Genomic DNA, 61,522 nt, shown 5'->3' on the forward strand with positions numbered 1-61,522 from the left:
CATGCTGTCATTTGATTTTATTGATGTAACATCTTGATTTGTTTGGGGCATTTTCTTCCCTTGTTTTCTCATATTGTTCAGGAATCAGTGGGTCATTAAGATATTGCAGATTTTCTCTATTGATTTATAATGTCCCTGAAGATTGCTACTATATCTCCTCTTATCCTTCAGTAGCCTGCAGTCTTAGAGGAAGTTGATAATGCGATGCTCCACTAGGAAGCTGCCTCTCTAGGCGTGGTGACCCTCAGGTGGGGTATATTCCCTGCTAGTGGGCAGAGGTGCCTCCACTTGTTGACCAATGGTCATCCAAAGGGGAACTAGGCTGAGGGCTGAGGAAAGGCCTGTTTGTACCTGTGTCTCTGGTTTTACCGTCCTTGTGGTAAAACCTCACACAGTAGGGAAGACTCACCCAGTGGGGATGTCTCGGTGGTCAGTTCCCCTCCTAGAGGTTCCCCTCAATCTACAACTACTGCCTGGACTGGGCTGTCTTCCTCTGCAATGTTCCCAGGGGCCCGGACCTACCTCCTGGGCCTGGGAGCTTCACCGTTCGCAGATGATTCTCCTTAAGCTGCCTCTCCTCAGAGAATCTGCCCGCAGTCCTGGAAACTTCACTCTGCCCCTAGGCGTGTCTTTGTGCGGCTCTTCTGCCTAGGTTCTGGGACCCTGCTTTGCACCTAATCACCTGGCTATGCAGCCCCTCCTCTGAGTCGCCACCTGGAGCCCCATACAATAGCTCAGAGACCCAGAGACCTGCCACACACCTCTTCCTCCAGACAGCCTCCCGGTTTCCGATGCAGTCACTAGGAGTCCAAGGAACTCATTTTGTATCTCCTCCTCCCACCAACCGCCCGTAGCCCTAGGCAGTCACTCTGAGTCCAAGTGACCCGCCCTGTTCCTGCTCCTCCTTCAGGGTAGCCCCCTGGGTGTTCAGGAGTGTTCGCTCCGAGACCAAGAGACCCACCACGCTCCTCCTCCAGGCAGGCCCCTGGTGTTCAGAAGTGGTCGCTCTGAGTCTAAACAGCTCACCACACAGCTACTCCTCTGGCAACCACCTGTAGCTCTGATGCAGTCACAACTAGACCAAGTGACTCACCGTGCTTCTCCTCTTCCTCCAGGCAGCCCCCCAGTGTTCAGAAGCAATCATTCTGAGTCTAAACAGCTCAGCACGCAGCTCCTCCTCTGGCAACTGCCTATAACTCTGATGCAGTCACTCCTAGACCAAGCAACCCACTGTGATTTTCCTCTTCCTCTGGGCAACCACCAGTGTTCAGAAGTGATTGCTCTGAGTCCAAACAGCTCGCCACGCAGCTCCTCCTCAGGCAGCCGCCCGGAGGTCGAGTGGTTGCTCCGAGTCCAAGCACTGTGCTGAGCTGCCTCCTCTACGATGATCCTAGTGGTCTGTGTTTACCGCTCCAATGGGGGGAGGAGTGTCTCACCGAGCAAGTCTACTTCACAAAGTTCCCTGCTTTCTGGGGCTACCACCCCATCCAGGACACCTCCCCAATGGGAGAGACTCACCCTGCGGCTTTGAGTTGGTCCCAAGTCTCTCACTATCTCCTCTTTTGAACCCTCGTCCTGGAGCATCATGAAATGCAGCTGCCCTCTAGTCCACCATCTTGAAACCCCTCCCAGATAAGATTTCTGAAAGTGAACTTTTCTTGGTGTTCATGGCTAATATCAAAAAATAAGAGTATATGGGTGCAGTGTCAGCACTCATGTAATCTTGGTAGCTCAGGAGACTGAGGCAGGAGAATTTCAAGTTTAAAGCCTCAGCAACTTATTGAGGCCCTAAGCAACTCAGCAAGACACTACCTCAAAAATTAAAAAAAAGGACTGGGTATCTTTCAGTGGTTCAGCTTCCCTAGGTTCAATTCCTGGTGTGAAAATAAATAAATAGGAATAAGAATGTTCTGATGGCAAAGGAGCAGTTAAAATATATAAATATATATATATATATATATATATATATATATATATATATATACACACATATACACACACATATATGTTATATTCATATTGTTATTCATTGTTCTTCATTACTTTCTTAATAGTTTAGAATTCATGATTAAGCAACTAATTGTAGAAAATTTATATCTGAAATAGATAATAAATTATTTATAATATAGACAAATATATTGTCTAAAGAAATTTTATGTTAATTTAATTTTGGTCCCTGAAATCTTACATTTTTTGTATAAATAAGAAAAGTATTTCCAAATTATTATGTTGTGTTCCCTTTATGTAGAGCTGTTGTGTTTCATAACAACATAAGAATATTCTCCAATAATTGTTCCTTCTGCAATTAGTCCAGAAAAATTATACTATTTGACACTTTCTTTATGCCCCTGAATCTGCTAATATTGTTTTCTGTCCATCTTGCAACTTTTATTTAAAATTACAGTCATGGGACCAACTGTTTACTTTTAGATATCAAATTTTCAATAAATTCTATGTTTCTTCCTTGCATTTGCAAAGTATAAAGTATGGAACATAGGAATTCTTAATTCATTAACTGCCTATCAGAAATATAATTAGTATCTATTATAGAAAAGTCAACATATATTGACAAAGAGGAATATTCTAAATCACAGTCATAGACATTTAATATTTCATATTTTCTATTGTTGATTAAATAACCATTTTATTCTCTTCTTTAATAGTGGATGGAAATTCAGCAGATGACACTTTAAACAGGTAGGATTTTATATATGTTAAAAGATAGTATGTTAACTGATTAGATAATGTAGATAAAAGTAATAAAGATTTTTTGAGTGTTTCAGTCTGGGACAGACAATTTTTCCTAACACTTGTTTATTAAAGTCATCATGGTGACTTTGAAAGTGCCTGTGCTATTATAACCTGTTTTTTACTAATTAAGCAGCTATCATTAATAGAAGTTGACTCTTTGTCTCATGTTCCCATAATTAATAAGTACCAGTCCTGCAGTTAGACTGTAAATTTGCCTGGCTGACAACTCCATTGTATTTATCCACTGTATAGGTTGTTGCCAGTGCAGAACTAGAATCAAGATGCAGGTCTATATCATCAATTCAGAAGGCAAAATCAGCTTTATGTTAATTATGATTCATTAGTTATGTAAGCAGCCTGCTTAAAGAGTTCTAGGAAAAATCTCACAGAGCTGTGGTCACATGTTTTCTTCATAAACAAGATCAGGCTAGTTCTGTAGAGGAATTATTTTACTTGAAGTCAAAAATACCTTTGTGTAGACTATGTTATATTTGATATATTAACCCTCTGTTTAGAGATATCTCTATTTCGTGATTTTCCAGTTTGGTTTCCTTCAATACCCTACCCCCATGTAGTTCTGTTTTTTAAAGCTGTTTTATAAATCAAGAGTTACATTTCCCTTCAGTCTACTATTCATATTAGTTTTATGAAGAAATTTTTTGTTTATACTACTTTTTTCTTTTTCTCTGATTAAAATCTTTTCTTGAATTTTTATTTTTACTTTCTGTTGTGCTCTCTTGCTTTTCTTTTTTTTTATTCTATCAAATGAATATTCTTTTTTTCTTCTATTCACTGAATCAAAAGCTCAGAAAATTTCAGAATTTTAAGAAATTTTAGCAGCTAATCAATGTACTCACTCATCCTTCAATATGTGTTTGACATGCTGACCAAATGATTGTCATGATGGTAAACTTGAACTTACAGATATTAAAGGGACTTTCCTGAGTATTGAAAGGGATAGCAATGAGATTTGAACTGAGGATCCTCAATTCTAAATTCAGTGCTTTTCTTGATTATCGATGTGTAGTGAATGTGCTTACAACAGACATAATAGTTTAGGAGTGACTGTGGAAAGCAACTGAAGTAATAATGGGATTACTAAGTGAGTCTAGTGGTAGAGTATCAGAGTGAAACTAACCAAGGGAAGGGCAAGACTGAGGAGAAACATCACTGCATTGGTTAGGAATAAGGGTTATATAAAATAGACCAAAAACTTGGGGTTTTTGACCATTTATGTTAACACAAAACAGATATTCAGGACATAGAATATGGGATACTCTCTAGAAAGGCATATTAAAATAGAATTTGAAGGATATTCTTGTTTGTTTAATTGGAATATGTGACAAAATTCAAGGTTCTGTTGAAAGATATTAAAATAATTTGAGACACTAGGAAGTTTCCAGAGTTTACAGAGATGTGAGAGTGGCTTAGAGATTAAAACACTGGGGACTAGAATCTGTTGAATACATGGATCTACAGCCTCCAGCAGGTGTCCATTCTCCTCTACTTCTTTTCCCAACTCACTGATGTCTTCCCCATGTTTTTGTGTGGTAGATCATGGAGATAACTCATGGGCAAGTCATCCAAAAGCTTCAATTCCGTAGTTGGTAATGTGTTTATGGTAAGTCCTGTGATTGAGACCCCATTTGCTTATTTTCCAGAATCAGAAACAAAAACAGAATGAGCTCTGACTCTTGGTCCTTCAAGTGTAACCTTGTGTCAGGAATCTGCATCTTCACAGGATATATATTTAAAAGATGGAGAGTTCCACTTAGTCTTGCAAATGAGAGACTGAGGAGTTGGGTCCTGGAAGAAGAATGATATTTCAATAATATTTAGGGAAACACAGGCACAATTACCAGTATTCTGCTTTTAAAGCAATCTTTCCTCTTGAGTGTCTGATTGCCTGTAAAAGTAAGTACTTGCTAGTTTATGTGGATCTGAATAAAGTGAGACCTACACAGGTAAAAAGGTATTTTATGATTTACAATATTTCAGTGTGCCTGACGATAGTATTCCCAATAACAACATATATTTAAACTTTCAGTGTTTAAATTTTTTTTAAGGTTTCATGAAACTCGTTATACTGTTTGTTGGTAAAGGGAAGCAATATGTTTATTTATTTATCTATTTTGATGGGTCCTGGGGATTGAACTCAGGTGCACTTAACCACTGAGCCACATCCCCAGTCTTAGTTTATATTTTATTTAGAGACAAAGTCTCCCTGAGTTGCTTAGGTCCTTGCTTGTGCTGAGTTATTTTTTGTTTTGGTTTTATTTTTCCTTTCTTGTTTTGTACTGGGGACTAAACTCAGGGATGCTTAACCACTGAGACTTATCCCAAGCCCTTTGTTTTATGTTCTGTTTTGAGACAGGGTTTTGTCAAGCTGTAGAGGTCCTCACTAACATGCTGAGGCTTGCTTTGAACTTAAAATGCTCCTGCCTCAACCTACCAATTTGCTGGAATTACAGGCAGGCATCACCACACCCTGCAAAATGGGATATTTTCTGTAGGTGATACCCATTCTCAAGAGCCAGTACCACAATTTTCAAGCTAGCTTACTTAGTCTTTGACCCATGGATAACCAAGAGAAAGGGCAGTCTGCATCTTGCTACCTTGTCTTGGGTTATCAAAGATGTGTTCCACTTCAGGTAAAAAGAAAATATTATGATAGCTATTAATTGGATTTCAAGTTCAGCCTTCAAGACAGGCAGTTTCTGAGAATAAACTGTTTGCAAGTTCTGCCAATTTAGTGGCAGTCAGCCTGAAATGGAATGAAGAGTGTGTTCATTGAAGGGCTGGATTGTGGCTCAGTGTAGAGCACTTGCCTGACTTGTGAGACACTGATGTAGATTCTCAGCACCACATATAGATAAATAAATTAAAGATCCACCAACAAAATGGATATGTTCATTGACTATTTCATAGTTTGAAAAATTTGAGGCAGAGTTTTATAAAATAGCTTATATTTTAATCAAATCAATCAAATAGCATTTCATATAGGTGAATCCAAATTTTTACCAGAGTTTATTGAGAAAAACCTACCTACCCACTTTATTTTACATTTTTGCTCTAAAGTCATCCCACCAAAACTGATCCTGATGGTTCCTGTCTTACATTGGATGAGCACTACAATCAATCTCATTTAAAGGTAAAGTGATCTTTTGTTCAATTAATTTTCTTGCTCTTGCTATTGAGTTTTGAGGTATTAATACTTGAAACTTAGCAATGGTTTCCCTGATATATTTGTTGCAAATTCACCCAGAAAAAAAAATTTTTAAAGAATTACGTTGATATTTTTTAACATGTATAAATGGCAGTGTTACATTGAGTATTTTAGTGTAGGGGGATGGAGGAAACTGGGCTAGAAAATACATATGACAGTAAAACTGTATTAGGAATGAATTTCTCATTTCAGAAGAAATAGAAAATTTGATCAAGGATTTTTTGTTAGGTTTACATTAGTATGTAATTTATATCATACTTACATGACTTTTTTTTTTTTTTTTTTTTTTTTTGGTGCTGGGGATCGAACCCAGGGCCTTGTGCTTACAAGGCAAGCACTCTACCGACTGAGCTATCTCCCCAGCCCCCACTTACATGACTTTTAACATTCATTCGCAAGTTATTTTTGTAGAATCATAGAATTTCCCTCATACCTTTAATTTGAAATAAGTAAAGCACACTGCTTGCAGTTTTTTTTTTATTGGACCCTTTATATTTTCCTAGCATATGTTTCTAGGAGAACATTTTCATTATTTCTATTCTTGGCCCCATTTTAACACTAAAATAATGTTAGAAATTATGGAAACATAGAAATTTAGAATATGTATATAAATTTATGGTTCAGGAGCTACAGTTGTAACTCAATAGTACAGCACTTGCCTAGTCTGTGTTTGGTACTGGGTTCAATCTTCAACATCACATAAAACTATGTAAATAAATAAAGGTATTAAAATATACTCAAGTTATAAAATATTTGCATTTAAAAGGGATTTCACCATCCTTTCTGACTTGTTCCACTAATAGTATGTTTAAAACTCTTCATTTATTTGCAGATAGATGTCTCATGCAAAATAATAACCAGTTCTAGAAGCAGAGATTCTCAATAACCATATGATGATGTTACTTTCATAAATTTTTGTATCATAGTGTCTAAAGGTATCCAAGCCCTTATGTCACATTGAGACCCAAATTTTAAAAGGTATTTGCTTAGTTATGTAACTATTCACTTTAGAGCTTTCGATTTTTAATGAGACTTTCAAAGTTAATAAATATATTTGCATATTTTCTGGAGCAGCTACAATAAGATTTCAAATATAAAAAACTTCTTAATTTTTTGAAAAAAATTTGTAGAAAAAAGTTGCTATATAATTAATTGTTCTAAATAACATGTATGAAATGACTATCAGTTAATTCTACTGAATTCTAAAAATCATGCTTTAAGTTTGTCTTCACTTTTGATGTCTGGGATATATAAATTCAGGTGAGTTATCTTTAATTAGTGCCATAAAAAGAGGCAATCAAGTTAGAGAAATGTCATAAATATGAAAGTAGAACCATAATATCCTCCAAGCATCCTCTAATAATGAAGCATATATTTGGACTTAAGATGAAAATTTGCATGTTTTTTAAATGATTTACTCCAAGACTCAGTATTCCCTTGCAGAAAACATCTCTCCAATGTCTGTTCTTTGAGCCATCTCTGTCACCGTTCTTTGGTTGTTTAGTAAATATTCATTTAGTAACTGTGTGTGGTTTTCATTCACTGCCCCCAAAAGATTGTGGCATTCTTCTTCTCTTTCTTGGAAGGGTAAACATCTATGTTTACATTTATTGTTAGCTATTTGACACACATGATGGACAGAGCATACACTCTTTTTGATTCAGGCTGATTTTATTTATAAGGCACTCTTAAACCTCAGGTCTAATGAGATAATTATCTCATGAGATAATTTCACCTCATGAGATAATTTGTGCCAATATAAATCACAAAAGCTCATTCAAAAGATCACATTTAATTTCTAACTTTTTTAAAAACACTATAAACTACAGATGCTTATAATTTAACCTAGGTAATTTGGATTAATAAAATAGTTTTATGAATGTTAATATTTGTGTAATTATCTTGTAGGTAACGGGAGTAATATTTCAGATCTTTCTCTTATCTCTAATCATTGTCACCCCCATGAGAAAACATAGCTTGGTAAGTAGAAGAATTGAAGTTTGATTTTATGTTGGCATGACTCTGAAATGTATTCTCTTTCTTGTATCCTGCAGTAAAGGAATCTATTATGATAATTTTTCATATTTGGTGCATTTACACTAAATATTTTTTCCTTTTAGAATGTCCTGGAAGAAGAAGGAGATTCACATCAAATTTATAATGAATTGAGGAGAGAGGGTAAACTATTTAAAGAATACCTATTACTCAGCTGCTCATTGATTTGAAATTATGGAGCTTTTTCATATACTCTCTACTTTGTTTTTATTATTACAGAAGCAAATACTGACACTAGGGAACAGGAAACAGAACATTACTTGACAACTGTAATGCTGATTGTAAAAAGAAAAAGTTGGTTGAAACCAATCTTGTAGGATGTCGCAGCATAAAGAACAATCCAGGGTTTTCTCTTCACATTAGTTGGCCCAAAGGTAAAACAACAACAACAACAAAGAAGAACAAACAAAAAAAGATTTTCTTCTCAATTGTTTTTATATATCATCTATCATGTGCACATAATGATGCCAAACAACCTAGATATAATAAATTTAAGGACTCGGGGTCCTAATAACAAGGATAGCAACAGTTGTGGTTTATGTATAGAATCAACATTTGTAGAATATGGTGGGAGTAGTCAATTCTGTGGTAAGTCATTATATAACAAAAGAATCAGAATGCAAGCCAAAAGCACAACTTGATTAATATAAGTTGAAAGAACTCATTTATGAAGGGAAAGTTATACTCAGTCTGTGTTATGTTATGGTAAGTTCCTCCTCTTTCTAATTCCTCAGGGCTTTGTAATGAAGGGCCATTGAATTTTGTCAAAGACTTTTCCTGCAGCTATTGAAATTAACTTAGGATTTTGCCCTTGATTCTTTATGTGGGGTATTAATTTTATTAGTTTTCATATATTAAACCATTCTTGCATCCCTTGAATGAAACCAGCTGGCTCATGGTGTATGGTGTGTGTGTGTGTGTGTGTGACCCCAGAGACTTAACCAAGATGTACTCTGCAACTCGCCACACCTCCAGCTCCTTTTGTTGTTCACTTTGAGCCCAGGTGTCTGAATTGCTCAGGTTGACTGAAACTACAAATCACCTGACCCAAACTCCTGAAATCTGGGAATGCAAAAATACACCACTTTGTCCAGCAGTGTTTGTTGTTTTTAATGTGATGTTGAATATATTTTGCAAGTATTTGATAAAGATTTTTAGACAACAACCCTCAAGGATATTGGTCTGAAGTTTTCTTTCCTTGTTGTGTCCTTATTTTCCTTTTCAATCAGGGTAATACTCACTTTGTAGAATTACTTTGGAAGTATCTTTCCTTCTCTCTTACATATAATGGTGGAGCATTGATATCAGTTCTTCTTTGAATATCTGATAAAATTCAGCCCTGTGTTCACCTCTGGTCCTGGAGGCTTTTTATTACTCCTTCGGTGTAATTGCTTTTATTAGGTTGGAATTTTGCATTCCTTTGATTTATATTTTGAGTTGTTTAGATTCATATGTACTGCTTCATACATATATTCTATGCTTTCCATTTTTTACCATGTCAGTCTTCATAATGTTTTTCTACATATTCCTGTTTATTGAACAAAAAGTTTTCCAGATAATTCCCAGTAGTGTTCTGGATTTCAGTGATATCTGTTTTAATATTTCTCTTTTGGTTTCTAGGTTTATTTATTTGTTTCTTCTTTCTCTTTCCTTTCATTACCTTGGTTAGGGGTTTATTAATTTTGATTCCCTTTTCAAAAATAAACTCTGTTCCTTTATTATGTCATAGTTTTCCTTTATTTTCTATTTTTTATATTTTAAACTCTGATAAGTAGTATTTCTTTTATTGTACTTGTTCAAATTGATTTATTGTTGTTTTTCTAATACCTTGGGTTGAAACATTAGGTTTTTCATTTGAAATCTCTCAGATTTTTAAATGTAGAGAGTCATTTTTATGAAGTTCCTTCTTACAACTGCTTTTACTAGATCAGGGGAGAGAGATGGGAAGGGAAAAGAAAGGTTACTATGCAAATTTATGTATATGTCATAAAGAATCCACTATTATGTATAAATATGCTTCAATAAAAGAAAATAAAACACTGGAAAAAAGAACTCTTTTTATTGTATCCCATAGATTCTGGGATGCTGTATCTCTATTCTCATTTTGTTCTGAGGTTTTTAAAAATTTACCCCAACTTCATCAGTGATCCATTGAACATGGAAATGTATTGTTTATTCTGCAAGTGTTCATACAGTTTTTGTAGATTTTTATTGTTTTTTAATTATTTTTCTTAGTTCATTATTGTACATAAGATCAGGGTTAATTTTGATATAATTATAAAGCATGGAATAAAAGTTTTTCCAATTAAGTACCCAATACTTTCCCATTCCCTTCCTCTCTCCTGATATTACCTTCCTCTATTCCACAGATCATTCTTCTGTTTGTTTATAGTTGTCTTAATTTGTGCTTTATGTATATATAAAGGTCAAAGTCACAGTGGTATTCTCAGATGTGTACACAGGAAAGTTTGTTCAGATTGATTCCACCATTGCTCTCTTTGCTTTCCCTCCTCTTTCCAGGCTTAATTCACTTCCTCCACTCATCTGTTCTTTTAATTTTCATGAATATTCCCATTTTTACCCTTTGTTTTCTTCTAGCTTCTTCAAATGACAGAAAACCTTCAAATGATGGAAACCTTTTACTTTCTAAGTCTCTTGTCTATTTTACTTAGCATGATATATTTTCCTGTTTTATTCATTTACAAGCAAATGCCATGATTTCATTCTCATTTATGACTTAGTTAAACTTCATTATAGGGGCTGGGATAGTAGCTTGGTTGTAGAGCACTTGCCTGTCCCTGTGAGGAACTGGGTTTGATCCTCAGCAATGCATTAAAAAAAATAAAGATACTGTGTTCATATACAAATAAAAATATTTTTAAAAAAATCACTTATACACATATATATATTCCTTTATATACATATATGTATATGTGTGTGCATATATATTGTTTGTTTATCAATCTGCTGATTGGTACCTTGACTGATTACATTGCTGGCTTGATGAATTGTGCTGCCATATACATTATGTTTCTACCAATATATGATATGCTTACTTTAGATCTTTTGAATATGTATCAGTAACTGAGATAGCTGGATCATACAGTGGTTCCATTACTATTGTTTTGAAGTTTCTCTATAATGCTTTCCAGGGTGATGGTGCTAATTTGTGGGTCCATCAACAATAGATGAGTGAACATTTTCCTTGCATCCCTGTTAACATTTATTAATATTTGACATTAAAACTGGAATAAAGTTTCAATGTACTTTTGATTTGTATTTCCCTTACTGCTAGACATGTTGAACATTTTTTTCATATACTTTTTTCATTTGCATTTCTTTTCTAAAGAAGTATCTCTGTAGTTCTTTTGTCCATTTATTTCTTGGGTCATTTGTTATTTGGAGATAAGTGTTGTAAGATTTTTACATATTCTGGATGTTAATCCCATATTTGAGGATAAGGTGGCAAAAATCTTCCCGCATTCTATAGGCTTACTTTCTGTGTTATTAATTCTTTACATTGGTATGTATAAGCTTTTAAATTTGATGCCATCCCAATTCCTGATTCTTGGTTTTATTCATGCACCTCATTATTGATATTAATTTTGGAGCGCATCTCTTTGAGTCTTCCTCAGAAATGCATTGGTCATTTATCTGGTGATGCATATCAAAGAGAACCACATGGCATTACAGGACCTATAGAACATAAGAACCACATATAATAAAATAACATTGGCTATAATGTTTATTTAAGACATGGGTACTAGTAGATTCTAATAGTTGAAGAATTAAACATAATAAATATATAGAAAGGAAAAAGAGTGAAATGGTAATAAGTGACATATATTATTAAGTTTCAGTAACAAATGAAATTCAGAATGTCAGTAAAGGAGTTGAATTCCATTTCAGGATCTGCCTAGTGTGGAGGTCCTCTCTGCCATGTCCCACATGGATGAGGAAAGGGTTAACTGCTGGAGGAAGATGTTGGCTGTTTTTCAGTCTATTTTTCAAAAACTTATGTACTCAAGAAACACACAAGAGTCAATACTCTTTTTAAACAAGAGGGCGCATGACGGCTCTGGCCATACCATCTCTGGCCTCTAACAACTACTACTCACCCAGCTCTCTTTTATTTTTAATACACAGGTAAAGGGGTTTAAGACCTAGAGGAACTTCTTCTGTGTTTGACAAGATAGAGTCAAGGAAGCCATTCTCTTAGGGGAGATATCCCAGAAGGACACAGGGAATGACTGGAATGCAGCACCACATGCTTCCTGGTAATCTGGGACAGATTTTTGTGCCTGTTAATTCCTGGACATTAGGTCTCTGCATCCCATGGCTCACCCTATTTTGATTCTGCTAAATAAGGATGGCTTCCCATAGCTTGTATCAGAGGAAAGTTGGTAAATATAAAAGGGGAGAGCAGAAGAGAGAACAAAAAAATAAAAAGTTAAATATCACAGACAACAAAACAAAGCAAAAGAAGTGGGTGCACATTTTGTAGGGAGGTAAACTCAAACATTAGAAAGTGGAAGAACACAGCATTAGAAAAAATGAGTTTCCAGTGAAAACACTGGTCCGAGAGATAGAGTACAATTTTCCAAGAGTTTTTTTTATTTATCAACATTGGAAAGTAATTAAGAAATGCATGCCACATCATGCAGGGCTATGTTTGGTTTGCCATAAATAAATATAAACACATACGATCCACCATAGATGTATATAATTTATTGCTATGTGAAAGGTTCTGACTTCCTAGAAAAGTAAATATGGTGCAGAATAATATAATCTGGAAATGAAAAAAGGTAGGACTATTACGAATGGATCAACAAAGTATAACCTGATAAAATGTTCACTGAAAGATTATGAATACTAATACACCTACAATTTGGGGAACAAAATATGATTATTTTAAATAGGCAAGTTATGTTAGAGGAACTGGTAGAAGAGTAGCTATACCCAAGAATGCTCAAACTTTTGTGAATCAAATATTGGGGACCATGTTCAAAATGCACATTGTATTCAACAGGTTTTTGCATCCACATTTCTAAAGTATTTAAAGATGTTTCCAGAGCTCCTGATCCGTGAACCACATTCTGATTTGCAAGGGAGGGAACTGCCTTGAGGAAGTCTAAATGATGAGCCGTTTCATGTTAGTTCAGCCATAACCTGATCCAGTGAAAGCACAAATATTTTTCTTTCTGAGCATATCTCTGTGGAAAGGAAAAGGACAAAAATAAGGAAGACACAAAAATTATATTCCTAGCCAAGTAAAAGGACACACCTGAAATCACAGTGAACATAGAGACTGGTATAGGAGGATTGCAGGTTCTAGGCCAGCCTCAGCAAAGAGTGAAGTTATAAGCAACTTAGCATAAGCTATCTCACAAATAAATAAATCAATCAGTTAGTTAGTAAGTAAGTAATGCTGTGGATGATGCTCAGTCATATAGGTCTCCTGGGTTATATATCTGGTACCAAATATATGTATTTTAAGATACAGCTACTGAATAGGGAAGAAATTGTAGTAGGAATAATCCAAACAAAGATTGTAAAATAAGATGAATCAATACCAAATCTCTAGAAATTGCTTTTGAATAGCTAACAGGAAGGGGAAATGAGCTAGGTAACTCTGGAAAGAAATGCAAAGGAAACAGAGGAAGCATTTCAGCTGGCCCTGCTTCTTAAACTTTGTTCCCTTAATTAAACTTAATTTTATACAGGTCAGTGAAAATTATCTATTCTCTGTATTTCTGGAAACACTCCCTCCATTCAGGCCTGCATGAAGGTCACACTGCACTGTTGCCTTCTCATTATTCATCTGTATTCACTCAAAGGCCCTTCATGTCTACAGCCCACAGCATTGATATTGGTCTAGCCATACTGCCTATGTAGCCATCAGCCTCTATCCCTTTTGCTGCCTTTGTTGTTCTCTGTCACTAATCCTCACCCATCCCTGTATGGTTATACAAATACGGGTCCATTTGGTGCTACAGCCTTCCATGTTCCTACCATTTCCTGCCTCTGGCTAATAATCTCACTTCTTAAAACTCTCTTCATACAAACCACTGGAAAAGGCACCTTTTTTCTCAACTACCTCTTACAAAAAATTATTCAGTTATTGGTTCAAATAATTAGGAATCTTGACACTGAGGTGACATAAAAAACATCTCTAATCTGGGAGCAAATAGATTAGATTTGCACAGAAAATTTTTGCAGGTCAATTTGTTAGGTCCTAAGTGGATTAGGTGCTGGGTTAGTAAGATAGCCCCACAGGGGGAAATCACTATATCAGGAATGATAGCCATAGTACAGAAAGCCTGAACAAATATTTTGCTTTTTAAGAGAGAAAATCAATTCATAAGAATAGTGAAAAAAACATTTTTGATATGAAGGTATTCATTGTCAAGTGAGTAAGAAGTATCAGTCATTAGGAAAAAAGATGAAAAGAGCATGTTGAAAAGTTATTAAAAGGAGAGAATAGGAAACTATAAATTTAGATATTTTGCGGATATTTTTAAATTCCAGGAGATTTCTTCAGCTTCAGCATACTGTACAGACAGAGCAGGCAGTCAGTTCCAGATCTTTCTGTGAGCAACCATCACGACTGACCAGAATCCCCCTGGCAAGGTGTTCAAAACCCTTACCAATTTTCCTGTAGCTTGCAAGGGACAGCTGATGATATATATGCTGATTTTTGGTTTTTTTTTTTTAAGCACAAAACTTCTGAGGAAAGGCTGTCCTTACACCATATGCTCTACTCCATTGACCTTCAATGCGACCTCACATTGGGATATGCAGCACTGAAGCATGGTTCTCAAAATCAAGAAAGGACCTCAATATCAGAAGTCAAAACCATCCTGCTCAAAAACATAAGTAAAGAATCAACATGGGAAAAACCCAAATGTCAAAACAGGGTTCATTAAAGAACATCCAAAAGTGTGATTGTCCTTCTTGAGCAGGGAGAGTGTATCCTCAAGCATTTTCAAATTTACCATCTTTTGAGTTCTTGGACTGCCTTATATCCTCCACCAAAATGCCACGTGCCTAGTGTCTCTGCCATCCTTCTTTCCAGGTGTCTTCTTTCAAATAGGGATTCTTGTGTCTTTCCTGACCCTGCAAAGCACAGTCCACTCATTCCCAGAACCATGGTACACATGAGAACACAATACACTTCCCCCATTTCGATACCGCATCTCCTCAGAACCTCCATCAATAAGAACAACGATCTCTAAAAGGGCTTCATTCCTCTTGACATTGGACCTTCAATGATACTGGGAGACAAGGTAGCAAAATACCTGTGTTTCTCCTGAATGCTATCAGCAGGAGCTCACATGTGTTCATCCCCAAATACTACAATCTGACATGCAGTCATTTGCAACCCAATGTCAAGGAAAACTGAGTGAGGAAAGCCAGGGCCAAAGGAGGCTCTCTTTGGTCCATACGTCTTGATTTTCCTGATGAGAGTGAGGTTGACATTGAAAGTGTGGAGGTGGGCAAGTACACTTCAGTTGCACAGAGTGTGGAGTGTACCCAGGAAGCCTGGTCATTACGAAGACTAGTGAAGTTGTCATTTTGAAGTTCTTGCCTTTGTAACCTGGTGACCTCATTGTCTTCAAGAACTTGCTGAGGATATAGTCACGGGAGTACGTTCATGAGAAGGATCTAAACTATGGGGTCCTGATAGGGGACTCATCTGAAGAAACACCCACCCCCTCTTTGGAAGGTTTGTGCTTGCAGAAGCAGTGCTAATTTTCACCGCAGCTCTATGCTGAAAATGTGATTGGAATAGGCTTGTGTCCACCTGGTGCTTTATCACCTATGCAAATTCAGTTGATTAGCAGAGGCAAAAACATGAGACAAGGGAAAGTTTGCATCTTCAGAAGAGTGTTTTTGACACCCCACACCATCTGTCAACTGGCGGCCCTGGGATTTGAACAGGGCCCTTGTGCATGCTAGGCAAGTCCTCTCCAACATAAGCTATTTCAGCAGCTCCAGAGTAGACACTTTTAGGCACTCTCTAGATTCTCTCATGTCTGACTCTGTCAAAATCTCTACAGAAAACCCAGTCCCAAACAAAACCAAGGAAATTCTAAGGAACTCTTCATCTCCCTTTTCACAGCAGTCCAGCAAGGATCTTCTGCGCACGTCAAGACCCACAATCTGATGGTGGATCGTGAGGGGAAAGGTTTATCCTGGTCTATTGAAGGTGGACAGGCTTGTAGCTCATCAGTGAGCTCAAAATGATATCAGTGAGCATGGAGGCTGGGGGGAAGGAGGAGAGGAAGTCCTACAAGACTATCAGAATATGCTCAGGTTGTTAGTATGAAGGGAAATATCTGGGATCATTCACATCTGGATCCGTAGCCATTGCAGTCACAGTCCGCTGATGACTTCCCTTCTCTTTTCTCCTGGAATTTTCCTTGGACAATTTCTCACCAGATTTATCTGGGCAAATGCACAATGCATCGGAGTTGCTAGATCTGGTCTACCATGTAATTTATGCGTGAGGAAGAGGAAGGTGTTTCTCCTGGGCAAAACCTTTTTCCCTAAATGAGGGAATGCCTGAGGAACACAGCCATACCCAGTATGTAAACATAAACAGGCAAAGTGAAGTGGTGTGGCTAAGGAGAACCGTGGTCTCAACAGTGCAAATCACTGGAAGGAAAAAAAAAATTAGTCATCCAATGTCCACCTTCCTCTACTTATGTTTGCAACGCTTTTTCTCAAGATCCAGTGGAGTTAGATAAGTGCCTGAAAGTTATATCTCAGATGTCCCAATCCTTCAACTGCAATCCTTTCCACTCTGCAAATGGCCTCACTTCTGGTTTCCAGTGCTCCAATACCATGAGAGCCAAAGATGGGAGAGCGACTCTATTCTCAGTGGAAGTGGCAGACTGCGGGCATGGTGGGTGTGAGGGTGTGGTGGTGCCAGGCTGCGGTAGGAGCAAACACGTTTTCACTCTCCCCAGAGTCTTTGACAGGGCCTTGGGCCACCTGGATGTTGAAAACTGGCTTCTGTCACCTCGTGCCTGCACTTCAGACAGCGCCCGATGTCACAAAGGTGCGGCATGAGAGGACTATGGCCTCACAGTTCCCATGGCCACCAGAGACGCTTCTGGTTCTGGATGCTTCAGACAGGGATTGGAAAGAAGAGACAGCTCAGCGGTGTCAGTAAGAGGAAAGAGGAAGTGAGCAAGGGCCAGGGGCCTGATCTTTCATAAAAAGGGATCCTAACAACTTGTCCCAGTTGAAATGGAGCTATGGGGTATGCTGGGCGCAGGCTAGGGGGCCCTGGATATTTCCGGATCCAGGCAGGACTGGAGACCCCACTGAAGTGTGACAGCTCGCACTACACTCCAGGCCTGCTAGGTGGCGCTGTGCTGGTTTGGCCACAGTGGGCATCATGACAGCCCAGTTACCTAGATCCTGTTGTGCGGAGGGAGCCCACTCGAGGTCTGGGGGACCAGGCAGGGATGGAGGGCCCCATGAGGGCACGTGGGTCACCCAGCTTAGCACGAGCCCCATCGGCATTACTCTCCAAAACCATTCCTACAAGTGTAGGCAGGCACAGCATTTGCCGGAGTCTGGCAACTCGCCTAGGCTCCTAGCAGCCACATGGCGTGGTGGCTACTGACAGCTTGCAGCAGGGGAGCGTGCAGCTCAGCTCCCTTGCTTAGGTGCTCCTTGAATTGGGAAACATCACGCCCCTCCTTTCTGAGATAGCCCTAAGAGGAGACAGACATCTGGATCCTGGACAGCTTTTCTTCCAAGTGGAGGTGGGTGGCTGCTCTGATGGCTCCTGAGGAGACCAAGGAGTCATTCACTCAGACTGTTGGAAAGAAGACAGGAGGGAAGTTCCAGGACAGGAGAGATGTTCTGAGCTCACTCCACCTGCCAGGGCCAACGACCTTGGTTTCTGGCTTACGACTGGCCTACACTCAGATTTTGACCTGCTCTGATATTTCTGGAGGTCCTTCAACACACCTTCAGGTGCATAAATATCTAGCCAATATCTGTTTACCCAAGGGTTCATTCCCTTGACAAGAGTAGTGCCTCTGAGGCAAAGGACCCTCTGAGAAATGGCCAAGAATCCTATTTCCAGCACCTGAAAGATGCAGAGCAGAAGTTAGTGGATGAAACAAGAGCCTGCTCTTGGCCCAATGAACACATTTTCACAGGGCAGAACACCAAAGGTAACATGCCTCGTGCTGGAACAAACTTCAAGACTGAATCCACCAAAAGAATGAGTAAGGACATTTGTGGGGACCGCAAAGCAGAAGGGTGTCGGTGCTGAAAATCCAAATTCACTGAAGTGACACGAACATAATGGCAGTGTTTACAGTTTCTGTCCAAATTCCAGGAGATTTCAGAAGCATCAGCATACTGTACAGACAGAGCAGGCAGTCAATGCCAGATTATTCTGTGTGCAACCATCATGACTGACCCGTGTCCCCATGGCTAGGACGTCAATACTCTTGCCAATTCCTGGCTCTTTCCTGTTGCTTGAACAGGACAGCTGACGATATATGTGCTGATTTTTAATTTTTTTCAGCACAAGAACTCTGAGGAAAGGCTTTCCTTACACCACACCCTATACTCCATTGACGTTCAATGTACACGACCTCTCATTGGGATATGCAGCACTGAAGCATGGCTATTGAAACCAAGAAAGCACCTCAATATCAGAAGTGAAAATCTTCCTGCTCAAAAGCATAAGGGAAGAACCAACAAGGGAAAAACGTGAATATCAAAATAACATACATGAATGAACAACCAAAAGTGTGATTGTTCTTCTTGAGCAGGGAGAGTGTATCCTCAAGCATTTTCAAATGTTACTGTCTTTTGAGTTCTTGGACTGTCCTATATCCTCCACCAATTCGCCACATGCCTAGTGTCTCTTCCATCCTTCTTTCCTTGTGTTTTTTTTCGAGTAGGGTTTCTTGTGTATTTCCTGACCCTGCAAAGCACAGTCCACTCATTCCCAGAACCATGGTACACATGAGAAGACCATACAATTCACCCATTTCTACACCACATCTCCTTAGAACCCCCATTAATGTGAACAATGGTCTCTAAAAGGACTTCATTCCTCTTGACACTGGACCTCCAATGATACTGGGAGACTAGGAAGCAAAATTCCTGTGTTGCTCCTGAATGCTGTCAGCAGGAGCTCACACGTGTTCATCCCCAAATCCTACAATCTGACATGCAGTCATTTGCAACACGATGCCAAGGAAAACTGAGTGAGGAAAGCCAGGGCTAAAGGCAGCTCTCCTTGGTCCTCATCTTTTGAATTTCCTGATGTCAGTGAGGTTGACATTGAAAGTGCGGAGGTGCGCAAGTCCACTTCAATTGCACAGAGTCTGGAGTGTGCCCAGGAGGCCTGGTCATTACGAAGACCAATTCAGTTGTCATATTGAAGTTCCTGCCTTCGTAACGTGGTGGCCTCGTCTTCTTAAAGAACTTGCTGAGGATATATTCCCGGGTGCACACTTGTGAAAAGGATCTAACTTCTGGGGTCCTGAGAGTGGACTCATATGAGGGAACACCCACCCCTTGTTAAGAAAGGTAGGGGATCCCAGAAGCAGTGTTAAATTTCACCACAGTCCCATGCTGATAGTCTGTTTGGAATAGGCTTTTGTGTCCACCTAGTGCTTTATCACTTGTGGTGATTGATTTGATGAGCAGTGTCAAAAATGTGAGACAAGGGAGGGTTCACATCTTCAGAAGAGTTTACTCAACACTGTAGTCCCCTCCGTTAACGGAGGACCTGGGGATTTGAACCCGGGTCCTTGTGCATTCTATGCAAGTGCCCTCCAACATGAGGTATTTCATCAGCTCTGGAGTAGCTGCTTTTAGGCACTCCCTAGATCCTCTAATGTCTGACTGTGTCAAAATCTCTGCAGAAAATCTGGTCCCACACAAATCCAATGAAATTTAAGGAACTCTTCCTGAGTTAGCAGTCCAGCAAGGATCTTCTGTACACGTCAAGACCCACAATCTGGTGGTGGGTCATGAGGGGAAAGGTTTATCCCGGTCTATTGAAGGTGAACAAGACTTGTAGCTCATCAATTAGCCTAAAATGATATCAGTGAGCATGGAAGCTGGGGGGCAGGAGGAGAGGCAGTCCTACAGGATATCAGAATATGCTAAGGTTATTATTATGAAGGGAGAATTCTGGGATCATTCACATCTGGATCCCTAGCCATTGCAGTCACAGTCCGCTGATGCCTTCCCTTCTCCTCATTTTCTCCTGGCATTTTCCTAGGACAATTTCTCACCAGATTTATCTGGGCACAATGCATAATGCATCAGAGTTGCTGGATATGGTCTACATTGTAATTTATGCGTGAGGTAGAGGAAGGTGTTTCTCCTGGGCAATTCCTTTTTCCCTAAATGAGGGAATGCCTGAGGAACACAGCAGACCCAGTAAGTAAACCTAAACTGGCAAAGTGAATTGGCTTGTCTGAGGATATCTGCAGTCCCAGGAGTGATAATCAGTGGCAGGAAAAAAAAGTTATTCGTCCAATGTCCACTTGCCACGAGTTAGTTTAGCAATTCTTTTCCTCAAGATTCAGTAGAGTTAAATAAGTGGCTGAATGTCACATTGGGGTTGTCCCAATCCTTCAACTGCAATACTTTCCATTCTGGAAATGGCTTTGATTTGGTTTCCAGTGCTCCCTTGCCTTGAGAGCCAATATGGGAGAGTGACTCTATATTCAGTGGATGGGGAAGATTCTGGGCATGGTGGGTGTGAGGGCGCGATGGTGACAGGCTCAGTTAGGAGCACGAACTTTCTCTCTCTCCCCTGAGTTTGACCTTGGGCCACGTGGATGTTGAAGACTGGCCTCTGTAATCTCGTACCTGGACCTCAGCAGCACCTGATGTCACAGAGGGGTGGCCTGGGAGTACTGTGGCATCATGGTTCCCATGGCAACCTGAGATGCTTCTGGTTGTGGCTGCTTCAGGAGGTGGTTGAAGAGACAGCTCAGTGGTGAGGGTAAGAGTAAAGTGGAAGGGAGGGAGGGCCAAGAGCCTGATCTTTCATGCAATGGGATCCTATCCTCTTGTCCCAGTTGAAATGGAGCTATGGAGTGTTCGGCACGCAGGCGAGTGGACAGTAGATAGTTGTGGATCCAGGCCGGACTGGAAACCCCACTGAAGTGTGACAGCTCGCACTACACTCAAGACCTACTAGATGGTGCTGTGGTCGTTTGGCCTCAATGGGCATCATGACAGCCCTATCACCTAGATTCTGTTGTGGGGCATGAGCCCACTCGAGGTCTGGGGGATCAGGTGCTGACGGAGGGCTGCATGAGGGCACGTGTGTCACCCATGTTAGCACCGGCCCCAATGGCATTACCCTCCGAAACCATTCCCTCAAGTGTAGACACACCCAGGACTTGCCAGAGTCTGGCAACTCGCCTAGGCTTCTCGCAGCCACATGGCATGATGGCTGCTGACAGCTAGCGGCAAGGGAGTGTGCAGCTCAGTTCCCTGGTTTAGGTGCTCCTTGAATTGGGAAACATTACGCCACGTTCCTAGTGTCTCTGCCATCCACCTTTCCATATGTCTTCTTTCAAGTAGGGATTCTTGTGTCTTTTCTGATCCTGCAAAGCACAGTCCACTCATTCCCAGAACCATGGTGCACATGAGAACACCATACACTTGACTCATTTCTACACCACATCTCCTCAGAACCTCCATCAATATGAACAACTGTCTCTAAAAGGGCTACATACCTCTTGACACTGGACCTCCAATGACACTGGAAGACTAGGTTGCAAAATCCCCATGTTGCTCCTTAATGCTATCAGCAGGAGCTCACATGTGTTCATCCCCAGATCCTACAATCTGACATGCAGTCATTTGCAACACGATGCCAAGGAAAACTGAGTGAGGAAGCCAGGGCCAGAGGTGGCTCACTTTGGTCCTCACCTCTTGAATTTCCTGATGACAGTGTGGTTGACATTGAAGGTGCAGAGTACACAAGTCCACTTCAATTGCACTGTTCAGGAATGTGCCCAGGTGGCATGGTCATTACCAAGAGTAATGTAGTTGTCATTTTGTAGCTTCTGACTTTGCAACCCTGTGGCTTTGTCTTCTTCAAGTACTTGCTGAGGATATAGCCCCGTGAGCACTCTTTTCAGAAGGTTCTAACCTTTGGAGTTTTGAGAGATGACTCATCTAATGGAGCACCCACCCCTTCTTATGAATGGTGGGTGATCGCAGAAGCAGTGCTAATTTTCACCACAGCCCCATACTGAAAGTCTGATTGGAAAAGACTTTTGTGTCCACCTGGTGCTTTATCCCTTGTGGCGATTCAGTTGTTAAGCAGAGGCAAAAACGTGAGTAGAGTTAGTGTTTGCATTTTCAGAAGGGTGTACTCTACACCCCCACACCCTTCAGTCAGCTGTCGGCCTGGGGATTTGAACTGGGGCCCTTGTGCATGCTACGCAAGTGCTCTCAAACCTGAGTTATCTTATTGGCTCCATGGTAGGTGCTTTTAGGCACTCCCTAGATCCTCTAATGTCTGACTGTCAAAATCTCTGCAGAAAACCCAGTCCCAGACAAAGCCAAAGAATTTCTAAGGAACTCTTCATCTCCCTTTTCACAGCAGGTCAGCAAGGATCTTCTGTGCATGTTAAGTCCTACAATCTGATTGTGGGTCTTGAGGGGCAAGGTTTATCCCTGTCTATTGAAGGTGGACAAGGCTTGTAGCTGATCAGTGAGTAGAAAATGATATCAGTGAGCACGGAGGCTGGGGGGCAGGAGGAGAGGCAGTCCTACAAGACTATCAGAATATGCTCAGGTTGTTAGTATGAAGGGAGACTTCTGGGATGATTCATTTCTGGATCCCTAGTCATTGCAGTCACAGTCCGCTGATGCCTTCTTTTCTCGTCTTTTCCCTCCTGGCATTTTCTTGGACAATTTCTCACCAGGATTTATCTGTGCACAATCCACAATGTATCAGAGTTGCTCGATCTGTGCTACCATCTAATTTATGGTTGAGGAAGAGGAAGGTGTATCTCCTGGGCAATGCCTTTTTCCCTAATTGAGGGAATTCCTCAGGAACACAGCCAGACCCTGTCAGTAAATCTAAACAGGCAAAGTGAAGTGTGTCTGAGGAGATCTGCAGTCCCAGGATCAAGAATCACTGGCAGGAAAGTAAATCAGTCATCCATTGTCCACCAGCCACTTGTTAGGTTTGCAACTCTTTCTCTCAAATTCAGTGGAGTGTGTTAAGTGGCTGAAAGTCATATCTGGGATTTCCCTATCCTTCAAATTTAATCCTTTCCTTTCTGAAAATGGCCTCACTTTTGGTTTCCAGTGCTCCTGTGCTGTGAGAGCCAAACTTGGGTGAGTGACTCTATTCTCAGTAGAAGGGGCAGGCTTTGGGCATGGTGGGTGTGAGGACATGGTGGTGCCATTCTCCAGTAGAGTCACACACTTTCTCTCTCTTCTACAGGCTTTGACCGGGCCTTGGGCCACCTGCATGTTGAAGACTGGCTTCTGTGACCTCATGCTTGCACTTCAGACAGCACCTGATGTCACGGAGTGGCGGTTTGACAGCTTGGTGGCCTCATGGTTCCTGTGGCCAAGACTAGTGTGGTTGTCAATTTGAAATTTCTGACATTGCAACTGGTAAAACTCATCTTCTTCAAGAACTTGCCTAGGATATACCCTCTTGAGCATGCGGATGACAGTGATCTACCTTATGAGTTCCTGAGTGTTGACTCATCTCAAAGAACAGCTGATTTTAAGAAATGCAGGTGACCGGTGACGAACTGGAAACTTTCACCGCAGCTCCATGCTGAAATTCTGAGTGGAGTGGCTTGCATGTCCAACTGTTATTTATTCAAGTGTGTTGATTGAGTTGATGAAAAGAGGAGAAAAATTTGAGAACATGAAAGGTTGGCATATTCAAAAGAGTTTTATTTTCTTTCAAGTATTGGGTGTTTTCCAGAATTGGTTATGCATGCCTGTAATCCCAGGAGCTTTGGAGGCTGTGGTCAGTGGATCTCCAGTTTAAACCCAGTCCCAATAATGCCATGGTGCCAAGCAACTAAGATTCTGTCTCTAAATATAATAGAAAATATGACTGGTAATATGGCTTAGTTGATAAGTGCCCCTGAGTTCAATCCCTTGTACTCTTCCCCCATAAATTAGAGAGATTGTGTCTCTCTGCTGCCTAGTCTGGCTCTAAACTCCAGGGTTCAAATGTTGGTCTTATCTCAGCCTCCTATGTATTTGGGACTTACAGGTGAATGCCACTACACCTGGCTGTTTAGATTGTTGTGTGTGTTGGCGAGAAGGGTGCTAGAGATCAAATCCGAGCCATATGTGTGCTACACAGATGTTTGTTCTACCACTGGTCTATGTTCACAAACAGAACAGCATTTTAAGGAAGTACTATTCTTAAGCTTTTAATGAAAATACTTATGATTCAGTGTCCTGAAATAATGAAACATTTGTATAGTTTTGTGAAGATGTTTCATCTTAAATTCTCCATAACAACCATTGTTACTTATATTAGGCCATGACTTTCATGTGGTTTTTACCTATCAGTAGATGTCCCAAGTATTTGAGAAATTTTTCCTGCTATCCCATAGTCTACTGAAAGAAAATGCCCCAGCCACTTAATAAAAGAAGAAGAAAGGCATTGGGGCTGTAGCTCAGTGGTAGAGCTTTTGTCTCACATGTTTGAGGCACTAGGATCAATCCTCATTACCATATTAAATTAAATTAATAAAGATTAAAAATAAAAAAAGAAAATGGCCATTCTTAGGTTGTGCTTTATACAAGGATGGTTGCATTCTTTATTCTCTACCATAGGACCTAACATTTTATTGGTGGTCACAACTGATTGGATCAGGTTAAAGTCTTGTTACAGAGTCAGCCATTTTGTAGGCCTGCCAATGACCTAGGTGATTTGATAATGCCAAAATGGGAGGCTGGTGATCATATCTCAGAAAATTAATATAAGAATCCAAGAGAGTCAGTCAGCAATTACTAGGAAGAGGGGAGTAGAAACTAAGAAAGTCTCAAGTATTAAATGGCAGTGTCACAAGGTGGAGGAATTGAGACAGATGTGATTGGGTACTTCCTACTGCTGAGGGTTGATGAGGCAATTCAGTTTTTAAGGTTGTGCTAGATCTTACTCCAGCCTCTGATGCCTAACTGCAGCTTTCCTGGGTGGTACTGGGGAGTCATCTGCTAAGATTTCACTTGCATTTTTATCTCTTTTTGTCTTATGTGTTTCTTTCCCTGTCCCTTTCCTGAACAAGAGCCTGTTCCTTGTGACTAATATGGTCTATCCTCCTCTGGGACCTTCTAATTTCTGTATTTATACTACTAACTCATCTCGCACATATGCTTCATTTTTATCACCAGTCATTTGCTTAGTATTTTCACTGAAAATACTTACTCTCATCTCTCCTTTAAAATATTCTAAAGAGAACTAACGATCTTTGTCTTTGTTATTGTTCTGGTGCTGGGGTTCTAACCCAAAACCTTGTGTGTGCTAATGAGCAATATCACCAACCACAGACCTAATGATTTTTAACCTAAATTTTATACACATTCCCTATTTTAGTTTTGTTTATTTTTGTTCTTTGTTCTTGTTTTTTTTTTTTTTTTTTTGAACTGCTCATTGAACTTGGGAGCACTTAAGCACTGTATTTTATTTAGAAACAGGGCCTTGCTGAGTTCTTATGGCCTCACTAAGTTGCTGAGGCTGGTTTTTAACTTCAAATCCTGCCTTTCCTTCCAAGTCACTGGGATTGCAGGCATGTACCACTGTTTCTGGTCCCTATTTTAATTGTCAATATCACCATCCTCCCTTTTATTCAAATTAAAATTTTTAATATTATTTTTTACTCTCCATTTACTTTGACCCTTTTTTCAAGAAATGTTTAAAGAGTTTGAATAAAATTTGTCTACAAAATACCTAGTGGTGACATTATTCTCTTTTTAGGTACCTCATAATATCTTGTTTAGTGGTTGGCATATAGTGATTTGTTCTTAAGAGTATTTGAATAAAATTATAATGAGAATGAAGAAATATGCTAGAAAACAAAAAAGTTGAAACTGATTTTGAACTTCATTATTTTTGATGAAAAAGTCTTGGTCAGACAACAGTTGGATCCTTTTGATGAGTTTATTCAGATGTTTCTTCAAAGAATAATGGAAGATGCTCCACCTATTGACCTACAAGCTGAAGCTCAACAGGCTAGTGGAGAAGTCAAAGAACTGGTAAGATGGATATTCTAATAACATAGATAGAACATGGATAGAAGATAGTTTAAAATTTCAACCGTGCTTGCACTTGACTTAAAGGTTAAAAGTCAGTAAGAGGTTTTAGCAGTGTACATACACCATCTTTAGTCAACTTCTGATTTATTCTTAGTAGAGATGTGTTTTTGTAAGTAAGTCAAAACCCTAATACTTATGCAGATGGGGGGTATTTATTATTTGGGAAGAAGAAACTCAAAGATGAACAACTATGAGAAGCAAGCCAGAAGTAATTACTTTACATAATTTTACTTTTTGCCTCTTTTCTCCCCTTCCAGTTCTGGGGATTGAACCTAGAACCTTGTACATGCTACAAAAGCACTCGACTTCTGATCTATGTGCCAACCACTTTTTTATTTTATATTGAGAGACTCTTTCTCATTAAAAAGGCTGTCCTCAAACCTGAAAATCATCCTGCCTTAGACTTCCAAGTAACTAGAATTACAGGCAGTTTCATCATGTCTGTATAAGAAAAAGTGTTAGGAGGACTTTTCCTCCTGATTTTTGTTTATTACATGGGATGCATTATCATAACAATATGAGACTGAAAAAAAAAAAGGAAAACCACAAACTGAATGTGGGGGTGCCTTTCTGTAATCCTAGCTACTTCCAAGGTTGAGGCTGGAGGACCTCCAGTTTGAGCACAGTCTGGGTAAGAAGGGGAGACAATTATCAAAGTACAAACAAAAGACAAAAAGGAAAATCATCAAAACTTATTAGCCCTTTTTATTTTTTTAGTTCTCTAAAGTTTTATTCACATATGTGCATTTTAAGCATTGTTAAAATTATAACTTAAAATTATAACATTGTTAAATGTAGGATTTTTGCTTTATATAATGATTGTAAAGTCCAAAATAATGTGTTGACTGTCCCCAGTTTTAGAAATGTAGAGAGTAGATGTGGGATAATGTTGGACTTTGATTAATGGGAAAAACTGTAAAGCAAAATAGGTAGAGTTAGTGGGAAAAGTGGTTATTTCTAGCCATTTCAGTCTTATTTCTCCATAGCTTATATTAAGAGGGCTGGTTTGTTCTCATCCTAATTGGACATACTACACAGAATTTTGCTCTTAACAGCAAAAGTAATTAAATTTTCAGGGGCTGTGATGGAAAAAGGAACATAAGATGTCTTTTTTCTCATTTTTTTCTTCATGGTTTATGCATAAGTAGAGATATAATAGTATAACAGCATATTCAAAGTAATAGTAGAAGTGATCTGTAAAGTTAAATTATCAAAGCTTAATAGAAAAGAAGAGCAGAGGAGAAAGAGGCTTAGGCAATTCCACAAGAAAGTGGAAAGTATTTGATGTATTTGGTTTCAGAATGGGATGGGAACCACAGTAATCAACCTCTGAATTTTAGTTTATCTTCCCCCCACCTCCCACCCCATAATACAAGGTATTTAATACAGGGCCTCACCTGTGGTGAGGCAAGTCCTCTACCACTGAGCTATATTCCCAGCCCTTTTTATTTTATTTTGAGATAGGGCCTTAATGAGTTGCCCAGGCAGCTTTTGTCTCAGTCACTCAAGTAGCTGGGATCACAGGTGTGTGCCCCTGCACCCAGCTCAGTTTCTGTTTTTGGTCTTACTGGATGATAAGATGGAGCCAGATTGTCAGAGATTTTGGTTGATGTAAGGAATTGTTGAAAAATTATCAGAGAATATGCATAAACATTATTTAAGAAAGGTCACTTTGGAAATGGTATTTACTTGAAAGGAAAGGAGGCTGGAAGTAGTTGAAAATCTTAGAATAGTCTAAGATAGTTTCCTAATCTAGAGTGATGATAGAAATAAAGAATGGAGGATTCCTTCCCTTTGGTTCAATTCTCCTACAAATTCTCTTTTCCCTTTAACTATTCCAGCTTGGGAGCCTTGGATATCAATAATTTTCCCTTAGGAAAGGGTCTGCTTAGTCCTATCTTGTATGAGATTTGGTGTAGGGAGAAATTCTGTATCTGTATCTCTCTGAAGAGTTATATTCATGGATCTTGTTTAATTAGGCAGCAGATGTTTAATTGAGAACTTTTTGTTTGTTTGTATTTTGCTGTGGGTTGAGCTATAGTCAGCCAGGATTGGAAGTGCTTAGTACTTTATACAGAATGAGAATGATTAGGATTTCTCTTTTGGTGGCTGTGTGTGTGTTTGGTACTGGGATTTTAACCCAAGGGTACTTTACCACTAAGCTGTATCCCAAGTCTTTTAAAAAATTTTGAACAATTTTGAGACAGGGTTTCACTAAGTTGCTTAGGAGTTTGCTAAGTTGCTGAGACTGTCCTTGAACTTGCCATCCTCTTGTCTCAACCTCCTGAGTCACTGGGGCTATAGGCATGTGCCACTGTGCCTGCCTTTTTAATTTTAATTTTTTGGTTATTTAATGGAAGAGTTAGGTTTATTTTTTCTAATATTCTATTGATTAGATTTGAGAAGTTCTAAATGTCAATTTATTTTTCTTCTCTGGTCATTTTGTACTTTTGACCTTAACCAGAGAGAGGGGTATGAAATTGTATAGATCATTAATAAAATTTGTTTTGACTGATATAAACCTGTATGCAGTTTTTATGTACCTGTGGCATATTGTCATCTTATTTATGTCTTAAGAAAGCAATTACGTGTAAAACTATAAATATATGTAGTGTGTATGTTGACTTCGAAGAGTCCTTATATTAATAAAATAAATTAATTTTGCCAGTTTGAAGAGCTAATTTTACTTAAAATATTAATGTCAGTTATTAATGTCAGAGTCAATAAAGTGTTTATGGAAAAATTTATTTACCCTTTTCCTGTTTCTTGTTTAATTTTAGCCAATATATTTGTTGAAATTTAAACAAATTTACCTCTCCAAACCTACTCATTGGTAAAGAGATGGTGCTCCTTCACTAATGATGCCAAATGAGGCCAGATTAAGAAATCTCATGTAAGAAATATATATTTTTTATCATCAGCTGATACTGAAACAGAATTCAAAAAATATATATTAGCCAGGTGAAGATTTATGTTGTAGAAAATACCCTACTATTGCTCAACTGTGACCTACTTCTATTTTCAAAGGTATTCTGCTCCACTTTATGTTTACATAACAAAAAGAGTCATTAAAGAAGGTGAAGAACAACTTAAGACTCAGAATCAGAAAACTTTTATAGAAAAAATTCCAATTATGTTGTGTTCAACTTACTGTCTGTTCAGATCATGATCTTTGTGAGTTAAATGAATGTCCCTTGGATTCTGGTTGCTATTTTATTATTGATGGATTTGAAAGGCATATAATATTATTTTAAAGCATTACAAAATGATAGCTAAAATTTAAATTATTAAATTTGAAATGAAAAAGTAGACTTTCATACAGGTTAACCAGAAAGTGGATTTAAAATTATTTATGGTGTGACAGCTAAACTTAAGCTTTATTTAGATGAAATAATATAAATTAGTATTTCATCATTTGTTAGAGTTATATATTTTTACAAAGCATTTAATGCAAAATGGAGTTTGCAAAGTTCAAGAATTACTATTTCTCTGTGAATCTTTATGATCAAGTTAAATTAGGGTGCACACTTCACACTTTGTACTTCAATGGCCTTTTGGTTTTATGGCCCATATAGGTTCTGATTGCCCAAGAGAAAATGGCAACAAACACAGTCTATGTGTTTGCCAAAAAGGACTCTAAATATGCCTACACAGGAGAGTATAGGTCGTGTCTGGAGAATTCTTCCCGACCTACCAGTACTATATGGGTTAGCATGCTGGCAAGAGGAGGGTGGGTATGGTCTGGGATATGATATGTTGTTTTGTTCATTCCTTTGTGTCTTGTTTTGCATTCTTAGTCAAAAAAATGTTCTCTGGAGCATGTAATTGGTATTATGTGTTAGGTCTTATTATTATTACCATGTAACAGATTACTCCAACAGCAAAATTTATCACCTTGTAATTTCTGTTTGTCAGGAATCTGAGTGTAGCTTTGCTGGGTCATCTGAGTGTCTCTCAAAAGGTGAGTCAAGGTGTTTGCCTAGGCTGCAGTAATCCCAAGCATACTCACATGTTTGTTGGCAGGATTCAGTTCCTTACTGGCCATTGGACAGTTTCAGGTCTTTACTGGCTGTTGGTTGGAAGCCTCTCTGTTTCTTGCCATGTGGTTCTCTCCATTCAGTAGCTGACCCAGAGAGCAAGCACAAAGAGCCATAGAGCCAGGCACAGTGACACGTGTATAATTCCAGCAACCTGGGAGGCTGAGGCAGGATGATCATAAGTGTGAGGCCAGCCTGAGAAACTTAGCAAGACCTTTTCTCAAAAAAAATTAAGCGGGGAGGTTGGTGCTAAGGATGTGTTAGAATGCCCACAAAGGCCTGCGTAATTCCTATAATGGGGAGTGGGGACCCGCAGAAGAGCTACAGAGTATAAGCAAGCTGGAACCACTCTTTTATAGTTTACTCAGGGATTCTATCATAAGTTTTTATTTTTCTTTATGGTACTTGGGAATGGACCCAGGAGTGACCTACTACTAACTACATCCCCTGTTCTTCAGAAGAAATTGGAAAAGAGAAGCTTGTATTTAAGAGGCTCTTTGTTAGTTTTGAAGCAGTATTCAAACAAGAAGTTACCTCACTATTTTAGTCAACTTTTTTGCTGCTGTGACTAAAGGACTGACGAGCACAATTGTAGGGTAGGAAAAGGTTGAGGGCTTACAATTTCAGAGGTCTTAGTCTGTAGAATGCTGGCTCCATTCCTTGGGGCTTGAAGTGAGGCAGAACATTATGGCAGAAGAGTGGGACTGAGGGAATAGCCTGCATGGTGGTCAGAAAGCAGAGATTCCACTTGCCATATACCTAAAGTCACGCCCCCAATTTCTCTCTCCTCCTCCAGCCATACCCTGATATTTCAGTTACCACTCAGTTAATCCCTATCTGGATTAAGTCACTGATTAGGTTAAGGATATAACCCAATCATTTCCTCTCCTTACCTTGCATCGTCTCACACGTGAACTTTTGGGAAACATCACATATAAACCATAGCACTCACAGATTGCCTCTGATTTAATATTTAGTTTTTATACTGTAGTTAGCTTTTTCTATATTTGTCTATTCATGTCCTTGCTCTTTTACTGCTCATCTATTTTTTTCTTCCCCAAACCCCCCAACCTCCAGGGGGTATGGGATAGAAAGGTATAAATTGTATTTGTATTATTTGACAGTCAAAAGTGATTTGCAAGTGTGGTATTTGGTTAATTCTTAGAGGATCTTGACAAGCAGATGGATGAGAATGGAAGTTCTATATGGTTTAAATGACCAGGTTGTCTGTAAAATTAGTTAACATATTTAAGCGGCTTTGAAAAGCAGTTGTAGGAGGTTCCTCAGAGTATGGGGAGACATGATTTTTTGAAATACATGAACTTAAATGGTTTTCTTGCTGTCTCCCATTTTTTTGGGTTTTTTTTTTAAAACATTTTTTTGTTTGGTGGTATTGGGGATTGAACTTAGAGTTACTTTACCACTGAGTTATACCCCTATCCCTTTTTATTTTTTATTTTGAGACAGGGTTTTGCTAAGTTGGGGAGACCTGTTTGGACTTTGCCAAGGCTGACCTCCAATTTATAAACCTCCTGCCTCAGCCATCTGAGTAGTTAGAATTTAAATGGTTTTCTTGATGCTTTTATATTTCTCTGAGCTCTTGTATATTTGTGTTCTAATGGTATTTTATTTTTCTAGGGTGCAAAAAAAAGTACTATTGGTCAGTACATTGTGGCATCTCTACCATATATCAAACAAGAAATTCCCATAATTATTGTGTTCAGAGTTTTAGGTTTTGTGTCTGATAGAGACATCCTAGAACATATTATTTATGATTTTGAAGATGCAGAGATGATGGAAATGGTAATGTGAAAACAAAATGTATTCATAGTGTCTGATAAGAAAATTAGAGGTATTAATTGTTGCTAACTTAAAACATAGAAAAACTGGTTATGGCAGTGCATACCTGTAATCTCAGCATCTCCAGAGACTGAGGCAGGAGAATTGCTAGTTCAAAGCCAGCCTCAGCAACTCAGTGAGGCCCTAAACAACTCAGCAAGATCCTGTCTTTAAATAAAGTATATATATAAAAAAAAAAAGACTGAGAGTGTGGCTCAGTTGTTAAGTGCTCCTGGGTTCAATCCCTGGTACCAAAGCAAACAAACCCTAAAACAGCAGAAATCTGTGATGAAGAGCAATTTGATTGTCACAAATTTTATATGTAGTGAAAGTCTTCCCTGTCTAGGCCTCTCTGCTGACAGTTTCATATAAAATAGACTTGAAAAGTAGAGATAGTCAAAAGTTCAATGGCAGCCCCATGAAAAAAGCAGTAAGGAAAATTATAAAGGTACACTAGTCTAGTGTAATTTAGTAAAAAGGAAAAATGAGTAGTTGATACCTTTTTTCCTTTTTATTTTAAGGAAAAGAAAAACCTTTTGTTTTGTATGAATTTTAAACTTATAGAACAGTAGAAGTACCAAGAACTCTGTATTTAGATTTAGTTGTTAACTTGGCTATGTTTGCTTTATTATTCTATCTATACATACACATGACTTTTTTCTGGACCATCTGAGAGTAAGTTAACAGGTATTATGCCTCTTTACTCCTAATACTTCAGTGTCTGTTTCCTAAAATCCAAGATACTCACTTACATAATTATAGTATAATTTCTAAAATCAAGAAATTTAATGTAGATGTAATACCGTGAGTATGCAGATCTTACTCATGTATTTGCTAGTTGTCTCCATAATACCATTTCTTCCCCTCCATTGATAGGGGATTGAGTTTAAGGGCATTATACTACTGAGTCACAGTCTCATTTGTGTGTGTGTGTGTGTGTGTGTGTGTGTGTGTGTGAGTGAGTAGGTGAGTGAGTGTGTGCAGTGCTGGGGATCAGACTCAGGGCCTTGAGCCACATCCCCATATCCCATTTTTTTTTTTTTTTGTATATTTTGAGACAGTCTTGCAAATTTGCCTAGCCTGACCTGGAACTTGGAATCTTCCTGCTTCAGCCTCCAATTCAGGATCATTCATTGCATTTTTTTCTTTATTTATTTTGGTACCAGGGATTTAACCTTGGAGTGTTTTACCACTAAGCTACATTCCCAGCCCTTTGAGGTGGTTCTTCTAGTTCTAAGGTTTTTATAATTCCTTGATTTTCTAAAAACACATATTTGATTAGGTTCATAGGAATATTTGGCATGTTATTAAGTTAAATGAGAGCTGACTCATTTTGAGGTGAAAATATGAATTTGAAAATTTCTATATAAATTATTTGACAGGTTAAACCTTCTCTTGATAAAAGTTTTGTCATTCAAGAACAGAATGTTGCATTAAATTTTATTGGTTCAAGAGGGGCAAAGCCTGGAATTACTAAAGAAGAAAGAGTTAAATGTGCAAAAAGAAGTCTTACAGAAAGAAATGCTTCCTCATGTTGGTGTTAGTGATTTTTTGTGACCAAAAAATATATTTCTTGGGGTATTTTACATTTTATTGTTTTAAGTTCTCTACTAAGATATAGTTGAGATAGAAAATTTTTCTTAAAGCTGAATGTAAAGAATGATGTTTTTTGATAAATATTATGGGGGGAGAAAACAAAACCAAGTGTTTTTTTCACTTTTTTTTTCTTTTTCTTTCTTTCTTTCTTTTTTTTTAAGATATATGGTCCATAGGTTACTTCTTGCCACTTTGGGTACCAGAGAACTAGAAGACAGAGATCACTATGGAAACAAAAGCCTAGATCTTGCTGTGCCATTACTTGTGTTCTTATTTAGAGAATAAGATGTTACAGAAGAAAGTTATTGAAATAAGAAGATTGAGTGTAGATTGTTTCATTACACTTGGAGTTGCTAAACCATCTTGGTATCATATTATGTACCTCTGAAACTTGCTATGTCCTCTTTGATACTTGCTCAGATTTAGTTTGTGTTCATATCTGGTAATGATATTTATGAGCACAGTGTATTTCTTGTTTATGTTTGTATATTTATATTTTTTTATGCTGGGATTGGACCCTGGGGCATTTTACCACTGAGCTACATTTCAAGTTCTTTTCATGTTTATCTTGCTGGTTGATGAGGCTGGCCTTGAACTTGTGATCCTCTTCCTTCAACCTCTGAGAAGCTGGGATTATAGGCATGTGCCCCTGTACCCAGCAGTTTATATTTTCTCTATTCCTCTGGTAGCCTTGAGAAATGTGTGAGAAAATAATACATTGCCTTGATTTTTCTTTATTCTTTTTATTTTCTTTGCAGTGCTGAGGATTGAGCCTGGGGCCTCGTGTATGTAAGGCGTGCACTGTAACACTGAGCTGTATTCTATATTACCAGCCATGCCTTGATGTTCTAAGCTGATACTAAAATTTTTATTAGTCTTGTTTTGTATCTTCTCTTAAAGAATACACACATGAGCTAGAGGAAAGTGTATAAAAATATTAGCAGTGATCATTTTTTTAAGTTTTTGGGATTTTAAATTTCATTCTTTTTTTTTTTTTTTTTGGTACTGTGAAATGAAGCCAGGGGACATTTACCACTGAGCTATATCCCCAACCCTTTTAATTCTTTGAAACAGAGTCTCACTAAGTTTCCAAGAGTCTTGCTAAATTGGCTAAGGCTGGCTTCAAACTTGTGATCTTCCTGTCTTAGCCTCCCAAGTTTATGGGATTATAGGCATGCACCACCACACCTGGCTTTTTATTTTTCCCCCACATTTATTTATTTATTATGATGATTATTATTATTTTGCTTTTAGTAAGTTTATTTTTATACATTTTAAAAACTGAAACTTTCAGAAATATATAAGAAAAAATTTTTATAATACTGATATGAACATCTCTTTGGTATAAAAATCACACAATATGTGTGATTCTGAACTAAAAATATTAATGAAGATCTATGACCTAATATGCTGAACAAAACTATTCTTTGCCCATCCATATGTCATCTTGCATTGCTCCCACTGTGGGGCTTAAGAATATACTTTTGGACACATCTCCATATCTACAAAGAATTAAGATGCCACATCAAATATGTTTAAAAAATTATAATATAGTAGAGCATCAGAGTTGGCTTAATTGTTGACACATGACACAAACCACCAAAAAGCAATATAAGATACAGGACACATAAAATAGAACACTGTCACTGAGATCAAATAACATGTCATTTAAATTTGATACTCTGGAAACAAAGCAATTTCTTTAGAATTATTATGTAAATAACTTGCAACTTAGTACTGAGTCACAAATTTGATAAGGTATTTAAAGCAAGCACTCACACCTACAAAAGTGTAAAATACAAGAAATATTAACAGTGAGAGCAATTAACCATAGAAATAGATAGGGCAAAAACATGTATTCTTTCTAGACTTGCTATCATTTTCTGACATGATTTTTTAAGAAGCATCTCCAAAGGGTCAAAAAAATTATATTTTTTAAACTATCAACAAAGTTCAAATCCCCATTTAAAAAGAGAATGTTTTCCTTCAAGTCAATAAAGTTCAGATTCATACAATTTTAGAGAAACAATTACAGTCTTCATGCTAAAAACAGGAAGAAAAAAAGCTTTTAATTATGTTTGTTAAGTCTTTTATTCAACAAGGATTTAGCAAGTGTTGTGAGTCACTGTTTCAGGTGCTAAGTATATAAAAGCAAGACTCAATCATAGGTTTTGGAGAATTTACCCTTATGGAGTTGGGTCTAGCATAAGCAACCTTAGTTAACTCCTTTGGACCATAAAATGAAGCTCAACTTCAAAGTCTACCATTTTTGCATCTTGATCTGTGCTTTATGCTACTGGTAGCACTATTAACATTAATTATCTACTGATGGAAATAACTTCCATAAAGGATTCTACAGAAGTTTAGAGGGCAGAAAGTATTTAAGAATAAACAAATACTGGTCTGCAACAAAAATATCAGTGCATTTTCTGTACATTGGAGGATAAGCTCTTCCACTTGAGCTGCTACTGCAGATTTGGCTTCAAGAAGTTTGGTTAGAGAAAATGCTGCATCTCTGATCTGCAGTTCCACTTCCCCCACTGGGTTCAGAGTTTGGTCACTGCTGCTGCTCAAAACTAGCCAGTTCAAATTCACTGGGATACTGGGGGAGGATGCCAATGAAACATCTGAAGAACAGGGAGGTGGGAGAAGAGAAGAAACATGAAACTCCTCAAGGAAGGGCTGAGACCACAGAACCAGAACTAAACAGCAGAACTGACACCCTTTTCCCCACATTTAAAAAAAATAATTTTAGTTGTGGATGGACACAATAACTTATTTTCTTATGTGATGCCAAGCATGCAACTCAATGGTTCACACAGTCTAGGCAAGCACTTCACCACTGAGCCACGACCCCAGCCCTCCCTTCCTTTTTTTTTTTTTTTTTTTTGGTGCATTATAGTTTTCCATAATGATATTTTTTGTTACATATTCCTGTATACACACAATATAACAATGTAATTTGGCCTTAAATTTTATTCTTGATATTTCTATATTTCCCTTAATTTCTATAGTGAACTTTCAGAAAAGTTATTTTTAACAGCAAAATGCGTAGGCATTACAAAAAGATTATTAACATTAGTATTTTGCACAGGTCTTGTTAGTTTGTTGTAGATTAGTATTTTTCAGTCTTTTTTGTTATTGTCCCGCTGAGACTCTTTTGACACATTTTTCTAATTGCTTTGTCTGCCACATATGTATATATACTATGTATGTGTGTGGGTGTTTTTGTTTGGTTTTGTTTTGGTTTTGTGCCCTGCCACAACCATTTTCACCCCCTTGTGGCAATATGGTCCTTGTAAATAATGAATTTTGTAGATATTAGCACATTTAAAGCAATACCATATTATTAGGCAGTATTTTTAAGAATTGCTGAAAGAAGTATGAATATATGCACAGAAGTTTATTGACTGAGAAAAGAACTTTAACTTGGAGTTGGCAATTAAAATGAGAATAATAAGGGCTGGGGATATAACTCAGTTGATAGAGTGCTTGCCTAAAATGAGAATAATATCAGATGGCTTAAAATACTCTTTAGCTACTGGAAACTTGGGTGACTAAAAGAAAGCTCATCAAGCCAGAGCTGGAGGACCTCAGGTAGGGGTGTCAACTATGACTATAGGATTCATAGGAAAAAAGGTTATAGGACTAGTAGTTTCTTTAATTTACTTATTGTAAGTTGTTTTGCTTTTTATTTTGTTCTCAAATATGAAATCACTAGGGGTTTTACATTATGAAATTGATATTTTTCTTTAGCTATTAGCATAGCAAAGAGGAACTTAAATTTTTGACTTATAATTTAGAAACTGAAGAGAGTTAATAAGAGTAGCTACAAGGGAGGTGAGACAGTATGTGTTAGCAAAGCTTTATGTATTTTAAAAACTCCAAAAAAGAAAAATATTAAAAATTCCATATTAGAAGCTGATACAAAGAATAAATAGGTATCCCCTTCATTTGTTGGAAAATGTGTGCTACTTCAGAGTTTTTAATGTAGTGAATGCAGTCACTTATCTCAACTGGAATATTAAGGAAAAGCTTTTAAAAGGCTCATTAAGCATTTTTTATAATATATTTTTATATTTGCTTTACTTTTTTTCTTTTTGCTAACTGGAGATTGAATCCAGGATGCTGAGCTATATTCCAAGACCTTTTGTTTTTTTATTTTGAGATAGGGCCTTGCTAAGTTATGGAGGCAGGTCTTGAACTTAGGGTCCCCCACTTCAGCCTCCCGAGTTCCTGGGATTATAGGCCTGTGCCACTACACCCAGTGTCCTGTCTCAGCCTCCCAAGTTGCCACAATTACTGGCCTGCACCACCATGCTATCTATATTTTCTTTTCCTATTAGATTTTAAATCTAGAATGTACTTATCTAGCTTTATGGGCTTTTGGATTAAATATTCCCTTTTGGGATATATTGGCATTACCTGATTGATTTGGCATTTAGATAGCAAATTCAAATTCCTAAACTCTAGATGCTCTATAAAATTCTAGGATACTACAGATAGCAAAGTTAAATTTCTAGTTCCTTTTTATTCATTAAGGATTTGGGGAGTATAGTTGATGTTTTTGATGCTGGGTTCACAACCTGAATAAGTCTCTGTACCAACCCTCAAGAACTTCATCAGCATCTAGCAGAGTAACATTCATTTATATAAAGCTCCTGTACCCTGAGCTTTGGTATGATAAATGATGATACACTGCAATGTCAGTTCAGTGAATTATTATATTGGACCTTGTGTTGTGTCAGGTACACTCCTACATTGTAGAGATGGAAAGATGAATAAAACATGATCCCTGGTCTTCTGTAGTTTACTACCTACACTTGTAGATGGATGTGAGCAGGTAATTACAACATGTTACAATATCAAAATAAGAAACCCACACACCTGCTCTTTGGGAATGCTGGAGAAAGACTTTATCACAGTCTCAGAGGGTGAAAAGAAGTCTTTAGGAGGTAAAATCTGAACCTATTCTTAAAGCATAGCTGGGAAACAGCACAAGGTGGAGAGGAGGGTAGAACCAGCAGCTCACAGAAAAACAGCAGAAAACTTCTTAGCATCTTGAATAGAGGGATGGAGGCAAGAAAGAGTGTGGGTATGTTATAGGAGCTAGAACAATTTAGGATTTTCAAATTAATATGGTTAGGTAGAGTTGGAAAGGGGGATTGTAAACAGTTCATAGATGGTTAGTGACATTGTTATTTTTGTTTTTTATTCACATAGTAATTGACATTATGGATTAAAGAATTAAGGAGGACAAGTTTGGTGTCAGGAAGATTATTGTAACAGCCTGAATGAGAAGTTATTAGGACCTCTATAAGAGCAGTTTTGTAGAGCTGGAGAATGGGGTCAAATTTGAGAAATTTTTAGGAAGTCACTTTTATAAGACTTCGTGATTGACTAGTTGAATGGTAGAAAGCTCCATAGAGTGTATAGTGAGTTCTTCCTGGAAGTGAGTCAGATGGCTTTTGTAGAGGTGATAACAGCTCATCAGACAAGACAAAGGACAAGTGTGTTCCACTCTATGGCAATAGCATGGTCCAAGGCAAAGTGGGGAAAGTATGTGGCAATGTCAGTAGAGTGCAAGAATGTCAGAAGACTGGTAGGGGAAAAGTGTTTGGGTCTTCAATGAGAAGGGCTTTAATGTCATGCTCTACTGAAGCCAGGTAGTAATTTCCAGTATTTCTGGAAACTGAGGAGGATAGATGGGAGGCAAAAAGTCAGGGACATATAGGTGTCCAGTAAACAGCCAATTCAAGGTACTGTTGTAACACTGGGATCCAAGGGCTAGATATTTTAGAAAATTTGAAGATTGCATTGACAGGGTATGTTTATTGATGTGTAGAAGGAGATAGAATCAACAACATGTATATTTATGTGTGGAAAGAATAACTTGTTAGAGACAAAAGGTTTCTAGGTTGGGAGATCAAGGTAAGGTAGTGATGACATTAACCCTAATAGGTCCTTGATGAGAGCAGTTTTGTAGAGTTAGAGAAATGGGGTCAAATTTGAGAAATTTTTAGGAAGTAGCTTTTATAAGACTTTGTGATTGACCAGTTGAATGATGGAAAGCTCCTTAGAGTATATAGTAAAGAGAAGAGTTCTTCCTGGAGGTGAGTCAGAGGTTAGGAAGAGGGATGAGGCTTGGGGTTATTTTAGGGCTGGCTAAAAGTAGGCAATTTATTTAGAGCTTGGGCTTGAATTGCTTGTTGTTTTCCTCTCTAAATATTATCTTATTGGTCTTGCTTAAAATGTCCTATATGTATTGATAATTAATGTTTGCATCTGTGTTAAAATGCAGAGGCCTCAGCCTAAAAACTGTCCTAAGATGGATTAATGATATCTGCTGTAGTCAAAGGGGGAGTAAGTTGGTAGTATTTAATTTAACACTTCTAATAAATGTTAAATTAGTAGCAAAAGCATGCCACAGTGTTTCTGGATACTTGGGACAATTGAGAATAAAACATTTAAAAAAAGAAAATCTTTGCCTTTGTGGAACTAATGTCCTTGTGTTTGGAGACAGATCATAAAATGTTTATATGTTGTGTTAGAACTGTACATCACATATTTGCCATCCCTGCTATAATAAGGTTTAGTTTAGGTATGGTTCTAAACAAGATTACCCAAGGAAAGGTTAGAAAAGGTAGGTATGGGGACAGTTATATACCCATTTTATCATGTGTAAAAATTTGATTTTTCTTCAGTGTGATACTGTGAATCTCAGAGATGCCCAAACTTTAATGAAGTTATTTTCCTCCTAGGTATTGAACTGCTTGATTTTGCATCTATTCTTTCTCACCTGCATCATTTAAATTCTCCTATTGGTAGAGATGGCAAAATAGCAGAAACAAGACAGTTACATAATACTTTGTGGGGAATGGTTTGTCCTGCTGAGACCCCAGAGGTAATACATTACAATTTATATTCAGTTCAAAGTGTCTGCTGGTGATTATGTAGAGCATAATTAAGAAGTAGTTTTGTAATTATTCATTATGGTTTAGACCTAAGATATTATTAATCATTTTGTTCTTGGAAAGTAAATCTTGAAATCAAATTGAAGGAAAAATGTGTATGGAAAAAACTTTTTATAACTATGTAAAATCTATGTGGGTAATTACTTGATTTGTTCCTTGGGCCATGCTGTAGGACTTGTGAAGAATTTAGCCCTAATGGCTTATATTTCAGTTGGATCTCCACCTTCTTCAATTCTAGAATTTTTAGAAGAATGGAGTACAGAAAGTTTAGAAGAAATTTCTCCTGCAGCTATTGCTGAGTGTGTATAAATGGAGTTTTCTTTTAAAACATTTTTTACTCTTTAGTTATAGCTTAGTATATAAATGGTAAGTGAAAAATGCTTTGGCTTTTCATTTTAGTGTGACTAAGATTTTTTTAATGGCTGCTGGGTTGGAATACATAAAGATCCTGAACAACTTATGAACACCCTGAGGAAATTTTGGTGTCAGATGTACATCATTGTGTCTGAAGTAAGAATTGTTGTGGGGCTAGGGATCCAACCAAGGGCCTGTGTACACTTGGCACATGCTGTGTCACTGAGCAACATATCTAGCTCCTGGTGTAAGAATCTTTTATTAGCTAAGAGAGCGTGGGTCTATAAGATTTGTTAGACAAGGCATAAACCAGTGAAAATTTTTTGTATAGGCATCATTCTCTGAGCTGGATAAACTTGAAGTGTTAAATATATTTAAGGTATTGCTTATTTTAATCTTTACATATTCCTAAAAATTTTGACATGTGCTTAAAATCATTGGGTTTTGGGAAAAACTGTAACATCCTTAGCAAGTAGCTGGTCTCCTTTATACCTATCAAATCAGAGAAGAGTATTGAGTTGGTCCAGGCCTTCTGAAGCAGTTGAACCCTGGGATTTGACTCAGGCATATTTACAGCTTAGAGAGAGGAACAATGCCTCACCAAAGGCAGGCAAGGCTCAGAGAATGACCTAGAACTGAAACTTTGTGCATGATTATTGAATCCATATTATGAGCCCATTTATCCTGTGGGGTAAGTGATTACGCTATGTGTCTATAGTTGCTGTCACCACTTATCTGCACCTCTCTACTTGTTAGAACTGTTGCTTCCTCATTGTACACATAAAGGAGTAAATGAGCTGGGTGTGGTATGTACTCCGCTAATCCAGTGACTCAGGAGGCTGAGTCAGAGGATTCATATTTAAGGCCAATGTGGGCAATTTAATGAGATTCTGTCTAAAAATAAAAAGGACTAGGGGATATAACTTAGTGGCAGTGTCCCTAGGTTCAATCCCCAGTACTTGGAACAAAAAAAGAAGAGTGAATGTTTTTAAAAATTAAATTTAACTTTAAGGAGGAAAATAATAGCTATTTATTCAGCCAACCAAAATATTCAGTCATCTAGATTTTGGTTGTTGGTATTGTATAGTTATAATTTGCCCTCCACATTTGAAGTGTTTATATTCAGTTGCTATGTTAACTATGGGTTTAGATTTGAGTGAATTTTAATTCTTAGGACATCTGATGATTCACATATTAATTTTTTCAGTTACCTTTAATGAAAACCCACTCACATTCAGTGACCATTTCTAACATTGCAGTTTACCATTTTTTAAAACTATTTAATAAAAACACTTTTTAGTTGTAGATGGACACAATATGTTTATTTTATTTATTTATTTTGATGTGATGCTGAGGATCAAACCAATGACTCACATGTGTGAGGCAAGCGCATTACCACTGAACCCCTGCAGTTCACCATTTTATAGTGGTATAGTGTTTTTGGTTTGTCTTGTCTTGTCTTTTCTTTCCTTCCAGTCACCTCTTTCCCGGTGCCTGGTCTTTGGGGAATGGGTCTTCTTCCTTTAATACTTATTACTTTATCTATGACCTTATTTAAAGTAGTTTTTTGGCAGCAGCAACCAAAAATTACTTTGTGGTGGGAAATGCAGTGCCATTTTTTTGGTGGCTTAGGGTTAGGAACAGGGTAGTATCAGTTTCAAACTTAAGACTGAAAATCAGGAGGCAAGGACCTGGGGCTTAAGCCTATTGCTTATTAACTTTGGAATCATATATAAATTATTTATTTAGCTTTTCCTTGATAGTACCTTGTTTGAAGCATACAGTTGTGTGACAGGATCATAAAACTTAGCTTAGGGATGGTTGCTGTGACAGGATCATAAAACTTAGCATAGGGAAGTGCTATAAATATGAGGCAACTTCTATATAATTATTTATTGTAAAAATGGATACATTGGGAATGACAGGCTTAGGATTTACTTGTATGATACATTTAGCCAGCAGAGTAGTTATCTCACAGCCTCCTTTCCAGGTAAAGTAGACTGACAGTTTCCATGATTAAAAACATCCAAGCATTTATGGCAAATATGATTAAATAAAATGGATTTAAAAGAAAGGGTTCTTTTTCTTTTCCCCCTGGCTGATAATTTAATATATGCTCTTAAATTTATGGCAGGTATCAACTCAATTGTGGCCATAGCATCATACACTGGATATAATCAAGAAGACTCCTTTATCATGAATTGTTCAGCTATAGACCAAGGCTTTTTCAGGTCAGTTTCTTATACAATTTTTCAAAACAGATATATAGTGGAAATATTATTATTATTTTAAAAATAAAGAGGGTTGGGGAGATAGCTCAGTAGGTAGAGTGCTTGCCTTGCATGCACAAGGCCCTGGGTTAAATCCCTAGCACTGCAAAAAAAAAAAAAAAAAAAAAAGTAGTTAAATAGATTTGACTATGTCCTGCTCCCGAAATCAAAAGGCCTGTTTGATGGTCCAGACAACTGAGGATACTGCTGCCTATGTCCCTCTGAATTTTCAGATGCTAATATTTTGACTTTGGTCTTTTCTTTTGTAAACAAATACACATTTGCATTTAGACAATATAGAAACATATGAAGAAAAAATAAGCCAAATATGGTGGCACATGCCTGTAATCCCAGCAACTTGGGAGGTTGAGGTCAGGAAGAATGCAAGCTCCAAGCCAGTCTCAGCAACTTAGTGAGACTCTGACTCAAAATTAAAAAATTAAAAAGAATGGGTGGTATGGCTCAGTGATTAATTACCCCTGGCTTCATTCAATGGAACCAAAGATAAATTTAAAAAGAAATAAGCCCATAATCTTAGAACCCATCAATACATACTTTTAAAATTCTAGTGTTTTCATGCTTGTAATCCCAGCAATGCAGGAGACTGAAACAGGATGATCACCAGGTTCAAGGCCAAGGACAGCCTTAGCAACTTAACAAAACCCTAAGCAACTTACTAAGAACCTGTCTCAGAATAAAAAATAAAAAAGACTGGGGACATGTCTCAGTGGTAAAGCACCCTTGATTTCAATCCCCATTACCCCCACCTCCCAAAACTTGTAAACCTCCTGCCTCTGATGTTGTTGGGATTAGAGGTGTGCGCCACTGCACCCAGCACATTTTAAAAAACAAATATCTCAGCTTTCAAAAATGAAATAAAATGGGAGCATAGCGGAATATTAAGATCAAATAAATTTGGATGAGGAGTAAAAGAAAATTCTAGTGTTTTTTCTTTTCTTCTAGATTCTATTATACTTCACTTAGGTGGTTTTATTGACAAAATTGTCTCAAATCTACTGCCTATGAAGGTTATTTTAAAAATAGGAACATTTGGGGCTGGGGTTGTGGCTTAATAGTAGAGCACTCACGGAGTGCATGTGAAGTACTGGTTTGATTCTCAGCACCACATAAAAATAAATACATAAAAATAAAGGTGTGCACCTATAACTAAAAAAAGATTTTAAAATTTGGGGACTTTAGAGGGGAAATTTTTTTTTCCTCCCACTTCCCTCCTTTGTAGTTTTAGAGGGTGAACATTATGGCTTACTATAAAAACTTGTCACTGAAAATATCCAAGCAGACCCTGGGTAACCAGCTCTCAGGGTTATTATGAAAGGGAATCTCGGGACTGGGGAGTTAGCTCAGTTGGTAAAGTGCTTGCCTTACAAGCACAGGGCCCTGGGTTCAATCCCTAGCACTGCAAAAAAAAAAAAAAAAAAAAAGGGAATCTTGTATTGGGTAAGAGTTTGGTGTCAGTGAGTGTGAGCCCCTCCTAGTTTTACTTGTGCTTCCAAATGGTTAAGATTTTGAGTCAAATGATACTTGTGTAGCCCATTTAGGATTGAACTTTGATCCTTAGTGTGGTTTCTCTTGTCCATGGCTTAGACAGTCTCCCAAATATCAATTAAATGAGAAACTGTTGGTCTATTCCAAGTCCTTTTATTTAATAGAAAATGGAAGTTATCTTTCAAATCACGTGTTTTTAGGTTTGTTTTCTATTGCTCATACAAAGAACAGGAGTCTAAAAAAGGATTTGGGCGATCCAAGATGGCGGCCTAGAGGGAGACTGCACACCCGGTCGCTCCAGAACCCAGGAGTTAAGAAGGGGAGGCATTGAGAGACTCGGACTGAAGTGGAGCCACGGGTGAGTCTGCCCACTGGGTAAAGCTCAGCCCGGGTGGCAGGCCCAGATAGAGGTGGCTTATCGGAGCCGGGCAGGGCAGCTAGAGTCATCCACAGGCAGTCCTGCGCACTCCGGCGGTGGGCCCCGCCCACACAGCCAGCTTCTCCAGGTTCTCGGAACGGAACTGGCCCACTAGTGAGAGCCTGTCTGAACAGAGCACGCTCCGAGTCCCGGAGCCCCTGCAGTGCAGTGTACTCCTGCAAAGAACCAGCGGAGAGCCTCGATCTGCAATCAGCCTCAGGGATAAGGACAGGGCAGCCGGAGACCTCTTCAGGCAGCTCTGCCCACTCCGGCTGCGGGCTCTCTTCACGGGGCGATCCAAGATGGCGGCCTAGAGGGAGACTGCACCCCCAGTCGCTCCAGAACCCAGGAGTTAAGAAGGGGAGGCATTGAGAGACTCGGACTGAAGTGGAGCCACGGGTGAGTCTGCCCACTGGGTAAAGCTCAGCCCGGGTGGCAGGCCCAGATAGAGGTGGCTTAGCAGAGCCGGGCAGGGCAGCTTGAGTCTTCCCAAGGTAGTCTTCCACACTCCGGCAGTGGGCTCTTCCCACACGGCCAGCTGCACGGTGCAGGCCCACAGTGAGAGCATTTCCACACAGAGCCAGTTCCAAAACGTGGAACCAGTAGGGGGCTAGGGGCAGTATTCTTCGAATGAGCTGCTTTATCAGATTCCTCCAAGACATCAGGCTACTGAAGGCTGGGAGGTGATACACAGGAAATCTACTGGGACACTATAAGCCAATAGTGGAAAACTGCAATATCTCAGGGTCCCACTGACAACTGACCATTATGAGAAAACAAGGGAAGAAAATGTCCCAAACAAACCTAGATACTACATCAATAAAACCCAATGACAGCACAGCAGAAGAAATGTCAGAAAGGGAGTTCAGAATGTACGTAATTAAAACGATCAGGGAAGCTAATGAGGAGATGAAAGAGCAAATGCAGGCATTGAAGGAGGAGATGAAAGAGCAAATGCAGGCATTAAATGATCGCACCAATCAACAGTTAAAAGACCAAATACGGGAAGCAAGAGATCATTTCAATAAAGAGTTAGAGATACTGAAAAAAAACCAAACTGAAATCCTTGAAATGAAGGAAACAATAAACCAAGTTAAAAACTCCATAGAAAGCATAACCAATAGGATAGAACACCTGGAAGACAGAACCTCAGACATTGAAGACAAAATATTTAACCTTGAAAACAAAGTGGAACAAACAGAGAAGATGGTAAGAAATCATGAACAGAATCTCCAAGAACTATGGGATATCATGAAAAGGCCAAATTTGAGAATTATTGGGATTGAGGAAGGCTTAGAGAAACAAACCAAAGGAATGAACAATCTATTCAATGAAATAATAACAGAAAATTTCCCAAATCTGAAGAACGAAATGGAAAACCAAGTACAAGAGGCTTATAGAACTCCAAACATACAAAATTACAACAGACCCACACCAAGGCACATTATTATGAAAATACCTAACATACAAAATAAAGACAGAATTTTAAAGGCCGCGAGAGAAAAGAATCAAATTACATTCAGAGGGAAACCAATAAGAATATCAGCAGATTTTTCAATCCAGACCCTAAAAGCTAGAAGGGCCTGGAACAACATATACCAAGCCCTGAAAGAAAATGGATGCCAACCAAGAATCTTATACCCAGCAAAACTTACCTTCAAATTTGACGATGAAATAAGATCCTTCCATGATAAACAAAAGCTAAAGGAATTTACAAAAAGAAAGCCAGCATTACAGAACATTCTCAGCAAAATATTCCATGAGGAAGAGATGAAAAACAACGATGCAAATCAGCAACAGGAGGCGCTAGCCTAAAGGAATAGCCAAATAAAGGAGAAACCAAATCATGTCAAAAACAAATATGAGTCAATTGACTGGGAATACAAATCATATCACGATAATAACCCTGAATGTTAATGGCCTGAATTCATCAATCAAAAGACACAGACTGGCAGATTGGATTAAAAAGAAAAATCCAACAATATGCTGCCTGCAAGAGACACATCTCATAGAAAGAGACACCCATAGACTAAAGGTGAAAGGATGGGGAAAAACATACCATGCACACGGACACAGCAAAAAAGCTGGAGTATCCATCCTCTTCTCAGATAATGTGGACTTCAAACCAAAACTAGTCAGAAGGGATAAAGAAGGACATTACATGCTGCTTAAGGGAAGCATAAATCAGCAAGACATAACAATCATAAATATCTATGCCCCGAACATTGGCTCATCCACGTACGTCAAACAAATCCTTCTCAATTCCAGAAATCAAATAGACCACAACACAATAATACTAGGCGATTTTAACACACCTCTCTCACCACTGGATAGATCGTCCAAACAAAAATTGAATAAAGAAACTATAGATCTCAACAACACAATCAGCAATTTAGACTTAACGGACATATATAGAATATACCATCCAACAAAGAATGAATACACTTTCTTCTCAGCAGCACATGGATCCTTCTCTAAAATAGACCATATTTTATGCCACAAAGCTACTGTTAGTAAATATAAGAAGATAGAGATACTACCTTGTACTCTATCAGATCATAATGGATTGAAATTAGAAATAAATGACAGAATAAAAAACAGAAACTTCTCCAATACCTGGAGACTAAATAATACACTATTATATGATGAATGGATAACAGAAGACATCAGGAGGGAAATAAAAAAATTCTTAGAAGTAAACGAGAACAAAGACACATCATATCAAAATCTCTGGGACACTATGAAAGCAGTACTTAGAGGAAGATTTATTTCATGGGGTGCATTCAAAAAAAGAAGTAGAAATCAACAAATAAACGAGTTAACACTACAGCTCAAAGCACTAGAAAAAGAAGAGCAGACCAATACCAAAAGTAGTAGAAGACAGGAAATAGTTAAAATCAGAGCCGAAATCAACGAAATCGAAACAAAAGAAACAATCGGAAAAATTAATAAAATAAATAGTTGGTTCTTTGAAAAAATAAATAAAATTGATAAACCCTTAGCCACACTAACAAAGAGAAAGAGGGAGAAAACTCAAATTACTAAAATTCGGAATGAACAAGGAAACATCACAACAGACACGAGTGAAATACAAAACATAATTAGAAGCTATTTCGAAAATCTATACTCCAACAAAACAGAAAACCTTGAAGACATCAACAAATTTCTAGAGACATATGAACTACCTAAACTGAACGAGGAGGACATACACAACTTAAATAAACCAATTTCAAGCAATGAAATAGAAGAGGTCATCAAAAGCCTACCAACAAAGAAAAGTCCAGGACCAGATGGGTTCTCAGCCGAGTTCTATAAAACCTTTAAAGAAGAGCTCATTCCAATACTCCTCAAACTATTCCATGAAATAGAAGAGGAGGGAACCCTACCAAACTCGTTCTATGAAGCCAATATCACCCTGATACCTAAACCAGACAGAGACACATCAAGGAAAGAAAATTTCAGACCAATATCCTTAATGAACATCGATGCAAAAATTCTCAACAAAATTTTAGCAAATCGCATACAAATATATATTAAAAAGATAGTGCACCACGATCAAGTGGGTTTTATCCCAGGGATGCAAGGTTGGTTCAACATTCGGAAATCAATAAATGTCATTCACCATATCAACAGACTTAAAGTTAAGAATCACATGATTATTTCAATAGATGCAGAAAAAGCATTTGATAAAATACAGCATCCCTTCATGCTCAAAACACTAGAAAAAATTGGGGTAATGGGAACATTCCTAAACATTATAAAGGCCATCTACGCTAAGCCCATGGCTAATATCATTCTAAATGGTGAAAAACTGAAAGCGTTCCCCCTAAAAACTGGAACAAGGCAGGGATGCCCTCTTTCACCGCTTCTATTCAACATCGTCCTTGAGACTCTAGCCAGAGCAATCAGACAAACCAAAGAAATTAAAGGGATACGAATAGGAAAAGAAGAACTCAAACTATCCCTGTTCGCTGATGACATGATTATATATTTAGAGGAACCTGGAAATTCCACCAGAAAACTTTTAGAACTCATAAGTGAATTCAGTAAAGTAGCAGGTTACAAGATCAATGCTCATAAATCCAATGCATTTTTATACATAAGTGATGAATCTTCAGAAAGAGAAATTAGGAAAACTACTCCATTCACAATAGCATCGAAAAAAATAAAATACTTGGGAATCAATCTCACAAAAGAGGTGAAAGACCTCTACAATGAGAACTACAGAACACTAAAGAAAGAAATTCAAGAAAACCTTAGAAGATGGAAAGATCTCCCATGTTCCTGGATAGGCAGAATTAATATCGTCAAAATGGCTATACTGCCTAAAGTTCTATACAGATTCAATGCAATTCCAATTAAAATCCCAATGATGTACCTCGCAGAAATAGAGCAAGCAATTATGAAATTCATCTGGAAGAATAAAAAACCTAGAATAGCTAAAGCAATCCTCAGTAGCAAGAGCGAAGCAGGGGGTATTGCAATACCAGATCTTCAACTCTACTACAAAGCAATAGTAACAAAAACGGCATGGTATTGGTACCAAAATAGACAGGTAGATCAATGGTACAGAATAGAGGACATGGACACAAACCCAAATAAATACAATTTTCTCATACTAGACAAAGGTTCCAACAATATGCAATGGAGAAAAGATAGCCTCTTCAACAAATGGTGCTGGGAAAACTGGAAAACTATATGCAATAGAATGAAACTAAACCCCTATCTCTGACCCTACACAAAACTCAACTCAAAATGGATCAAGGACCTCGGAATCAGACCAGAGACCCTGCATCTTATAGAAGAAAAAGTAGGTCCAAATCTTCAACTTGTTGGCTCAGGATCAGATTTCCTTAACAGGACTCCCATAGCACAAGAAATAAAAGCAAGAATAAACAACTGGGATAGATTCAAACTAAAAAGCTTTCTCTCAGCAAAGGAAACTATCAGAAATGTGAAGAGAGAGCCTACAGAGTGGGAGAATATCTTTGCCAACCATACCTCAGATAGAGCGCTAATTTCCAGAATCTATAAAGAACTCAAAAAACTCTACACGAAGAATACAAATAATCCAATCAACAAATGGGCTAAGGAAATGAACAGACACTTCACAGAAGAAGATGTACAAGTAATCACCAGATATATGAAAAAATGTTCAACATCCCTAGTAATAAGGGAAATGCAAATCAAAACCACCCTAAGATTTCATCTCACCCCAATTAGAATGGCGATTATCAAGAATACAAGCAACAATAGGTGTTGGCGAGGATGTGGTGAAAAAGGAACACTCATACATTGCTGGTGGGGTTGCAAATTAGTGCAACCACTCTGGAAAGCAGTGTGGAGATTCCTCAGAAAGCTTGGAATGGAAACACCATTTGACCCAGCTATCCCACTCCTTGGCCTATACCCAAAGGACTTAAAATCAGCATACTACAGAGATACAGCCACATCAATGTTCATTGCTGCTCAATTCACCATAGCCAGATTGTGGAACCAACCTAGATGCCCTTCAGTTGATGAATGGATAAAGAAACTGTGGCATATTTATACAATGGAATATTACTCCGCAATGAAGAATGATAAAATTATGGCATTTGTAGGCAAATGGTCGAAATTGGAGAATATCATGCTAAGTGAGATAAGCCAATCTCAAAAAACTAAAGGACAAATGATCTCGCTGATAAGCGGATGAGGACATATAATGGGGGGTGGGAGGGGCTAGCATTAGGTTTAGGGTTAGGTTTAGAGTTAGGCTAAGGAGAGCAGTAAGAATGAAGGAAAGAAGGACTGTGTAGAGGGAAAAGAGGGGTGGGAGGGGTGGGAGGGGTGGGGGGGAGGGGAAAAATATAATAAACATCATTACCCTATGTAAACGTAAAAAAAATAAATAAATAAATAAAAAAAAATAAAAAAAAAATAAAAAAGGATTTGATCAAGAAGAGGTTTTTGAGAAGACTACACATGAAACATGCCAGGGTAAGTGACATTAATATTTAAACTGTGGAATTTAAAGTTAGTTTATAGTAGTTTTCCTAAGTAATTTTTCCAGATTGTGCCCCTTACCCCCCTTATTTTGTATTATGGGAATGTATTTTCATGTTCTTCCTAGAACTCCTAGTGTATTTGCCGAATCTCTTTGTACCTTGAAGGAATGTTCCTGCATGGGGAGGAAATTTAGGAAATCAGAGAGAGGTTGAGTAATTTCATGAATTCATTATTCTCACTGTTCTATGTTTATACTTGATTTTCAGTTTGTACATTTGCATACAAACTCACCTTTTCTCTCCCATGCTGTGATGTGGCTATAATATTTGTTCAACCATAATACTTGTAAACATTTAAAAAAACAAATGAGAACATATTATGCATTTGCTGTTTCAAATAGAAAATGTGAATGTACTTTCTAAAGCTGTTATTATTTTCATGGACATGTAAAAACTACTTATACAGTGGGATAGATGGGATGTTCCAGAGAGATGTATCTTCTACAATTTTGACTTCTCAGGGGCATTGCATAAAGATGAATGTATTCAATTCCCTTTGGTTTATTCCTGTTATTTCATTTCCATTGGGTTGTTCTATGTGTTAGTGAGTTGATGTTGAGTGGAGTTAAGATAGCACTAGATGGAATTCACAATTCTGTGAGGGGATGTACAGAGAACACAGATTTTCTGTGTCTCATATAATGTGGAAATGACAACACATACACAGCTAAAAGCCACTCAGTAGATGTCTGTCATGGGAGCATCTGCTTGGTCCAGTGTTCTTTCTTCTTACAAACTTTATTTAAAAACTGTGGTATTAGAGAATTCAGAATAGTTTGTAGTATTTGGGATGAGGGCTTTAGATTACTAATAAACTTGATTTGTAGTGGTAGAGATTGCTGTGAACTTCTTATTGACTTAGAACTGATTGATTGATGTGTGTGGGTTTTAATCTTTGTTGGGGATTATGAGACATTTTCATTACTTTTCTGCATGGGAGTATAATTTTAAAAAATTCAATGTTTTCTCACAGGTATAAGGCATGATATTTATGACAAGCTGGATGATGATGGTTTGATAGCCCCAGGGGTTCTTGTATCTGGAGATGATGTCATAATAGGCAAGACAGTCATCTTGCCTGAAAATGAGGATGAATTGGAGAGCATCAACAGTTGCTATACCAAGAGAGACTGTAGCACTTTCCTCAGAACCAGTAAAACAGGCATTGTGAATAAGGTTATGGTATCTCTCAACCAGGAAGGATAAAGATTTTGTAAAATAAGGGTGAGTATAGCTTTATCTATTTTGTGTAACTAGTTTTAGTAAGTAAAGCAATTTTACTTAACCTATTTTTATGTGAATTCAGGTACACTCTATTAGAATTCCACAGATCGGAGACAAATTTACTAGCAGACATGGTCAGAAGGGTACCTGTGGTATTCAGTATAGAAAAGAGGTAGGTGTCTTTGATCTCCCTCACTCCTAACCCAGAGTTTGGTTGAACATTTTATTAATTCACAGTTTTCTTTAACTTAATTAACTTTTACATTTTAGTGTTGAATGTGAACATACCACCTTGAACAGAATTTAGGACATACAAAAATTTGGGGGTGGTGTCTGTTCTGGTTTTGTAACTAAAAAGTAAGATTTTCAATATCTGTAAGTTTTCTCAAAAACTTTTTATTATAGGATATGCCTTTTACCTGTGAAGGTATTATGCCTGATATCATCATAAATCCCCATGCCATCCCCTCTCATATGACTATTGGTCACTTGATCAAATGTCTTCAAGGGAAGGTAAGAGATTGTTTTGAAAATCATAGGTTGTCAATGATTTTTCCTAAACAATGATAGGTTGTTTCTCTCATATTTGAGCCAGGGTACTTTGTTAAAAGTTGGTATCATACTTATTTTCCAGCTTTCAAATTGGTTAAAGTTCTGCTCTTTTTTTAAAAGAATTTTGAAAAATTATGATCAATACATAATTTTTTAAGATGCATTAACTTTATCTACATATATGTTTATCTTATTAACTATTTTTTTCTACATATGGAAGAGTTAATTTATTGGTGGTTCATTTATTGTGAACTTAGTAATTTTATAACTGTATTGTCAGCTGTGCATTCATCCTTCTGTGGAGGCATTCTAATGTTAAGTACCCCTTAACAAGGTAGAATGATTATAGACTAATACATAAATGATGTCATTTTCCTTGAGCCATTGGAAGTATTTGGGATTATTACTGTTTTTGTACATTAGTCCATGAATAGATATGTATTTGAAGGCTTAATATTTGAGTTTTTTTCTTTTATGTTAACTAATTTGTTATGCATATTTTGTGGAAGATGTTAATAAAATGAATCTCTTTATTTTACAGTTTTAAGTCCTAAAATTTGCCTAATATAGAAAGGGATTTTTTTACTTGAGTGTATTTTTATTGATATATAACTTGTAAGGGAAATCAAAATGGAAAGAGCAATTTTATTAAGATATATTTTAAACTGGTGTGAAGCAGCATTTTCAACACTTTTATTTCAAAGGTATTGGCTAACAAGGGTGAAATTGATGATGCTACTGCATTTAATGATGCTGTTAATATACAGAAGATTTCTAATCTTTGTCTGATTATGGCTATCATCTCAGAGGAAGTGAGGTATATTTTCTCTTTCTGTAGTAATTTGTTATGTGTATTCTTTATTGAAGTTTTATTCTTCAAGATCAAACCTTTTAGGACATATTTCAAATATGCACACAAATCATAAATGAACAGCTTGATGAATTTTAACAAAGTAAACATCCCTGCATGAGTAATGTCAGCATCTGGAAAGGAAAATCACCTTTTTATGCCTAAAGCCCCCTTCTAGTCACTTCCTCCTACCCACACTATAAGCTAGCACTCTCTTGACTGCTAACATTATACATTAGTTTTATCTGTTTTTATTTATACAAATGGAACTATATAGTACAAATACATATGCCCTTTAAACTTGTTTAATGTTTAGTTCTGTGCTTCATCATCTTTGTTATTAATTAGTCATTTATTTGAAGAATGTCAAACATAGAAAAATAGGGAAGGTTGTATAATGTTCCTGTCACTCCACTTCTAGTAATCAACTTGTGAATGATTTTATTACCATATCCATCTTCCCACTTGGAATAACTCATGATTATTTTAAAGCAAGACCCAAATCATGTAAATTCTCCTATAAATGTTTCAGTTGTATCTATAAAAAAGCAATTCTCAAATTTCTTGATCCTAAGAGCCCAGAGAGCTTTTGTTCATGCAAGCCAGGTCTCTCTTGATACTTATTACATTAGAAATTAAAACTGGGACAGGTGTGGTGTAAATATCTGAGACAGGAGGATTGTGAGTTCAAGGCCAGCTTCAACAATGTATAAACAAAAAGGGCCATAATAATTCTATAACAATTTTATCCAAAAAAGGGCTAGGGCTCATCAGTAGAGTTCCTCTGGGTTCAGTTCCTATTATCACAAAAACACACACCCCCTGTCGCTCTCGCCAGCAAGAACGACCCGGAGACGTGATGGGTGGCAAGCTTCTTTATTAACAGCAGATTCTTCTTCTGCAAAGTTCCTCTTTTCGGGGAAGTTACAGCGTCTTATATATCTTTCAGCAACCAATCATAATAGTATTCAGAATATGGGGAGAGCATGGACATACATGGGCATATATGGGTAAAGATTGAATACACGAGAGTCACGCCATAATCATGCAGGGACCCTGACCAATAGCTGAAGCTTCCTCATATACGACATCAGTTGTTTGTGCTCAAGCTAGTCAAACTGGCAGCTTGCCAGGCGCCATCTTTACCATGCCACACCTAGGGCCAGGGGTCCGTACATAACCCCGACAGTTCCCCCTTTTCTTTTATAAAGAAAAAGCTCGGGACCAAGCCTGTCTTAGGCGGAGTGGTCAAGCACCGTCCTTACCCGTCATCGGATAACTGTAGAGCATGCTACAGCTCCTGTCTTAGGTTGGTACGGCGTCACCTCCTACCTTACCCGTCTGGTCAATGGTCCAGCCTCGCGAGCCATACTTGCGGGGAACTGCCGGCCTCTAGGGCAGCCATGGCTTGATGGAAGATGATACGATCCCTAGCTTGATCTCGTCGCATGCGCTTGATAAAACGCAAGAGGAAAACAACAGTAATGATCATAAGTATGCACAGAGCTCCCATTCCTGCCCATTGCTTTACAAAACTAAAAGAGGAGGCTAACCAATTTAGCACTTCAGACATTGGAGCTACATTAACTCTAGTAGCATTGAGGCTAACAATTTGAGATCTAAGAATAGCAGTAAGATTGTCAAATTCGTAAGACCAGTTAGTACGTAGGTGAAAAGACAAGATTCTAGACAAGTTTGCTGCATAGCTGAAGTTATGGTAAGCTACAGGTGTAACGCACAGTCCCGCCAGATGATAAATACATCCCACGTTTAACAGTTCTTGTAAAATGTCCATTTGTTCTTGAAGTAAGTCCACTCGCTGGTTTACTAAAAGAATTCCCGCCTTCAAGTGTTGATCCACTGTCTGCCGAGTAGATAAGGCAGTAGCAGTCTGTTGAACCACGTTGTTGAGCGTAGCTGCAGACTGTACTGATGCAGTTAAGGCTACAGCTGCCGCAGTGGCTGCAATGGCAGTGATCACAACTGCTGTGATGCCAAGATCTCTTCTGTTTCTTGATAATAGCACTGGCAGTTCTGTATCTGTAACAAAGACTGGGACTGGTAGGAAGGTAGGAATACGCATTAAGACTGATCATGAGAACCTAGAAGCATTCCAACATTGAGAGAGATTGAGAGGAACATCTTTTTTGTTTGTTAGCAAAAACATAAAAGGGGGGAAAAAACACAAACTGGCGTAGGTGGAAACGTAATATTTCTAGTCCTCCTAAGAGAGCAAAGAAAGGTTGTAAATTAGTGTATCCTGAGGTCTAAGTGAAGAGTAGCCAGCTGTAGAAGGATTGACACATCTCATGCCTAAATGAACATCATTATTTGTAAAATTATCATTAGAATTGGGAGTGAAGAAGAACCCTTGTTGAACAGGAGAAGCTGGTATAGGCAATCCCGTAGAAGCATTAGTGCTAAATATGGGAGGGAATAAAGAGGAGGTATTAGTTAAAGGCAGAGGATATGGCCAAGCTTTAACTATTGCCCACAGGTCTCGAGTCTTCACCGGTGTCAATGTCATCATTAATAGGGCGCTTATCAGCACGATGTTCTTCATCGTTGTTTTGATGCACCAGTCTAGTCAATCTTTCAGGTATCCAGATTGGTGTTTGCTGATCCTGTGGGAAAACACAAACAGACCCTCAGACCCACCAAAGAACTGGATCTGGGCCTTTCCATGTTCCTGTGAGAATATCTTTCCATTTTACCCACACTTGAGTACTTGTGGGATTAGCATGCCTTTCTGCAGCCGTATGTCCATTCTTATCCACATTTAAAAAATTTAAAATAAAAAGTACTAGATTTAGTTTATCTTTAGGTGCTCTAAAGTCAGCGCCTATTCCCCCTTTTTGTTTTATTAAACAATTTTTTAACGTTAAATGAGTGCGTTCCACTATACCTTGTCCTTGAGGATTATAAGGAATTTCTGTGATGAGTTGTATATTAAAAGTTTGTGTAAATTGTAAGAAACTTTTGGATGTGTAAGCCGGCCCATTATCAGTTTTAATGATTTTTGGGACGCCCCAGGCTGCAAATGCTTGTAAGCAATGTTGTACAACATCTTTAACTTTTTCCCCAGTGTGAGCAGAGGCCATGATAACCCCTGAAGTGGTGTCTACTGAAACATGAATATACTTAAGGTTTCCAAATTCTGAGAAATGAGTAACATCCATTTGCCAAATATGATTAGGTAATAGTCCCTTTGGATTTACTCCAACAGACTGTACTGGCAATAGAGGAGCACAATGTTGACATGTTTTAACAATTTGTCTAGCAACATCTTTAGAAATATTGAATTTTCTTTTAAGGGTGGTGGAATTAACATGAAATTGGGTATGGAACATTTTAGCCTGTTCTAACATAGTAAAAGCAAAAACAGTTTTTGTTGCCCTATCAGCTTCAGCATTAGCTCCGGCAAGTGGACCAGGCAGTCCAGAATGAGCTCTAATATGTCCTACATAAAAGGGATACTTGCGGTCCAAGATTAAGGCACGTAAAGTATGAAAATAAGGAGCAACAGCGGACCCATCAGGGATATAAGGAACAGTCTCCAAACAAGGCACTGATTGTACTATATAATGACTGTCAGATAATAGATTGAAAGGCTGTTCTATCATAATGTTAAAAGCTAAAACTACTGCAGCAAGTTCTACTACTTGGGCAGATGAAGAAGGAAGAATTATAGTTTCTGTTTTATTTCCAATTATTACAGCTCCAACTCCATTTTTTGAACCATCAGTAAAGACCGTTTGGCAATTTAGCAAAGGCTGTGTTCTGGTAATCTTAGGGAATATAACAGGAGTGTTTTTACAAAATTGTATCCAAGGATGTTTAGGATAATGATTATCAAAAGTTGCTGTAGTTGAACAGTGTAAAACAGCCCAATCGTCATCATTTTGAACTAACTACTGTATTTGAAGTTTGGTATAGGGGACAATGACAATCTTAGGGTGGCTTCCAAATATTTTAAGACACTCTTCTAGTCCTCTAAATATTAGCTGAGCTGTAGCTTTTGGAAATGTCTGTAACTGTTTTGTAGGCGATGCTGGGAGATTAATACTTTGTAAAGGTCCTCCTTGTCATATAATTCCATATGGACTATGTTGTTCTGGAATAATGATTAACATTAGAGGCTGGGATGGATCACATCTTTCTGTGTGATTTGATTGTAATCTTTGTTCTACCAAATTAAGAGCTCTTTGTCCTTCTGGAGTAAGGGTCCTAGGAGAACAAAGATCAGGGTCTCCCTTAAGTATATCAAATAAAGGTTTTAATTCTCCTGTGGTAATTTTCAAATATGGCCTAATCCAATTTATATCTCCAAGAAGTTTTTGAAAGTCATTTAAAGTTTTAAGCTCACTAGTTCTAATAGTTAATTTTAGTGGCTTTACCATAGTAGCCGTAAGTTTAGTGCCCAGATATTCTTGAGTTTCTCCCATTTGTAACTTTTCTGGAGAGATGTTTAAACCATATTGTTGTAGAGTAGATACTAAGAATTGCAATGCCTTTTCTAAAAATTGCTTCTCTTGATGACAAATTAAAATATCATCCATATAATGGTAAATCATTAGCTCAGGAAAAGCCTTCCTAGTAGGTTTTAAGGCTTTATCTACATATATTTGGCATAAAGTTGGACTATTAGCCATTCCTTGAGGCAATACAGTCCATTCAAATCTTTGATCAGGTTGTGCATGATTGAGAGAAGGCAAGGTAAAAGCAAATCGCCAACAATCCTTTGCATGTAATGGAATTGAGAAAAAACAATCCTTTAAGTCTAAGATAATGGTGGGCCAATTTTTAGGTAAGGCTGTGATTAATGGCAATCCCCGTTGTAGAGGACCCATAGGAAACATCTGTGCATTGATAGCCCTTAAGTCATGTAATAATCTCCATTTTTCAGACCTTTTTTTTTAATGACAAAGATGGGTGTATTCCAGGGGGAAGTAGAAAGTTGTAAATGACCTTCCTGTACTTGTTCTTGTACTAATTTATGAGCCGCTTGTAATTTTTCTGTAGTTAAGGGCCACTGTGGAATCCATTGCGGCTTATCATCTTTCCAAACTATTGGAATAGGTGTAATAACAGTGGCCCCTACATAAAACCCAGCCCCTTGAAATCATTTTTTGGAGGAGGAAGAGGGATGGGTTGTGAAGACCCTTGTTGTTCTTTCCCTAATCCTAGGCCTTCTGTATACTTCATTTTCCTCATCATCTCTGTCACAGGTCCCGAAATATTTGTTGTTAATTTAGCATTCATCTGAGTTAAGACATCTCTTCCCCATAAGAAAATAGGTATTTTACAGATATATGGTTGGAAAACCCCTGAATGACCCTCATTATCCCTCCAAGACAGTGAAGCAGCACTCTGGTTAGGCGATTGAGCCACTCCTAACCCTTGTAAATTTTGATTAGCTATAACTATAGGCCAACCTTTGGGCCAAACTGCCTCACTTATTATACTTTTATCAGCTCCTGTGTCCAGTAATCCTATAAAAGGTTTATGCCCTACTGTTAATTGCATGTGCTATTCTGTCTCCTGGAGAAATGACTGTAGCTTTTCTACAGAATCTATTTGCATTTTCAAAAGCCAATTGTTTTATTAATGGCATAGCCTGGTCTGCATCTCCAAACATCCTACCTGTGACCTGCATAAGCCTGTCTACAAAATCTGCATGAGGCTCATTAGGTCCTTGTACTATTTTTGATAATTGACCTTGTAAATCGCCGGGGCCTCGCAATGTTTTCCAGGCTCTAGTAGCGGCTGTGGCTATTTGTTGGTAAACTGCACCGGGGAATTGACTTTGCATTTGATTCCCACTGTACTGACCAGTACCTGTTAGCATCTCTAGATTCCATTGTGGATTACCTGCAGCGGCATTTCTGCGTGCAGTTTCCTGGCAAAAATCTTGATTTTGAACCTTCCATTCTATATATTGCCCTCCACTCAAAACTGCTCTTGCCAAATTGCTCCAATCATCAGGAGTAAGAAAGAGGGTAGACATAGATTCTACAGTAGATACTGTAAATGCTGCTTGTGGTCCATAAGTACTAACTGCTTCTTTAAGCTGTTTTACCAATTTAAAATCCAAAGGCTGGTGAAACCTTTGTTGATTTTGATCTTCCATAACAGGGTAAAACCCTCTTTCAATCCCATAGATTTCTTTCCATTTTTTTGTTTTACACTCTGAACAAGAACATTCCTTACTATGACTTGAGTTAAAGGGCGGAGGCCATTCATAAGGTGGCGCTGAAGGAGCACAAGTCACTTTTTGAGTTACTTCCTCATTTATTTTAAAGTGCGCCACAGGCTTTACTTCCTCTTTGTGCCCTGTCTGTGGTTTCTTTAGCACTTCCTCCTTTTTCCACTGCGCCACTGCATATTTTTGTAAGCTCAATTCCTTTAAAGCCTCTTGTAACGCCTTTTCTTTGTCTTCTAGCTGTTGCCCTATGCCTTCCAATTCCCTTAATGCTTGTTGACTAATTGAACCAGCTTGAGAACATTTTGTTTCCTCACTTATCTTATGTAACTCTACTTCAGAAAGTCCTTCTTCACTTTCATCGGAGTCCGATTGAGCACTAACAGATCCTTTTTGTGACTCCTCTTTCACCTTCTCTAATACTTCCTCTCCCTGTGTAACTGCCTTTTGTAGAGCCTCCCGAGGGGAACGTAAGCAAGTTCTGACGAAGGACCAGACCGCTAGCGTCCCCGGGAGTGTGACCGGACAACGCTTTAAATCTTCCCCCAGGTGTTCCCACTGTGGGATATTTAGCAATACTTCCTCCAAAAACCAAGGTGAAATCTCCTCTACCTGCTTTAAAAATGCCCGAGCAGTTTTTGTCTTTAAGGGAGTGTCGTTAGCTTTAAGAATTTCTTTCAAGGGACCTTCCATTCTACATCTAGCAACCTCGTTCCCCATTCTGAGGAAACTTTAACTTCTCGTTCCTAGGAACTTTACCACAATCACAATATTCTCGTCTCTAGGAAACTTCCCTGTCCACTGACAGATCTAGGTGCACACTTTCACAGATCGTTACTCACCTCACTCACCTCTCTGCGGCACGTAAGATTCCCGGGTTTCGGCACCACTTGTCGCTCTCGCCAGCAAGAACGACCCGGAGACGTGATGGGTGGCAAGCTTCTTTATTAACAGCAGATTCTTCTTCTGCAAAGTTCCTCTTTTCGGGGAAGTTACAGCGTCTTATATATCTTTCAGCAACCAATCATAATAGTATTCAGAATATGGGGAGAGCATGGACATACATGGGCATATATGGGTAAAGATTGAATACATGAGAGTCATGCCATAATCATGCAGGGACCCTGACCAATAGCTGAAGCTTCCTCATATACGACATCAGTTGTTTGTGCTCAAGCTAGTCAAACTGGCAGCTTGCCAGGCGCCATCTTTACCATGCCACACCTAGGGCCAGGGGTCCGTACATAACCCTGACAACCCCCCCAAAATAATTAAATTGAAAGATTTAAATATTTATTAATTT

The 61,522-nt window shown here is 38.1% G+C and overlaps 1 pseudogene; it reads left to right on the top strand.

Annotated features, from left to right (window-relative positions):
* Positions 1–17,295: 17,295 nt before the first annotated feature.
* On the top strand, positions 17,296–60,489 carry LOC124974171 (DNA-directed RNA polymerase II subunit RPB2-like; annotated as a pseudogene).
* Positions 60,490–61,522: the final 1,033 nt, after the last annotated feature.

The sequence above is a fragment of the Sciurus carolinensis genome, unplaced genomic scaffold (genome assembly GCF_902686445.1).
Source record: "Sciurus carolinensis unplaced genomic scaffold, mSciCar1.2, whole genome shotgun sequence".
Classification (NCBI taxonomy): domain Eukaryota; kingdom Metazoa; phylum Chordata; class Mammalia; order Rodentia; family Sciuridae; genus Sciurus; species Sciurus carolinensis.